This window comes from Herpailurus yagouaroundi, unplaced genomic scaffold, assembly GCF_014898765.1.
Source record: "Herpailurus yagouaroundi ecotype Mexico unplaced genomic scaffold, PumYag 141, whole genome shotgun sequence".
In the NCBI taxonomy this organism is placed as follows: domain Eukaryota; kingdom Metazoa; phylum Chordata; class Mammalia; order Carnivora; family Felidae; genus Herpailurus; species Herpailurus yagouaroundi.
In genome coordinates this window covers 3454816-3518664 of record NW_024412396.1, presented here as the reverse complement: position 1 = coordinate 3518664, position 63849 = coordinate 3454816, and the positions used below count along the sequence as shown (strand labels likewise).

Here is a 63849-nt window from a genome sequence, read left to right as displayed (position 1 = left end):
ATAAAGTTAATTTTTTTAAATAATGGCTACCTTCAACTGTTCTAAGGTCTACCCTGGAAAGGGAATGTTTGTCCACATTTGGACCCGAGTTTCACAGGCGACATTGACTGGCAGGGTCCAGCCATGGTGGTGGCTAATGGACCCATTCCTTCACTTATTAAACAAACATTTAATGATGTGTGTCAAGCAATTAACTAAGTGGTGGCGCACAGGACAACCCTAGTTCTTGCCCTGTGGAGCTTGCAGTCTGAGAAAGAAACAGATTAACTGAATAACTGCATGAGACAAAGTAAGTAGCTCTGAAGTTTATAGTAAAGGCATGTGACCTAGCCTGGTTGTGGTGGTTAGGAAAGCTTTCCCTAAATAGGTGACCCTGGACCATATTTAGGCAGAAAGGGAAGGGAGATCACTACAGACAAAAGGAATAGCCTCTGCAAAGATCCTGTGGTGGGAGGGAGTCTGGAAGAGTAAGCAAGACTCAAAGAAGGATAATGTGGCCAAGGCAGAGGAGCAAAGGGCAGAGTGGAGGAGGTGGAGTTGAGGAGTTGAGGGGCGCAGGGCCACACAAGGCGCCTCATAGGTCAGATTCAGGATCTTTGTCTTCCCTAGAGCAGTAAGAAACCTTTGAAAGCTTTAAGGAATTGGAGATGACATGGCCAGATTGTGTTTTGAACAGATTACTCTGCTTGTAGTGTCAAGAATAGATTGGAGCAGGGTTAGTGTGGAAGCAGAGACACAGACTGGAAGGCAACTCTGGTTGTTTATGCTAGAGATGGTAGTTTGGGCCAGCGTGGTGGTGCTGGAGACAGAGTGGAAAGCTTGCAGGAGTCCCTAGGAGAGCGAATTTACACGACTTGGGGAAGGATGGGATGTAGCTGCGTGGAGGGTGGAGAGGAGCAGTAATAAGAAAACCCCCGGGTTTCAGGTTTGTGGAAGAGGACCAACTGAGTGCCATCCACTGATACAGGGACAGGTGTCCCTCATCAGAGACAGGAAACTGCAGGGGAAGTTGAGGTTCGGAGATACAGAGTCAATACCCTTTGTATAGCTCTCTTCTACCTGGAAATTTTCCTTCAGGTGACTTGGAAGATTTGGTTTTGGTTTGAATGAAACTGTTCCCTTACCCCGGGGTTCTTTGAGCATAGTCTCTAGACCACTTATATTAGAATCAACTGAGACATTAATCAAGAATTCAGATTTCTGGGTGCCAGCATAAATTTTTTTTTCAACGTTTTTATTTATTTTTGGGACAGAGAGAGACAGAGCATGAACGGGGGAGGGGCAGAGAGAGAGGGAGACATAGAATCGGAAACAGGCTCCAGGCTCTGAGCCATCAGCCCAGAGCCCGACGCGGGGCTCGAACTCACGGACCGCGAGATCGTGACCTGGCTGAAGTCGGACGCTTAACCGACTGCGCCACCCAGGCGCCCCTCTGGGTGCCAGCATAAACCTCATGAACCCGAATTCCTGGAGCAGAGGCCAAGAAGTCTGTATTTTAACAAGATCACTAAGAGGTTGACTCCTAGGCACAGTAAGGACTGAGAACAATCACCTTCTCTTTTTCTTCTCTGCTGTACTGTTCTCCCTGCCCACACCCTTCTGGGGCCAGCAGTAGCCATGAGACTATGTGCCCAAAGTTCTCAGTTCTGACCACTTGTCTTCTTGAACCTTCGAATTTAAGAAGACTTGTAAGACAAGGGGTTTTCTAAGGCAGTAAAAGAGGCTAAAAAAGGAGCTGTTTGTATTAGCTGTAAACATATAAACAAGGTGCTGTATGTACAAGAAAGAAACAAGGTCTTCCCTCAAGAGGCTCCCACCCAGTGGGGGTGACGGACATGTAAACATTCAGAATACAATGCATATGTAGTACTTACTATGAGCCGGGCACTGTTTCTTTTCTTTTCTTTTCTTTTCTTTTCTTTTCTTTTCTTTTCTTTTCTTTTTTCTTTTCTTTTCTTGTCTTTTCTTTTCTTTTTTAATTGTTTTTTTGTTTAACGTTTATTTATTTTTGAGAGACAGAGAGAGACAGTGTGAGTGGGGGAAAGGCAGAGAGAGAGGGAAACACAGAACCCGAAGCAGGCTCCAGACTCCGAGTTGTCAGCACAGAGCCTGATGTGGGGCTCAAACCCACAGAGAGATCATGACCTGAGCTGAAGCCGGGCGCTCAACTGACTGATCCACCCAGGCGCCCCAAGGAACTGTTTCGAGTGCTTTATATTTACTAATTTATTTAATCCTTACAACAACCTTCCAAGATAGGTTCTGTGTGACAATGGTGGTAATAAAAAGATGTATTGAGGATCCCAAGAAGAGAACTATGATGGGCTTCATGGAGGTGGATGAACCACAAAAGATGAGAAAAAGTGAAGTCCAAGAGGCATGGAGGACAGAGGAATCATCCAGTATGCACCATGCACAGCAATGTAAGACAACACGGTATATTTGGAAAATGAAAACAATTTGATGAAGTCTGGCATATAGGTGCATAAGGGCAAAGTGGCAAGGAGTATGGATGAAGAGAAGTTTGGCCAGATCATTAAAAATCCTTTTGCCATATTTCAGAGCTTGGGCTTTCTTTTGAATGTAAGAGAGGGCTTTCAGTTAGGAATGATATGATCAGTTTTGCATTTCACAAGATTCATGATGAAAGCAACGTGGAAAAGAAATTAGAAAGGAGTTGGACTGAAGATGAGAGGTTGGTGAGAGAAAAACTTGAAATAGGAAAGAGGGAGTGAGAATGAAAATGGGGGTGGGTTGGAAGTTTCCATAGGAAGTAGAACTGATTAGACTTGATGATGGATTGGATGTGGAGAGGAGGGAGGAATGAGTTAAGGGCTATGGTCTGGGTTTCTAACCCACAGGTGAGGAGAGGTGCCCTGCACAGAAATATAAAGCCCAGGAGGAAGAGCAGAATTTAAAAGGGAAGATAATGTCCAGTGTTCTGTCCAGAAATCTCTGTGGATCACCTCAGCAGAATGACCTTGGGTGGCTCAAGGAGGGATCCTGCAGGTACTACCTCTAAGAGAGGAGATGGTCCAAGACAAGGGTAGTTCCACTAAATCCTTACAATGTAGTCAGGGAAGGTAATTCATTCAACCAACTTTTTTTTTTTTAAAGAAAAAATGTTAATGTTTATTTATTTTTGAGAGAAAGAGAGTGTGACGGGGAAGGGGCAGAGAGAGAGAGACAGATCCCAAGCAGGCTCCGTGCTGACAGCAGAGAGCCCAATATGGGGCTGGAACTCACAAACTGTGAGATTATGACCTGAGCAGAAGTCAGACGCTTAACGGAATGAGCCACCCAGGTGCATCTCATTCAACCAACATTTAAAGAATACAACCTGTGTGCCAGGTTCTGTACTTGGTGATGAAAATAAAGGAGAGGCACCAGGAAGAGTGACAAGGAGACAAGGAGACAAGTAAGTCGATCACATTGAGGGGCTGACTGGAGTAAGCCAACAACAGAAATCCGAAAAAGGAAAACTAATTTTTCATTTATTTTAAAATTACAGGGTAAAAAAAAAAAAAAAAAAAAAAAAAAAAGCACAGTCTGACCATCCAGAGAAAACCAAGTTAACAACCTGATGTATCTTTTCAAACTTTGTTCAGTACTTTATTTTTTAAAGACGGGCGCCCTCTCCTGTTTTGTGAAAGAAACAGTCGAATTTTTACTGGAGGTGGCTCGTCGCCGGGAAGGCTTTGCTGGCGCTGCTTTGAGGCCAGGATTTGAAGAATCGTATTTCAATGGAGAAGACGACGGGGAAGGGCAAGGCATGATCCTCTCTTTCCACACAACCAAGCCACGCCTTAGCGAAGGACGTGACTTTGTACGCTCCGCGAAGAAAGGCGGGGGTCCGGAGAGCCACGATCAGCTGTGGCACCGGACGGAGATAGCGGGGGCGGAAGAGACGCCCTATCTGTTGGGGCGTGGCCTTATGACGCGATGTCACGTCTCCCTGTCTGATGTCCTATTGGTTCTCCATTACCGCCCTTTTCCGGGGCCGATAGACTGGCCGCAGGGGCCGGAAGTGGGGTAGCCCTCGGCTGCAGGGGCGGCGGTGTGGAAAACAGCGAATCTGGTGCTATTGTAGCTGGCCAGCTTCTCCATTCAGGCTCCATCCCGAGTTGAAGACCTCCAGGATTCTGGTGACCTATGGAAGGGATCGGATCGTGAATTATCCGGCTCAGATCCAAATAGCCTAGCCGCTGAGAGGCACCCGAAGCTTCGCCTCTAGGAGGAGTGAAGAAGGCTCGCCTTGGAAGAAGGAACCCATAGGGACTGCCCCCGGGGCGGAGCCCGCCGACCATGGCCACGCCCCCGGGGGCCGGTCCCGCGGCTCTGCGCTTCGCAGCCGCGGCCACCTGGCAAGTGGTGCGGGGACGCCGCGTGGAGCATTTCCCCCGGGTATTAGAGTTTTTGCGATCACTGCGCGCTGCTGCCCCTGGCTTGGTTCGCTACCGCCACCATGAACGCCTGTGTATGGGCCTAAAGGCCAAGGTATTGGAGCCATTAGGAACTGGAAGACGGGAAAGGGGCGGGATGCGAGGGGACCAGACAGGGCCGACTGCTTGGCGTTGGGACTGGTTGGAAAAGGGCAGCTTGCCCTGAGATTCTGAGTTTAGTACCCTTCACAGGTAGTAGTGGAGCTGATCTTGCAGGGCCGGCCGTGGGCCCAAGTTCTGAATGCCCTACATCACCACTTCCCAGAGTCTGGACCTGTAGTGCGGGACCCGAAAGCTGTGAGTAATCCCTGGTACGAGCCCTTTCCCGTTAACACGGTGCCACAAAGTGGCTTCTCCCGGCCACTGGATCCTGGTGACCCTAAGTTTTCTGCTTTTCCTTATCCTCAACAGACAAAGCAGGATCTGAGGAAGATCTCAGAGGCACAGAAAACCTTTTGCCAACAGGTGAAGCAACTAGCAGAGACCCCAGTGGACTTGGCTTCCAAGCTGCAGGTGAGACTGGCTGGTTTGGAAGCTGTTATGTGGCTAATTTCCCTAGCCCTCTTCTGACTTGCTTCTCTCCTCACTGCAGGAACTTGAACAAGAGTATGGGGAACCCTTTTTGGCTGCCATGGAAAAGCTGTTTTTTGAATACCTGTGTCAGCTGGAAAAAGCACTGCCTGCATTGCAGGCACAGCAGGTTTTGTTGGGGCCAAATAAGGGCAGAGTGTGGGATGGTTGTATCAAGGACTGTGGTCTTCATGCCTCTCACCCTCTGCCCACAGCTTCAAGATGTGCTGAGCTGGATGCAGCCTGGAGTTTCTATCACTTCTTCTTTTGCCTTGAGCCAATATGGTGTGGACATGGGGTGGCCACTTCCAGGTACTAGGACCATCTGGGAGAACTAGGAACTTAGGGGTAGACTGTTTGGCCGGAGACCTTTTGAGATGGGCTATTTGAAGGGTTACATGGGCCTGAGGCATAAGAAACCAGATGGAGCTGTGTTAGTATCTCTTATTTATAAGGAGCTTCATTTTCTTTTTCAGAGCGCTTGGTTACTGATTCAGTGAGCGTGACAAAGCCCATGGAGCAGAGTCCTCCTCAGCAACCAAAGCTAGTACTTCATGATCCATCGCCAAAAGCCAGGCCTAGCTCATACCTTTCTCGGGGACTAGCCTCAAGGAAGAACCCAGAACCTTTGGCTGGCCACCACTTCAATCTGGCCCCTCTAGGCCGGCGAAGAATCCAGTCCCGATGGGCATCCACTAAGGGAGACCATAAGGAGCGCCCTACAGTCATGCTGTTCCCCTTTAGGAATCTGGGTTCACCAAGCCAGATCATATCTGAGCCTGAGAGCAGGGAAGAACGTGAAACACACACGGCAGATCTGGCAGGTGCTGCGGGCATGAGAGCAGTTTCCACTGGAAAGTCTAAGAGTCCATCCCAGACCCTTGGGGGAAGAGCTCTGAAGGAGAACCCAGTTGACTTGTTTGCTTCAGAGAAAGAAGAGTGAGTGGAACAGTTGCTTCTCCCTGCAAACAGCCCATTCTTTGCCTGTTTTCCCGTTACCTTATCTTCTTTGCTTGCTCCCACTTCAGGAATTGCTTGGTTTGCCCCATGGACCCCCTGAGACTGTCATTATCACCTCCTAAGGCTAGGAAGCCAGGTAAGTGTCTTGGGTCAGGAGCCAGCCTCCTCTCCTGGGGATTCTTCAGGGCCTGTTCACCTAGAAGGGTACTTTGACTCTGGTTTCCTTCTTGCAGTGTGTCCCCCATCTCTGTGCAGCTCTGTCATTACCATAGGGGACTTGGTTTTGGACTCTGATGAAGAAGAAAATGACCAGAGGGAAGGAAGGGTGAGTAGGAAGGAACAGAAAGCTGGGGAAGAGGATGAGCAGAACAAGACAGAAACCCCACATGCTCCAGAATATGGAGGGCTCAGGGAATAAGACGATGATAGGATCTCCCTGCTCCCTTCTCTGCAGGAGTCTCTGGAAAACTATCAGAAGACAAAGTTTGACACCTTGATCCCCACCTTCTATGAATACCTCCCTACTTCTGGCCCCAGTGCTGTGTCTGTCCCTTCCATGACCATGCAGACAGGTCTAGACACTTATGATAGGACTGGAATTCTCTCTGCACTCCACCTGTCTCCCTGAGCTCTACACAGTTTAGTGGAAATAAAGTGGAAGCCCAGGTTTGGGTTCCCTGACTGCCTTGCTAAAATTACTTTGTAATACTTGTTAATTAAGATTTGGATTTATTAAAATACTGTCTTGGTGTGAGAAAGGGGAATTAAGGCTTCTATAAAGTCAGTGTAGGTCATTCCTTAGAACTGGCTTCTCCAGGGCTGGAGGAATTCCTTTGCCTTTTTATTTCCGATGGAAAATGTTGTTCAGATGTGCCAAGAAGGGTTGATAGCCTGGAAGAGAAATTTCCCTTTGCTATTCTAAAAATATCTATGTGCCCTGATACCAGAATGTACTTTGTAAATTCTCATGCTGCCAGGTTACCTGGGGGTGGTGGCACTGAAATGGAGATACTTCATGGAAAAATACTGTCTTTGACTCTCCTGGGTCAGTGCCAACTCCACTTCCACTTGTCCCGGAGCAGCACCCAGATGCCAGCCTTGTGTAGAAAGATACAGAATCTCTTATAGTCATTGGGATCTCTTTATTGAGATACTTAAAATACATCAACATTTCTGAGCTTTTTAGGTGTTCAAAGATACTATTTAATGAAGTTCATTAACAAAACATGATATCAGGAGAGTAACTCGTCCAGACCAAGGCCATATTAAACACTTAGGCAGGAGTCATTATCTTTTCCTTTCCATAATCTTCCAGATGCTGCGTCCCCAGATTTGCATTTGATTACCTTACTTCATTTTCTCAGCCTGCTTTCCTTGCTTCCTCCCCAGTGAGTACCCTGGGCATTTTGTGCGTACAGAGTACAGATTTATTGCAGAAGCCCTCAGGAGTAAGGCAACAGGAAATAACCGAGTGATAAATAGCCATAGTAGCTGGCGTGTGTGAGGAGCCCATGGGGAGGCCCTGTGCTAGACTGCTAGTGCTTTGAGAGGGCACAGCTGCTCAGGTCTAGCTGTCATCACTGAAGATTGGATTCACCTGCTGGGTGACTCGGATAAAGGTGGTTCTCCGGCTCAACTCCTTCAGTTTAGCTGCTCCCACGTAGGTACATGTAGAACGGATGCCTCCAAGGATGTCTCGGATGGTATGGTCCACATCCCCTTTAAAGGGCACCTCCACTGTCTTTCCCTCTGAGGCCCTGAGAGGAGGAAAAACTTTCTAACCTTTTCTTTTTGGATTTCTTTAAAAAAAATTTTTTTTTTTTTAACGTTTATTTTTTTGGGACAGAGAGAGACAGAGCATGAACGGGGGAGGGGCAGAGAGAGAGGGAGACACAGAATCAGAAACAGGCTCCAGGCTCTGAGCCATCAGCCCAGAGCCCGACGCGGGGCTCGAACTCACGGACCGCGAGATCGTGACCTGGCTGAAGTCGGACGCCCAACCGACTGCGCCACCCAGGCGCCCCTCTTTTTGGATTTCTTAAGCCCGACAGCACCTCCCCAGTCTCTAGCATTGAGCCCCAGTTCACCACTTTTCCTCCAAGAATGTACCAAGCATTTCCCAGCAGCCAGAGTTCTGCCACCACCCTGCTTAGTCACAATTTCCAGGAACCCTCAGCTCCTGGACCTCTGCACATACCTGTATTCAGCCACGCCCCCAGCATACTTCTTCATGGCCATTTCAGAACTCATCCCATAGAAGAGCTTGTACTTCTTGCCATCCCTCTCGATGAGCTCACCACCTGACTCATTGTGCCCAGCCAGCATGCCACCCAGCATCACAAAGTCAGCTCCTGCCCCTGCCAGCATCAACAAGGGAAAAAGAGAATTGAATCTGGCCCACGCGCCCATATGCCCACCCCTGGAAGCAACTCATGCCAAATTCTCAGTCCTGACAATGATTCTAACATCTTCCTGGTTTTGTTTCCCTAGCTGACCCGCAACCCACACAGGCCTGCTCTGCTCTGGCCTCTACTCCTCAGTGAGCCTGATTTCCCCAAGAATTTAAAGCCTCTGGAGATTCCTTGCCTGGGTTTTGCTTTTTTTTTTTTTTTTTCTGCTTTTACCATCTGGTCATTTCTTTGTACTATGTGCAGCTAAACAAGAGACTCCAAGTGTCCTAGGGGCAAAGGTCTCTAACTTTAGTCCAACAGTCTGAGGGATGCTACAGATGGAGCTGGCATTCTGTACAGTCTGTATCAGTCTCAGGGTTTCCCCTGCTGGCTTGCCCCAGGTGACACCACGGGCTTCAGGGTCATTAGTTCATATTGTCAAAAAATCTGAACGGCTTTCTCAGCCTTTCCAAGCCTGATCCTTGGCCCTCAGAGGTGACTTATCCTCTTCTACAGGACCCTCCGTCCACACTCTCCCAGCACCCTTACCGAAAGCCTTGGCCACATCCCCTGGACAGCTGCAGCCTCCATCCTGCAAAGTGAAGAGCACTGTGAAGAGATAACGTGGATTTCCCAAGTACTAGGAGCGGTGTCCCCATGGCCCACCTCAAAGCTGATGGGAACCCGGGAGTTCTGATCCACCGCTACCACAGCCTCCACACCCAGAACACTCAGCTGTCTGGCAGCCTCATTCCCTCCCCTGCCCTTGGCCTTACTGAAATGATGTGGCCTTTGAGGCCATGAGCAGCATCTGCACACTCCATCACTGCACTGAGCTGTGGATACCCCACTCCAGTTTTCTTCCGAGTGGTGCACACGGAACCTGAGAAGAACATAATGAAAGAGTAGCGTGCTCCACAGGCGTTCGCCACTGGAGAGGTAGCCAGTGGCCCCCCGTAAACCAACTTACCTGGTCCTATTCCTACTTTGATGATGTCAGCCCCAGAGAGGATCAGCTCTTCCACCATCTCTCCTGTTACCACATTCCCTGCCTGAGACGGAGCAATCAAGACAGAGCACTCTTGGGGTTGGAAACGAGAGGAGGCTGCGCGCTTTCATATACGGTATGCCTGGACCATGACCTTCCAACAGTATTACAAAGAGGGTACCTAGGGTCCCTCTACTGGGAACGAACTCTGCTTCCCAAGCTGAGGTAAGGAGGTGAGTGGCCAGTGGCGCTGTTGCACTAGGGTGAAGTTGGGGTACAACTGGACCAAGGCCAAAGCTGATTTACAGTAGATTTATCTCCCCGTCCCTGCCAAGAGACCCAAACATATCCTGTCCTTCATCTGTTACATCATAAAATCTCTGGCTTCAGGCAAAGGGGAAAACGTGGTAATATAAGCTAAATACCCATTTGCACAGCTCTATTTATTTTTGGTGGACGGTACAGAGAGACCCCTTGATGCTGTGGAGAAAATAAGGCCTTATCACTCCCCAAAGCTTGTAAAAAAAAAATAAATAAAACTTATTTTCATGCGACTCCTTTAATACGATTCTACTACGTGTCCACTTCAGTGGACACCATAGGTGGGCACAAGGCATGTGAAAAGGGACAGAGATAACTGCACTAACCAATCTATACATTTTAAGTGTGGGACCATGGATGATCACCCAGAGCCATGATTAAGCGGTCTAGGAAAATCAAAATGCAACGGAGGAGAAATGATGCAACAAAATGGGAGTGTCAGGAAAGAGTGGGAGGAAGAGGAACATACCAACTACAGAGTAATAGAAACATACCATAATAGTGTGTTTGGGGAAGCGCTTCCGTACATCCTTTACAAACTCCACAAAGTGCTCAGAGTAGCCATTTGCCACGTCCAGGCATATATATTTCACTTGGGGAACAGCTTCCAGGATCTGTTCCAGTTGCTCAAAGTCAGAAGAGCCCATGCCTGAGCTGGCAGCCAAATGCTGTGAGAGAAACAGAGCCATTGGCATGGGAGGCATGAGACAGTCTGTGGCATGTCACAAAAGACCCAGTGAGGAGCCGGCAGGCTGGGAAGGTGAGGGTTAGTCCTCAGAAAGCCAAACAGAGATTCCTAGAAGGGCTCCTGGGTGGCTCAGTCGGTTAAATGTCCAACTCTTGATTTTGGCTCGGGTCATGATCTCACGGTTTGTGAGATCAAGCCCCACGTTGGGCCCTGCATTGACAGCGTGGAGCCTGCTTGGGATTCTCTCTCTCTCTCTGCCCCTCCCCGACTCATGCACACCCACGTGCTCTCTCAAACAAACAAACAAAGATTCCTGCAAAACTGGGATGAAGAAGGGACCAGGAAAAGACTAAGATTACCTGAAGACAGTCAGGATTCTGGCTAGCAAAGTCTTTCCACTGCTCGAGGCTGTAGTGTTTATGGACAGCTGTGAAGAGGGAGAACTGGGGAAAAGAAAGAGTCATCAAAAAGGAGAGAACTAGCAACTCTTTTTCTAGACATAGACCTTTATAGTAAGTATTCTTTCTGAGGAAGAAAATGAACTTTGGAAAGCAACTTGAAGAAGCCACTGGTTGAGCTGGGTTTAGTTCAGCCCTTATTCTCCCTATAAATAACCAGTAGGGCATTTTGTCATAAGCTAGTGCTTGTCTGACACCCTGACCCAAGTACTAAGTCATCTGGACTGGATTTCACCTGTCAGAAGATACAGGGGCTTCTGACTTAAAAGGTGACAGAGACGAGCTGTTGCTGCAGTGGAACAAGCAGCAGACAAGAACATAACCATGAAGAGGGTGGACGGAGCCAGTGTCTGCCTGCACAGACTCAGCCCCTCCTCCTATGGTAACCCAGTACTGAATTAACCTAGTTTTTGGTATCTTCTGGTCCAATAATTCAGTGAGTCTAAATGTTCACAAGAGGTCAGACCTTAATAGAGCCAGTAAAGTGCTACCCCATTCTTTCTCCATCTCCACTGGAGTAAAGGACAAATTTTCTGGAGACATGGACCAACCTAAAAAGTCTATTTCATTCCATCTATTTCGGTCAACCAAGTTTCAGGATACAATTAACTCCTCAGACTTGTATTCCCTAGGTCATCAAATTGCAAACAATATCCCAATGCTTTGAGAAAGGCATTCAAAGACAGCTGTGAATACTGGTACTTGTGCTTTAAAAGTCCAGACATGCAAATAGACAAGAGAGCAGCTGACAGAGACAACCCAAATCTTGCAACTGATAAGAAATCCAAGGAAGTCATGTATCAGCCAACAGTAAGGACATCTTATTGCTATACTTAACTCATCAACACTACCTCGCTAAAGCTGGTATTGAATTCTGCTTTCTCAGCAACACTCTGCTATCCACATGCTGATACATAAAGAAAAATCACCCTAGAAGGTCAGTAGACCTTGGAGATATACTGATATAGTGTGACATGATGAGCACATCCAATTATGTACCGAGCTAGAGATCTAGAAGAAAGACGCTTATATCCAGCTTTATGATTACTGTGAAACTTGGCTCTGTCGCTAAAACCTGATTTCTTTAGCACTCATCAGCAGTACTGAAAAGCCAGTCTCAACATAAAGCATTAAAACAGTCCCCACAAAGTCCATGTATTATAGCATGTCTGTTAATGCTGAAGTCAGAGTCACTATTCCTCAACTCTACTGGGCAGAGCAGGCGGACAATGGACAAGAAGATTCCTAAGCAGTTAGTGAATGACAACAGCAAAAAAGTACTAAAACTGTATAACTATCAACTTCAGAGAAGTGACAACACATTCCACAAAGACTTACAGCAATCAAAAATAGAGAAAGGGAGATGAAGTCCTTAAGGCTAACAGAGCCACAAGCAGCAGCAGAATCCATCAATCAGGGCTACATAGATTAACCAGAAGAATGCATATGTTCCTTGAGTGCCCAGAATAACTATCTACCTTTTCAGCTACAAGTATAGAGGCAGGTAATATTACTGATGGGAGCAGCATCTTCTATTTTCAAAGTGAACAATAACCTGTGTGTAAGAAAAACACATTAAAAAAAAAAAAAAAACACATTCCATTTTGAGCACAGGAATTCCCAGGAACCTAGGATTCAAAGAAGAGGAAGATTAAAAAATAAAAATTAAAAAAGGATAGCATATATAAAAGAAAGAAAATTAGTAAGCTGCTTCTCTAGGATCTTCTAGCTAGGAATTTTTGAATGCTCACACTAGCTAGGAATTTTGAATGACTTGGGGTGGGGGTGGGGATGCAGGTACCTCTGCAGTCAGCCCATATAACTGGACACCAGTGAGGAATCTGCATGAGGGAAGTCCTACCTTACAGAGAACCTTGGCCATCTCAAAGGTGCCCACAGTATCCATATTAGCAGCAATGATGGGGATCCCAGTATACATCTGCTTAGAGTTCCGAAATGAAAAGGATCTTGTGAGATCCACCTGCAGATATGAGCAGGAAACCGAGCATTTTATTCATCAGGTAAATGAGTACTGCAGGAGGACAAGAAGTAGGACTCTTTCTCAGTACTGGCCCATCAGGAGCTTGGGGTCAAGTGCAACTAGGAAAGCAGTCTCACCTCACTTCGAGACTTAAGGGTACTGCGTTTGGGCCTCAACAAGACATCCTTGAAGTCCAGTTTGACGTCGTTATCGATGTGAGGCATGGCAGGGACCTCGGGATAGCGACCAATCTGAGAGCTGGAAGGTAGGGAAAGTCAGGAGAGGGGAGCTGAACCAATTTCCCCATAGGCCTTAATGCCCTCTTAGAGCTAACTGCATAACTCATCTCTCTCCTTGCTTAAATTGTGGAAGGTCAGGGCACTGGCTGAAGCTCATTGACTGTCATCTCATCTGTCTCATGGTTACAATTACCCGGTATCTCCATCCCAGGTACCAGTTGTTGGGGAGAAGAATTGGGATGGAGTCTTGAGAGACCCTAAAAATGTGTATTCCTTCCCCCCACTACTCTTCCTTCTCCCACCCTTGCAAAGAGCAATTTGGGGTAAGAGGCTGATTTGGGGGTGAGAAGAAATAGGGGGTTCCCACAACTAGTTTCCGGAATAGGGGTACTCACTTCCTGTCGCCGTGGCACAGGTGGCAGTTGACCAAAGTCGCCCTTGCTTAGCAACTAGGCTCGTGAAGCCCCGCTGAGCCTTGTGGGCCACGCCAACAGGTTCCGCTAATTGCCGGCGAAAAGGATTAACTGAGGCATTCTATTTTCGGCGGTGGCCGTGCGAGGCCTTCTGGGTAACAGAGTTCACACACCGAGGTTGCCGTTGGACCCTAGGGGCGGGAGACTACGATTCGCAGGATGGGACGCACGGAGCTGTCCCCCGGCATGATGGGAGTAGTTCGTTACGCCCACGGCTTTCCAAGCCCTGGCTCGCTAGGGACTCTAAGTATCGCGGAGATATCATCTCTGCCGTAACGAAACCACCGCCTTCTTTTTATTTACGACACCACCAAAACGAAACGCAGGAGCATTCTTGAGCCTTTCGGCAACCCGATGAAAGGAAGGAGGCGGGGTGAGAGGGGTGGAGCCAGGCAGTGACCCGGAAGCAGAAGTGACTCCCAGAGGCGATTGCTGGGGAGCGGCAGCGGCGACCGCAGCGGTAGAAGCATCAAGTTATCTGTGTGCAGCTCCAAACTGGGAAGAAGATGCTAATTAAAGTGAAGGTGGGAGCACCTTCGGCCTTGCCAAGACGCTGTGGTACTGCGCTGGCGGTTGTGCCTTACGGGAGAAGCGGGGAAGGAAAACCACGCCTTTCCCTAGCCTGGAGGGTGCTGACAGCCTCAGGGCTCCGCGCGAGGGGTGATGGGAAGTGGGGGGCCCCAAGAAGGGTTTGAGAGCTGGGGACTGGCCCCGCCAGATCACCCCAGGGTCTCTGCTTGTCTTGGTTTCTCGGCCAGGACTGTGCCGTGACTCAGAAGGAAGCCGCCTTTGTCCGGGGTATCGCTGTATGCGAACCCCCGCGGTCATAGAGAAGGCCTAGCAGCAGCTTGGCTCCCCTTCTCGGATTCTTGGAATAAGCTGTGATCTCCATTTTGCACTGCCCAGCTTACCTGCTTCTCCAAGCACAGTACAAAAACGTTAGCTTGGGGAACCGAGGGCCTCCTAGGAGCTAGACTGTAAGCCTTTGCTGGTTGTCGCCAGTGTGACAGCCGGCCTTCAGGAACCAAAGCTGGGAGTGTGTTCAGTCAGCACCTGCCTTTCTGAGCCGGGCCTCCTGGACCAGCCTCACTTCTGTGACTGAGGCAGGTTAGTTATCATTGCCCTAGTTCTTGGTACTGGTGGTGTTTTCCTTCATCCCTGTCTCTCCCGTGGTTTTTATACCAATTGCCAACACTCATTAGTCCTATCTGCTATTGCTTCTTTCGTACCTTCAGACAGAGAGACAGAAACTAAAAACTGACGCAGTGCAACGTTAGTTTGGCCTTTTCCTGCTGAGTAAGTCTGTTCTTTCATCAGCTTTTTAGTGAATTTACCGTGTTTACCAGCCATTGTTAACCTCTTCATTCTTTCCAAACCACTTCTTGGCTGAGGATTGAGGCCAGCTTGTTGAAAATCTTTGTTTTTCAAACCTTTAGTAGTGGCTACAAGAGTCACTAACTATAAAATCCATTTAATGGGTCGCAAACAACGTTAACATAGAAATATCAGGGTATACTGCTGGATAAGAGTATTTCACGAATTTTGGTTTTCGTTTTATATGTATGTTAAACACATGTATGTATTACTAGTACATATGTATTATTGTGAGTCACTGTCAAAGTCTGAGACACACTAAAATGCTTTTTGGATACGAATTCTCACATCCTCTTAGTCAAAGAAGAGGTTACTTTGTACAATGTTTTGTAAACTTCTTAAAAAATCTCAACCTACTCTAAAAATGTTTACCTCACGTGCCTTACAAACACAAAAAACTTACCATGTGTGATATGCTTTGATATTTCCAGTTTTGTTCTGTGTTGATTTCGTAACCCACCAATGGGTTGAGACCTGCAGTTTAAGAAAATACTGTGTTCTGGTTGGGCTTCTCAATTTAAAAGTGCATGAGAATCACCTGGGGGTCTTGTTATGCGGATTCTAATTCAGTGGGTCTGGGATGAGACCTGAGATTCTGTATTTCCAGCATACTCCCGGGTGATGCTGATGCTGCTTGTCAGGGACTACCCGGAGTAGCAGGGTTCTAGATTTTCTCTTTGAATCCATTTTTGTTTAGTGTTTCTCTAACATTGTTAGTCTCCTTTCCTGAAATGCTTTTCTTTGTGCCTCCACTAACAGGTTCCTATGCCTTTCATCTTTCTCTTTCTTTTTTGTTAGCTGCATTTTTTAATATATTAAGTATATACAAAAGCAATTAGCTCTTAGTATACAAATGGTAGGTTTTATTTAGCAGGGTTCCTTTGCGAAGTCAACTGTCTTCTCCCCGTAGCTGACTTTTTCCATATCTCTTTTTGCAGTCCTTTACAGTGAATGCCTCCTGATTTAAATCTTGTCTTGATGCCTCGTCTCTGTCTTTCTAAAATTAAATACATCATTTTCTGCTTTAGGTCATCTTCCCAGTACTCATCTCATGTATCAATCCCATCAATCTAGCAGGTATCTGGAATGTAATTCTTTAGAATCATTGTTTGCTTATAGAACCAAATGTTTCCTTTGATAACCTCTTTTTTGCCTGATTTTCTTTCCATTCCCATTATCCTTATCCTGGTCTGAGGTCTCATTAATTTATGTCTTTATTTCTCTGTAATACTTCTAACCAGATTTTCCTACCACATACCCCCTCTAAAGTTTAGAGTCTAAGCCATGACATGGCGTACAAAAAAAATCATAGTGTACAGGTTTTCTTTATAGTTCTTTCTCATTATAGTACTCCCTAACCCTAGATTCTGCATTAGTGTCTTCTTTACTATCTAAGCCCCAGTTTTCTCATTCATGGTTGGTTTGTTTTTTTAAACACATTTGTATTTTTAACTTGAAACCAACAGAGTTCTTAAGGGTTCAGTTGAACGAGTTTTTAACAACAGTTATACATCCATGTAACAAGATCTAGAACATTTTCACCCCTTCCCTATGAAATTTCCATACATTAGTTTTGCTTGTTTTAGAATTTCATATAGAGGGAGTTAAAGAATATATAATTTTGTGTCTGGCTTCTTTCACTTAGCATTGTGTCTGTTATATCTGTGTAGTTCCTTCTTATTACTGTGTAATATTTAATTGAATGACTATATCAGTTTGTTTATCCATTCTCCTGTTGATGGACTTTTGGATTGTTTCAATTTCTGGCTATTATAAATAAGGCTTCCATGAACATTGTTATACAAGTCTTTTTGTAGACCTATGTTTTCATTTCCTTTGGTTATAAATCTAGCAACAAAATTACTGGGATCATGTAGTAAATGTATGCAAGTTTAAAAGAAGCTGCCAGTTTTCCAAGGGGTTGTACCATTTTACATTCCCAGTTGCAGTGAATAAGCAGTCCAGCTGTTCTGTACCCTAGCTAACTTTTAGTCCTATCAGTCATTTTTATTTTAGCTATTATAATGGGTGTGAAATGTTAATTTCATTCAGGTTTAAATTGATGTTGATTTTCACCCACCATAGCACTTTGTCGTCATACCTTGTGTTTGGATAGTAATATTCAATATGACATTTCCTTTTATATTAGTTCTATTAATTATATGTCTCGTCGTTTCTTGGTAGTAAATCTTGACTTGAAAAACATTGTTGGCAAAGGCTGGATCCCTTAATTTCTTTTTATATCCCCTCAAGTGCCTAAAGCAAGCAGTATGTTGAGTTTAGGTTCATCATTGACTTGTCAAACATCATTGAATGTATTCCCAGGTGACAATGACCAGATTTGGAGGAAGAAACACAATATGAAATATCAAGAATATCTTTTAAAATTGTTCAGTTACTCTGATTTTTTTTAAACCCAAACATATTTTTTATTTGAATAGCATTTCAGTGTTTACAAGCACTTTTCTCCATTTCAAGCCACTTCATTCATGACAACCAATAAAGAATAAAACAATGGGGTCCAGGGGCGCCTGGGTGGCGCAGTCGGTTAAGCCTCCGACTTCAGCCAGGTCACGATCTTGCGGTCCGTGAGTTCGAGCCCCGCGTCAGGCTCTGGGCTGATGGCTCAGAGCCTGGAGCCTGCTTCCGATTCTGTGTCTCCCTCTCTCTCTGCCCCTCCCCCGTTCATGCTCTGTCTCTCTCTGTCCCCAAAATAAATAAACGTTGAAAAAAAAATTTAAAAAAAAAAAAATAAAAAAAAACATAAAAAAAAACAATGGGGTCCATCACCTACACTGCCAATTGATACATTGTGTTATAAGAATGAAAAAATGGGATTGATATTTCCAGTTTGAAAGGTTGACGCTTATTTTACAGGACTTTGAATTTTAATTATGAACTGTTTCAAACATACACAACAGGAGAGAGAAGGATATAATGCACCCCATATCCAGCTTCAAGTGCTGTCACCTCATGGCCAATCTTACTTATATTCACCAACTCTCGTTACCTTATGTTTTAAGAAGCAAATCCCAGATAGCATATGTTATTTGTATGTGTTTCAGTATATATCTGTAAAAAACGATTCTTTTTTTCCTAATGGAACTAATTATCACATCTAAAAAATTAACAGTGATTTATCACTGTCATCAAATTTTTCCCATTCTCTCTTTTGTTTTACACAGTTTGAATGTGAGTCCAACTAAGAGCCATACATTGCAGTTGGTTGATACGGATTTTAAGCCTCTTTAAAAAACCTGTAATTCCCCCTTTTTCCCCTTTTTCATGTTGAATAAACTAGGTGGTTTTTCCAGTGGAGTCTCCCACAGTTTGGATTTTGCTGATTATATTCCCATGTTTCCCCGTATTTCATGTTGATTGGTATATAAGATCTAGAGGCTTGATTAGTCTTTTGTATGTGTACTTGTGAGAATAAGTCATAGATGGTGTATGGTATGTAATTCTGTCACCTTTTTTGCTTTCTATGATGTTATAGACCTATTATTGCCTGGATCTATTATTTCATTGGAGGTTACAAAATCGGTATATCTAATTTTATTTTTGCTTGATATATTAGCTGGAACGCTCCAACAGTAGCTATTAGCCACGTGAGCTATTGAACACTTGACATGTGACTAATAAGACTGAGGAATTAAGTTTATGAATTATCTATTTGTGTTTAATTTTACTTAATTTAAATATAAAGCCTGAGACTTTATTCAGTTATCGGGAAAACTTTTAAGTCTGCTTAACTTAAACTTACATACAGTTTAGGTATGTAAGTCTACTTTTTCAACTGTAAGTTATGAAATTTAAACACAGTATAAATACAGTACTTCAGATGGAAATCTACCATCTGAATTGAGATGTGCTATAAGTATGAAATGCACACAAGATTTTGAACATTTGGTTAGAACAAAGGAATGTAAAATACTAATTTTTATATTGATTATACATTAAAGTAACAATATTTTGAATATATTGGGTTTAAGAGTGTTAAAATTAATTTCACTTTTAAAATATGTGGCTGCTAGTATATTTTAAATTGTATATGTGGTTTGCATTACATTTATATCTTTTGGACAGTGCTGCTTTACAGAATCATTTCCTTATACTCCCGTCAAGAACATTATTTTAAAAATAATGTTTTTCTCATTACAGTGTATTCATGGTATAAAAAATGGAAAATACAGAAAGCATAAATAATGTAATTAAAAGCATCCGTAATGTCATAACTCAAAAACATTCACGTATATACCCTTCTACACTTGTTTGAAAGCGTATAAATACACGTATGTGTTTTGTGGTGGTTTTTTTTTTTTTTTTAACAAAACTGGAATCCACAGATTATTTGAGGGCTACGTAATTTTTCTTCTATGTTTGTGTCATAATTTATTTAACCCACTATTTAATACTTAGATTGCTTGTAATTTTTGAGTGTCAAAAGACTGTAATGACCATTATCATAGGTATATTTTTTAGCGTAGTCATGATTATCTTCCCAGAAGTGATGCTGCTGGGACACCGCTTTACCAGATTGTTCTCTGGATACATTCATGGGCTTCTACAGTCAGAAACAAAGGGCCAGTCTTAGAGTTTTAAATTTTACAAGCCAGTAATTTTTTTTTTTTTACTGTCATTAGATCCAAGCACCTTACCCTTGGGGGAGCAGTTCTAGGCCTTCTCTAAGGGTCTTTTTTACTCTTTAAAATTTTTTATTAAATCAGAATGAATATTTGTTTTATTATTATTCATGTGATGAAGGGGTATATTTTTATTAGAAACTTTAATAGTGCAGATAAAGGGAGAGTTACCCTTGATAAACCCTTCCCTTAGTCCTGTTCTCCTTCTCAAAGATAATCACTACTATAGGAGATATGTATGCTTTTAATCATTTTTTCTATACATATACATTCGTGTATTGCTATATATGGAAAATGATATATAATTATACATTCTTTAGATCTTTCCACATTAGTGTATAAATTGTTGCATGGTAAGGGTATCAGTCTATGGATATACCATAGTTTTAATAGTTTTCTTATTAACAGGCATTAAGCTTTTCCTAGTGTTTTACAGTAAACCTGTTCTGTTGAGTAAACACATGTTTCTCTTTGAATACATCACTCAGGTTTCAAGTTTTTCCTCCAAGTTAGTTAACCTAGAAATAGATTATCTGCTTGAAGAATCTTTGCATTTAAAGTATTAAGATCAGTAAAGTGAAATAATTTATGGATGACACAGAATTGCTAACTTTTCATTTTGTCAGGAAAGGGCTTTAAAAAGGCACCATATATTGTTTTTGTCATTTCATAAAAGGACATTTTAAAAAAATTTCTTGGGACGCCTGGGTGGCTCAGTCGGTTGAGCGTCCGACTTTGGCTCAGATCATGATCTCATGGTTTGTGAGTTCGAGCCCCGCGTCGGGCTCTATGCTGACAGCCTGGAGCCTGCTTCGGATTCTGTGTCTCCCTCTCTCTCTGCTCCTCCCCCACTCATTCTCTGTCTCTCTCCTTCAAAAATAAATAAAAACAATTTTTTTTTATTTAAAAAAAAAAATTTTTTTTTCAACGTTTATTTATTTTTTGGGACAGAGAGAGACCGAGCATGAATGGGGGAGGGGCAGAGAGAGAGGGAGACACAGAATCGGAAACAGGCTCCAGGCTCTGAGCCATCAGCCCAGAGCCTGACGTGGGGCTCGAACTCACGGAGCGCGAGATCGTGACCTGGCTGAAGTCGGACGCTTAACCGACTGCGCCACCCAGGCGCCCCAAAAACAATTTTTAAAAAATTAAAAAAATTTCTTAAGTAGCCTCTACACTCAACATGGGGCTCAAACTCAAAATTCCGAGATTAAGAGTCACATGCTCCACCAGCTAAGCCAGCCAGGCACCCCTTCATGAAAGGATATTTTAACAGCTGAATATATTTAGTTTTATGAAAATCTCACTCTTGTCATTATTTTTTCCATTTTACCATAAATTTTCACAGGCCAGCTTGGATTGGGGTAGAAACTTGGGAATCACTGTTGTGATTTATTCTTTTGCACCCAAAGAGGTAACTCTAAAAGAATTACTCAAATTTTTTTAAATATTCTTAGTACTGAACTGATTCTCATAGTTGAGAAATTAGGTCCTAAGTACTGTCATCATTCTGGTCTATGTGAATACCATAAGTAGAGACCATTTGTTGTTTTGTGAACCTATTACTATCCTATACATTGGGTTTTAATATCAGACCAGAGACACTTAGGCGGTACTGAGTACAGAGCTGGAAAAGAAACAAACAAAACCTCAGGCTCTGGGGCCAGAGAGTCTGTGTTTGGGTCCACGCTCTCCTTTTGACTTCATGGATATGCTTTTTAACCTATCCAAACCCCATTTTCCTCATCTATAAAATGGTGATAGCAATAGTACATATATCTCCTAACTTAGTTGCAATGATTAAATGTGTTGGTGCACTCAGTGTAGTTTCTGACTGTTGGAAAGTGTTAAACGTTGGCTATGATTGGGTCGCCTGGGTGGCTCAGTCAGTTGAGCGACCGACTTCGGCTCAGGTCATGATCTTGCAGTCTGTGAGTTCGAGCCCCATGTCAGGCTCTGTGCTGATGGCTCAGAGCCTGGAGCCTACCTCTGATTCTGTGTCTCCCTCTCTCTGCCCCTTCCCCGCTTATGCTGTATGTCTCTCTGTCTCTCAAAAATGAATAAACGTTAAAAAAAAATTTTTTTTTTTTAACGTTGGCTATGACAGGGCACCTGGGTGGCTCAGTTGGTTAAGGATTTGACTTCGGCTCTATGATCTCACAGTTCATGAGTTTGAGTCCCCCTTCGGGTGAGCTCCACTTCTCTCTCTCTCTCATTCTCATTCTCGATGGGATGAAGCACATTTGTAAGTGTATGATCAGTGTAATTATTATGTGTATTATCAGCAGCCCTTAGCCTGTGGAAGAGGTCAAGAAGCTACAGCTGAAATTTAGTATTTAGGTAGAAGTGTGGAGAAGTTACAGAATAGAATGTTGAATTTTAGTGTTAATTGAAAAAACTGGTCATAAGTGGTCTCTGGGGTCCTTGAGAATTCTTTGAATTATCTGAATGTTAATTTCTAACTTTGATACAGGGAACAAAGGCATGCTTTCCTTAGGACATCTCTTATTGCTATCTCATCCAAGGGAATGCCAGTATTCTCATGGATTCTAATGGGGTGGGCGTGAGAAGATGGGTAAAATGACGTGTGGGATTAAGAGGGTCAAATGGTCAAATGCCCTCTCAAAGCTGTCTACTGCCTAAAAGTGTTTGATAAATACGGATATGGTCAAAGCCTTCTGATTCTTCGAAGCAGCTTTGCTGACAATGTGCTTCTTTCAGAAGATGTAGATTCCCCAGAGATTAAGACCGGGTGTTTTACCTAGAAAACCAGTTGTATATTAGGCTGTAGGACTCATGAAACCCTTGCCTGTTGCAGACGCTGACTGGAAAGGAGATTGAGATTGACATTGAACCCACAGACAAGGTAATGTATGGCCAATACTTTTTCATGTCTGTCTCCCTGCATGCACATTTGTTTGGATGTGCTGATGAACTTAGTCCTTTCACTCTCATGCTATCTGCATAGCTCTTGTTCTTTCCACTTCCATGGTTCTACCCCTTAGCAGCCCCTGACTACTTGTACCCCTAAAGGTGGAGCGAATCAAGGAGCGTGTGGAGGAGAAAGAGGGAATTCCCCCACAGCAGCAGCGGCTCATCTACAGTGGAAAACAGATGTAAGTTGGACATAGTTGTGAGGTTGAGGGAGCAAATACTGGAGGAGGAGCCTGAGATCCTTTGGTGATTTGGTGAATCCTTTGAACTCCTTCTCGGATAAGATTTTTGCACACATAAAATAAAATAGATTTACAAAGGAAACTAATGATAATGAGATACAGTTCTCAAGACACTAAAAACAAATTTGTGAAAAAATAATATATGTGGTTTATTAATACATTAAGATCTAATGGTAGGAATAATTACCATAATTTTGATATATTTTCAAAATACTTGCAAACAGTTATGTTATGAAATTTCTGTCCACAGGTCACCCATGTTGCTAATACCACTGTGGGTTTTTTGTCTGTGTTCAAAATTAAAAGAAATATAGGGGTGCCGGAGTGGCTCAGTCAGTTAAGCTTCCAACTTCAGCTCAGGTCATGATCTCACGGTTTGTGAGTCGAGCCCTGCATCAGGCTCTGTGCTGACAGCTCAGATTCTGTGTCTCCCTCTGTCTGCCCCTCCGCCGCTTGCACTCTATTTCCCACATTGTCTCAAAAATAAATAAACATTTAAAAAAAATTTATCAGGGGCGCCTGGGTGGCGCAGTCGGTTAAGCGTCCGACTTCAGCCAGGTCACGATCTCGCGGTCCGTGAGTTCGAGCCCCGCGTCAGGCTCTGGGCTGATGGCTCAGAGCCTGGAGCCTGTTTCCCATTCTGTGTCTCCCTCTCTCTCTGCCCCTCCCCCGTTCATGCTCTGTCTCTCTCTGTCCCAAAAATAAATAAACGTTGAAAAAAAAAATTAAAAAAAAAATTTATCAAATTTCATTTAAGGGGTTAGTAAAAATAAAGATGTAAATTCTTTCTGCATTCATAGACCCCCCCAGAAAGACTCAAAAAACTAGGCATAAGAATGGTGGTGTAGGGGGGGTGTGTAATCCCCCCCCCCTTTTTTTTTGCCGCCTTTTCCTGCAGGAATGATGAGAAGACAGCAGCTGATTACAAGATCCTAGGTGGTTCAGTCCTCCACCTGGTGTTGGCTCTGAGAGGAGGAGGTGGCCTTAGGCAGTGATGGACCCTCCCTCCATTTTACCTCCTTACCCTGTCGCTCCTAATGAGGCATCATATGTCCTCTCACTCTGTGGGACACCAGAGCCACTGCCCCCTCTCCTGGATGCCCAGTCTTGTTTGGCAGAAGACCGTGAGGACCCCAGGATGCGGTGTTCCTGACCCAAAGGGCCCTTGGTGACCATTGGGTTTTAGTTTGCAGTCCTGTGTGCTTCCCTCTCTTATGGCTATGTCCCTAGTTGCCAATAAAATATTTCCTGACCTCCTGGAATCTTTCTTGTATTGCACAAAAGTGCACATCACAGTATATACTCTTTTACATTTCTGAAGGACGACGGAAGGGAATGTGCCCTTAGGGGGATTATCAGACTGTAGGAAAGTCAGCTCTAAGTGGTGTGGAGCCAGTTCTTATCAGCTCAGGAGATCTAATTATTGTCATCTCTTCCCAACCCCATAATTGGTTTCGTGCTTGTAGCTTGAAATTGGCCATGATAGGAATATTTACAGAAGCCAAACAATACAAATCAGCCCCTCCCCCCAAACTGGTTGTTACACATTTACCAGTGTACTACTGATGTAGGTAGTAGAAACCAGGAGAGTGAATTCTCTCCCGTTGTACCCCTACTGGCCATTTGGGCCCGATTCAAGAAGCCTCAAGGGCTTCACAGACACTACGATGTTTATGGCTGGAATGCGGGGGAGGGCTCTGAGTTCTGGAGAGAGGCGGATTCGGAGAAAGGTTGAGTGAAGAGTGAGTGACAAAGCTACGGATAACTTAGGTCTCAGCTGGGAAGATAAAATGAGAGAGGTGTCGGATGAAAGGGCTCCCTTCCCTGGCGTCTCTAGCCGATTCCCGCCACGCTGGTTGGAGAAGAAAGGGAAGAAGGTGTCTCGGAGAGATGGACCACTGCGGTGGCGTGGGCACTTAGCTACAGTCCTTCCCCCGGTCCGCCGTCAGGAGGCGCTCTTGCGCGGCCTCCAGACCCACGGCCGCAGCTCCGCACGGCGACGCTCTAGTCGCTGTTTCTCTAAGGCAGGAGGAGCGGTTTGCAGCCGCAAGGCCTCGCCTCGCATCGCGCAGCCTGCCAGCGTCGGTCATGACGCGGCTCCCAAAGCTGGTGGTTTTCGATCTGGGTGAGGAACCGGCCCGGGGAGATTTGCGGCGTGCTCTCCTTTCCCAAAGCCCCGCTGCAGTTCTCGGGGCCCTGCGCGCTCCGAGCCTGAGCCCTTCCTCCGTCCTCCCGCAGATTACACGCTCTGGCCGTTCTGGGTGGATACGCACGTAGACCCCCCGTTCCACAAGGGCAGGTGAGGCGGCGCCGGGGAGGCCGGGTCCGGGCGGGGCCGGCCTCCGCTGAGCGCGCTCTCGCCCTCCAGCGACGGGGCCGTCCGGGATAGGCGGGGCCAGACAGTCCGACTGTATCCAGAGGTGCGTGACGTCCTGGAAAGGCTGCAGGGCCTTGAGGTACCCGTCGCGGCCGCTTCACGGTAAGGAGAGCGACTGAAAAAAAGCTGTCGGTCTCATGCTGAGAGACGCATGCATGAGGAGGCGTCTCGTGTAACCCCTTGGCTACAAAAACTTTGACGGTGCAGATTCGCACGTATTTGCATATTTTTCTAATTGTACCCTTTCCTGTGCCTTTTATTTATTAAACCTTGACTGGCTTAGCGCCGCCTGTGTCACACGGGAAGCCTGGGGAATCGAATAAGGACCGAGGGTGCCTACTTATCCTGGAAAGACAGCAAGTTGATTTCCCCTTGGTTAAACATAACTTGGCTTGCAGCCCCTGGCCCTGCTGATCCCATCTATTATTACATCTTTTTGCAGAACAGGGGAGATTGAAGGGGCCAACCAGCTACTGGAGCTCTTTGACCTTGACAGATACTTTGTTCATCGGGAAATCTACCCAGGCAGCAAGGTCACCCACTTTGAGAGGTATGCAGAGATAAGGTAGAAGCTGGGAGGCCAGAGAGGCTGCAGGAGCTAAGAAGCCAGTGTGGTCACCCCCTGCCCCGCCTTGCACAGGTTGCAGCAGAAGACAGGAGTTGTCTTCTCCCAGATGATCTTCTTTGATGACGAGAAGCGGAATATCCTAGACGTCAGCAAACTGGGTACAGAGTGGTGAGATTAGCCTTTTGGGGAATGAGGAGAAAGTTCCTAGGAGCGGTTAGATAGATAGGTCCAGGATGGGTAGCTTGCATGCAGTTTTTGGGTGCACCCAAAAAAGGTGAGAGTAACAACAGGCCTGATGAAATGTGGCTTCTTTTCTTTCTAGGAGTTACCTGCATTCATGTCCAGAATGGAATGAATCTTCAAACCCTAAGTCAGGGACTGGAGACGTTTGCAAAGGCCCAAGCTGGGCCCTGAGGTCCAGTCCTGTGGATGAGCCTCATTTGAAGCATAAAACTGAAAGGAAATCATGAAGGCATTTTCAGGTGTATTTGTAAATTATTAAAGTATGTTTGTGTGTGACAGAAATCTTCTGGCTGGTTTTTGTTTTTCTAGCTTTGTAGCTGGCATTGGCTTTTCGGAGGTGCCAAGACCAGAGCGAGTGGAATTAGACTTCATCCGGCTCTGCCAAAGAAACTTGTGGCACACCCGACTGTGGCCCCCTTGTGCTCATACCATCCGCGCCCCAATTCCTGAACTCTGTCAAGGGCCGGGAGAACTCTTCCACTGGCCCCAAGAAGTGGGATGTAAGACCCTGCACATTCCCTTTCAGGAAAACAAATACTGTGCTTTTTGGGGGAGTGGGGGTGGGGCGGCCTTTTTAAAGAAATAAAAACGGAGCGGCCGCTTTAAGAGGAGCGAATGGGTTGGGGGCTGGTGGCTCGGGTCACGTGGCAGAAGTGGCCTCGTTGGCTCATGTTGATGATGTCGCCGCGGTGCCCCATGGAGGGATTGGCCCAGGCCGGTCTCTGAGCGATGAGACCGCACCCTCCCGGGAGCCAGGCGGAAGTTGCAAGAAGCCGCGGAGAGGAGGCAGGAGAGGCAAGGGTGGTGGAGATGAGTGGTCTCGGCAGACTCTTCGGGAGGGGTGAGCCCGGGTGAGCCCGGTGGGCTGGTGGTGCTGGCCAAGGGGGTGTGGGGAAGGCCATGGCCCCCGGCTGTCGCGAAGACCCCGTCCAGGGCCCAGGCCTCCTCACGTGCCAGGAGGCCCCGCCTTGTCGGGCTGTCTGGCTCTGGCTGTCTTCCTTCCCCCGCCCCAGGGAGAAGAGCTCGGGGTCGGGCCAGAACGTGAATGGAGGGTCCCCACTGTTTAGGCTGGGGAGTTGAGTTTCCGACTGTCATCATCTAGTCCTTTCCAAAACACTGGTGCTTCCTCTATGCTGGCCAAGGGGGGAATCCGAGGTGATGAAAAAAGACTGTCTACTTAAAATTCCCATCTGGTGGGGGGAGACCATCAAAAACTGGTAATAGTGTAGTGTGGGAACTCCATGATGGAGATGTTCCTAAAAACTAGGGGGAGCACAGAAGAGGCGTGAGGGGTTGTGATCCAGAGGGCTAAGGTATGCCAGGTGGCGAATTGAGGTACTCCAGGGGGAAGGTAACTGTGTGCAAAACAGGCAGGAACGAGTATGGTAGTAATACTTAGGGGAAAGAGGGGTTCTGGCTGGTGGGTGTGTGTGTGCGCGTGGGCGTGGGCGTGCGCGCGCGCGCACATGCCCACGCCAGCTGAAGAAGAGGAAAGTAGAAGTGTGGATGGACAGGTGAACAAGGGCCAGGTCAAGAAGGGCCTTGTATGTCTCATTAAAGTTTTAGATTTTATCTTGCAGGCAATGGAGAGTGTGAAAGGATTTTAAGCAGGCAAGGGCCTGCCTTATTAATTTTAATTACTGTCAGAAGTGCAGAAGATGAAGGGGAAAATGGAGATCAGATTTTTTTTTTTTTTTCTCTACCCCCTGTACTTCATTCAGTTTGAGGGTGTGGAGTTAGGACCTTGGGCATCTCCTAGGACAGCAAGTGGAACAGCGATTATAAAAAGTGACCAAACGGGGCGCCTGGGTGGTGTAGTCGGTTAAGTGTCCGACTTCAACCAGGTCACGATCTCACGGTCCGTGAGTTCGAGCCCCGCGTCGGGCTCTGGGCTGATGGCTCAGAGCCTGGAGCCTGTTTCCGATTCTGTGTCTCCCTCTCTCTCTGCCCCTCGCCCGTTTATGCTCTGTCTCTCTCTGTCCCAAAAATAAATAAACGTTGAAAAAAAAATTTTTTTTTTTTAAATAAAAATTAAAAAAAAAAAAAAAAAAGTGACCAAACTCCAGTGGGGATGTGCTCATAGGAGGGCCATGCATATGTGGCAGCAGGGGGTATATGGGAACTTTGTATCTTCCACTCAGATTTGCTGTGAACCTAAAACTTCTCCGGGGCGGGGGTTGGGGGGGAAGCCTGGGAATGACTTGAAAGGCAATTTGTTTTTTGTTTTGTTTTTTGTTTTTTTAATTTTTTTTTTAACGTTTATTTATTTTTGAGACAGAGAGAGACAGAGCATGAATGGGGGAGGGTCAGAGAGAGGGAGACACAGAATCTGAAACAGGCTCCAGGCTCTGAGCTGTCAGCACAGAGCCTGACGTGGGACTTGAACTCACAGACCGCGAGATCATGACCTGAGCTGAAGTCGGCCTCTTAACCGACTGAGCCACCCAGGCGCCCCGAAAGGCAATTTGAAATAGCAAAGAATACTGGATTTGGAAGTCATACTGCCACATTTCAATTCCTGCTCAATTCTATCTAGCTGTGATTTTAAACAAATGATTATTTAACACATATATGCCTGTTTTTCACATTTGTAAAGTGAAGATAGTATATTCATTATAGAGAGTCATTTTGGGATTAAGAGTAAGACAGGTGCCTAGCACACACTCTGCGCTCAGTGATTGGTGGCTAATATATTTCCTCCACACAATATGGGCCTGCTTGATTGCACTCCAGGGAAGAAGGAGAAGGGGCCAACCCCTGAAGAGGCAATACAGAAACTGAAGGAGACAGAGAAGATATTGATCAAGAAACAAGAGTTTCTGGAGCAGAAGATTCAACAGGAGCTACAAATGGCCAAGAAGCATGGGACCAAGAATAAGAGAGGTAATGGGGGAGAGGTGCCAACTGGGCGGGCCCAGGTGGGAAGCATAAGGGCTCCTGGCTCTGATGCTCAGGGTGTGGGCTGGGTCAGCTGCCCTACAGGCTTTGCGGAGGAAGAAAAGATTCGAACAGCAGCTGGCACAAACCGATGGGACATTATCTACCCTGGAGTTTCAGCGTGAGGCCATTGAGAATGCCACCACCAATGCAGAAGTGCTTCGGACCATGGAGCTTGCTGCCCAAGGCATGAAGAAGGCCTACCAGGACATGTGGGTACGGGGGGAGGGAAGCAGGGGGCCCAGGCACTGGGGAAAGTAGCTTGGTATGTTCTCTTGAATCTTAAAACCTCTTAGAATGTAAATTTATAGATGTCTGTGACAGCTAGACCTCTGTCAGTCTCCTTGCTTCTTGGAAGATCTCTTTGCTGGCTGAAGCATTCTAGGGAGGAAAGAGGATTTTCCTAATTAAAAACATATTTTTTTAATGTTTATTTATTTTTGAGAGAAAGAAACAGTGTGAGTGGGAGAGGGGCAGAGAGAGAAGGAGACACAGAATCGGAAGCAGGCTCCAGGCTCTGAGCTGTCAGCACAGAGCCCGACGCAGGGCTCAAACTCAAAAGCAGTAAGATCATGACCTGAGCTGAAGTCAGACACTCAACTGACTGAGCCATCCAGGTGCTCCTTTTTTTTTTTTTTTTTTTTTTAATTTTTTTTTTAATGTTTATTTATTTTTGAGAGAAAGTAAGAGTGTGAGTTGGAGAAGGGCAGACAGAGAAGGAGGGATTTTCCTAATTTTTAAAGATCCTTCAGGAAGAGGAGTACAGCCTATTCTCCCCAAAGTGGCTTCTTGCCAATTCTCAGCCCAGACTTGATTCCACATAATTTCCCAGGGATCACTTCTGATAGCCATGGATTTATCAGTCTGAGGCCACAGACAGGAGGGTTTTCATCCATGCAAGATGGGAAAGTCAGGAGCGTTGTTGCCTGGTTTCATAGCTATATATCTTGTTCTCAGGGACATTGACAAGGTGGATGAACTGATGGCCGACATTACAGAACAACAGGAGGTGGCCCAGCAGATCTCAGATGCCATTTCTCGGCCTGTGGGCTTTGATGTGGATGAGGTGATTGGAGCAAGGGGTCAGGGAATATTGGAGAAAGCATGAGACTAGCCGGAAGTAATGCCCAAGAGAATCGTGGGGCAAATTTGGGAGGGGGGATTCAAAAATGGTATGTTTTTGGAAGTAGACATTTCCTTTCTTCATTTTTAACAGTCTTCTTGTCCCATGTCCAGGATGAACTGTTGGAGGAGCTAGAGAAGCTGGAGCAGGAGGAATTGGCCCGGGAGTTGTTACATGTAGGCGACAAGGAGGAAGAACCCCCCATCAAACTGCCCGGTGTACCTTCCACACATCTACCTGAAGAGCCAGGTACTCAGGGTTATTCTCTTGTCTCAAGGACTTGAGAGGGTGGGATAGATATGGGGAAAGATTATATTCTTCTTACATCCTGCCTCAAAGGAGCCAGGCAGAGAGGGCTGCTGCTACAGTTGCACAGGTTGTTGACCGCATAAGGGTACCTGGCTGAGGGGGAATGAAGACTAAGTCCAGCCTCTGCCTCACTCAGCAAGCTGTGTACCCTGGTGTGGGGCTGCAAGTGCTGGGAGAAAGCAGCACATCTTCCCAATTTGTACAGAGCTGCTCTGGGAATTTGCAGCAGCCCAGCAAGCAGAAGGACCACACCTTTACGTTCTTTGCTGAGGGAGAGATGTTTCAGCAGACTCTCAGTGTCACAGCAGGGGATTATTGACGTTGCCAAAGCCCTAATACTTCTTTCTTTCTCCGGGTATCCTTGTCCCCCCAAGCTCCCAAAGCGGATGAAGATGAAGAAACACTAAAGCAGTTGGCTGAGTGGGTGTCCTGATGTGTCTGGGCTTGTTTTCCTGGCGCTGACTTCATTGGTCTCTTTTCCTTAAGTGCCAAGTGCTAAGCAAAGGAACGTAGCCTTTTGGGGGGGTCCTGCTGAGGGTGATAGTGACCCTGCCTGAAAAAGGGTTGTTGCCCTCCCCTCCCTGGCTCAACTCTGAAAGAGAATGTTGGTGCAAGAGGAGCCCCTTGGCTTCCTTCTCTTTGATAACAGTTACAGTGCCCTTGTTCCCAATAAAATCAGGCAGATGGAACCCTAGTGTTTATACTGCCTCATCTACACCTGAAACTCTTCCCTGGTCTTTGGAGCTTTGTTTCAAGCGATGAATCAGTGGGAGTAAGAAGGGGCATTGGAACATAGAGAAAGTGGGCACTGACAATATCTTGACCTACTATGTTCCAGGCATGTACTGTTTCATCTTTCACATTGGTTTGTCCTAGAGTTGCCTGGTGCTGAGGTTAAGGTTAAACTGCCACCTATTATTTATCTTGGGACCATGTGGAGCTGTCTCTGAGTCTTCTCTCATTGCTTTCCCCCAGTCAGGCCTCTGCCAAGACAGCCCCATGACTTACTACTCATTTTCCCTTTGCAAAGCCCATTTTCAAGGGCAGGGAGGGAGAATACAGGGATAAAGGAGCAAGGAGCTTTCCATTATTCAGAACCCATAGCTAACAGGCTTGGTTTGAACTGTCATTTCTGTTTCTAAGAGCAATAGTGTGCATGATTCACTCGGATCGTTTCAGTCGTGGTTAAGGTGGCATTTGAAGGAAGGAGAAGAAACCAAGGCATTTCACACATCCTGATACCCATTTCTAAGAGCAAATAATGCCATCCCTTTGGTTATAAACAGGGAGAGCCATGGCCAAACAGCAACCAGGGCCTCTGCCCCACTGCTTGAACATTTAGAATGCACAGAGATGTGTAATAATATTTACTTAGAATAATGAAACTTCCCGAAAGGGATGTTCATCTGAGCACCCTCTCCCCCTGAGCCACATGTGAGCTATATACTGAATTACAGTGTTGACTTTAATAGGTGTCAAGATGACCAGTTACAGACTGGTTAGAAATCCACCTCTTGGACTCAGTAGTGTTCCCTGCTAGTTCCCTTGAGGAAAGAGTGTCTTTGACTCCAGCTGATGAAACTAAATCAGGTATAGATTTATTTTTGGTAGAAAAGATCGTTAGCCCCAGACCCTCCTGCTTTGCTCCTCTCTCAACTCCCTCCCTTAACCACTTTTAGGTATTGATTTCCAAGGACTGGTGCCGATTAGTGGTGCTGGGGGGTTGGCACATGGCCTCAAGCAGCCTGATCTCATGGGTGGGTTGCTCAGGCTGGAACTTGAGCACCCAAGGATCCTTGATGATGTCCAGGATGGTGGCACGCTTGGTGGCTTGGCATAGCGTCTGGAAGACCAGGTTCTAGGGCAGGGGAGAGAGAGGTCTTGGCTGAGCTTGCCTCCCATTGTGCCACACAGGCAATGAGCAGTTGGACCTGAGAGAGAAGCAGGATAGCCCATCACACCACTCTGGTAAAAGGGGGTGTGGCCCTCATTTTATCCTGATGAGCCTGGCATGTAACTCCCTGGAGCAGAAGGGAAGGAAGGGTTCCTTGGGGGGAAATCCTTGCCTCATCCTGCTGAAACCAGCTCATCACTCACATCTAAGGTGTGGAGCCCAGGAATGGCCCTTTAAGCTCCCTCCCCACCAACTACTCTGGGGCAGGGGCTACAGTGTGAGACAGTGACGGTGGGGAAGAGCCTCCCCCAGGGTGGGGAGGCCTACATTAGGTATTCCCTCCCTGTAGGTCATCCCTGAGGCCTCAGCCCTCCTGGGGGAGCCAGCACCTTGCACTCCTGGGAGATGGAGTAGTTAGGTGGAAAAGTGACCTCCTTTTGAGTCTCTTTCAGCAGCTTTAAGAGATTGGTGTCATCAAAGGGCAGCCGGGCCACCACTAGAGTGTAGAGGATGACGCCCATGCTCCAGGTGTCAGACAGGAAAGGGTTGTAGGGCAAGCCCAGCAAGATCTCCGGGCAGGCATAAGCAAAGCTGCCACAGTAGGTCCGGCTGAGGTGGGTAAAGCAGTTCATATGGCGGTAAGAAGAGCTACCACGCACAGTCTGGTTAGAAGGCACCATCTTGGCGAAGCCAAAGTCCGATATCTTCACGTTCTCCCACTTGTCCAGCAACAGGTTCTCCAACTTTAAGTCCCTACCAGCAGCAGAAAGGCTGGGGGTCAGGCTGGGGAGAGGGCTTAGTATTAGACCAGGAGCTGAAGGGCCAGGGGTCAGAGGCTAGAGATGGAAAAGGCAAAGTGGGAGACAGGTGCTGTTATGAGGACACAAGGTTGACAGGACGGAACCATGGAGTTAATGAGCAGAGCCCAAAGGTGAGAGAGGATGGTACCTGGGGACCAGCGAGGGCTCATCATTGTAGTTCACAGGGTGCTGTGTTCACGGTGGGTACTACATAAATGTTCTTGACCAGACAATTAAAATAGAGGGGATGGATGGGCCTAGATAACTGAGGAAGGCCAAGGGAGGGAAAAAGAGGGCAGAAAATGGAAAATATGCATAAAACCCCCTTGAGAGCCCAAAGGCCTCAGCCTGGGTGGCAGCGCCCTCACCGGTGCACGATGCCCTTGCTGTGCAGGTAGGCGATGCCCAGGGTCATCTGGGAGAACCACTTGCCAGCATGGGGCTCAGAGCAAGCCCCATAGTGCTGGATCCATTCAAGGACGTCACCCTGAGCCAGCTCCAGAATGATGTATACTCGGGATGTGGTTTCGATGGCCTGATAGAAGCTGATGAGGTACTTGTGCCGCAGGACCTTCATTACCTGGCCCCGGAAGAGGGACCCATCAAACCTGGGAAGGGAGAACCCTGGCTGTGCTCCCAGCCCTCCTACTGTCCTGCTGCTAGTGTACTTAGAACTTTGCAGCAGGATTAAACCCCAGAGGGCTGGTGGTTTGTGGGCAGACCCTATGCTTTGTACTTTTACTTTGTGAGGCGCTGGAGGTGAGTGGGTGGGTGGAAAGAGGTTGAATTTGTATCAAGTCATCTTCCTGCTGCATAGTAAGACATTCACCAATTTGGGGTTGGGGGTGGGGTTCTGGCTCTATCCCCTCCAGACCATGCCCAGAAGTCTTAATGAGCTTGGTACCAGTTCCCTCTTCTAGCCCCCTTTCCAACCTGTATCTCACGGGGCAGGAACTTGTTAAGGTAGTCCTCAGAGGCCTTCTTCTTTGAGATGATCTTGACAGCCACCATGATCTTCTGCTTTGTGTAGTAAGCCTCATAAACCGTCCCATAGGAGCCATTGCCAATGACCTTGCCCACCTCGTAACCATACTCCTCCATGACAGAGCGGTAGGCTGAGGTGGGTGGTGCTACCTCCAGGGTGTCTCCCTTCCGCATGGTGTTGGGCTTTCTGAGAGCAGGGAGCTTTGCTACTTAAAAGCCTATTATCTGCTCAGAAAGCCATGAGGGCTAGGGTACCAAAGTAAAGTTAGTCTTTGAAAGCTTGCCTATATAGTCACACAAGTCTGTGATGCTGGGCTCAACTCTCACTAGAAACGTGGAGGGGGAAGAAGGGAGAAGCAGTTCTTTTTGTCTCCACTAGCTGTTGTTACTTCTTTCTCCTCCTGGTTACGGAACTCCTCAAGGTCCCATGTTCCACATACATCACAATTCACCTTCTTTCCACCACTGGCCATAAGACTTGAGAATGAAGTGCACTTTGGAACATATTCCTAGAGGCAACTTCTGCAATTTGGTGAGACTCCCCGCACCCTGCCTGCCTCCGCCATAGATCTAATCCCTTCAACCATTCATGTTTATTGAGCACCCACTATGTACCAGGCTGAGTACTGGGATAAAATAATAAGACCAATAGAGACCCTATGCTCCTAGAGTTTTATTATCCAGCATGAGAAACCCACGTGTGAGAATATTACAGAGCATTATAAGGTGTTGTAGAAACATACTCTAAGGAATCTTAACCTTAAAATGTTTTTCTGGCTTAAAACAACCACCTTTTTTTTTTTTTTTTTGCAAGTTGAGCTGGGCTCAGTTGGGTGGTTCTTCCAGCGGTCTCATCTTTGCTGGGATCGTTTGTTTCTGCTGCATATGGTCTCACTATCCAGCAGACTAGCCAGAGTTCCTTCACACAGTAGCACTGAATTTCAAGAGAAAAAAAAAAAAATCAGAAATTGTATGATCAATTGAAACCTAGGCTCCAAAACCACAAAGCATCACTTCCATAGCTTTACACCAGTAAAGGCAGTTACAAGATTACAAGGATCACTCGGATTGAAAGGGTGGAATAGATTCCACCTGATTCCACCTCTGAACCTTGAAATGCATTCTTATCTTGCTTTCCATGACCTTAAATTCTGTAAGATTCCTCCTATCCCTCTGGCCACTCCTCACACTTCACTGGAGCCTTATCTTCTCTGTCTGTCCCTTAATCATACCGCAAAGTTTCTACCATAGGTCTTATGTCCTCATCCTTTAGGATCTCCCCCATTCCCAACACCTTATTTATTACATCCATTCTGACTGCTCCTAATCTTGTCTATCTCAGATGTCTCTGGAGTTCCAGATCCAGCATCCAACTGCTTGCTGGATTCACATGGACATGTTTGTATCTTCAACGTGCCATGTCCAAAACTGAAGTCTGTATGTTCTTGCCCTAGGTTTCCTCTTTCTGTAAGTTCTATACTAGTTGTTTTCAGTTCACACACCCAAATGTCACCTGGACCCTTCCCTCTACCTCGGCCCCTACATGCAATCTGTCACCAAATTCTGTCTCTTCTACCTCCTAAGTATTTTTAACAGTATGTTTCAGGCTCCGGGAGCAGCTGTCACTGCCTTAGCTGAAGCCTCTTTCAGTTCTCAACTGATCGCTCTCGCAAGCTTTCTGCTCCCCTCCAGTCTTCACCCTCAACTCCAAGGTGTAAATCTGATTTTATGCCCACTTAAAACAATTCAGTGTCTCCCCATTCTCCTCAGGATCAAGTCCAAATTTATATACATACATACATACATATATATATATATATATATATATATTTACATATTTATATATCTGACCCTGCTTACTTCTCCAATTTTATCTTTTAACCTACATGCAATGCTACAGTCAAACAGAATTACTTTTCCTTCATTGCTTTCTCTGTCTGGCAAACCCCTACTCTCCCTTCAGGACTTAGCTCATATGCTGTTTTAAGGACACTTTTACCAACTGCTCAAGAGCAAATTGGATGTTCCTCCCTCCTGGGTGCTCCCAGAGCCCCAATACTTTCTCTGTCACAGTGCCTGTGTTTTTTTTCTGCTTGCATCTCCCACTAGGCTGTCAGGGAGGTCAACTGGCAAGAAGAGGGAGATGAAGTCAGAGGTTTGAGAAGAATGGGTTGTGCAGAATAAGAGAGCTGATCTGGAAAATGAACAGGATCACTGAGCAGCACTGGGGGTCCAACTGAGGTTAAAAACACAATTTATAGACACACGATTTTAACACAATGTTAAGATTCATCTTGGGTATAGGTGCTTGAATACTGACAGTTCTTGAATATGAACCCAAGATTAAGGTTTCACTTGGCAGCTGGAATGAAACAATAATGGAAGAGAGGCATCAAGAACACAGTCAAGAATGTGGCTGAAATGATGGAATGCCAAATCTAAGCTGCATGGGTAAGGAAGACAAGCTAGAAAAATGCAGGTTGCAGGGAATGACAGCGATTGTGGTCATTGAAGGGTTAACCTGGATTTAAGACTGGGGGGGGGGATGAGGGGGTGGGGTGGGGGTGGGGAGTGGCACTCAGGAAAGAACAAGGGAAGAATCACATTTCTATCTTCCAAAGCAAAACAACTCCCAACAAAAGATTATGCCATAGACTACTGGTAAATTCCTATTTACTGATAGCCTGCTGATCCTGCTGGCAGGATGGTTCCAAAGTTTGTTGGAAGCCTAATCTACATCCTCGATCTACCAAGATGAGTTGTCCAGGGCACACCATGGTAAGGAGAGCCACACAGCCCCACCCTCTGGATAGTTGGCTGGCCCTTGGATGGGCAGCCTGGTGGCAGCTGTGTTATCATTGTGCAGGGGGTAAACCAGTTCATTTGAAAAACATGTATTAAGCTGCCGACTTTATACAAAAGCACTGCTAAGGATATCAAGATGTATAACTTAGTCTTCCTGTGAGTAGTTAGCAATTAACAAGGAAGACAGACACATAAGTAAAATAACAGTCCAGTGAGGTAAAGTGCTATAATCAAAGACTGGAAGATGTAAAAGCAGGCTTTATAGGGGAAGCATTTGCACTGTTAGAAGTCTCCAGGCAGGTAAGTAGGGAATGGTAGACTGGGCAGTCTAGGCAAAAGGAGCTACATAAGCTTGTAGACTTGAGAGAACACGACATTCAAGATTCCAGTTTGAACACAGGACAGGGTTCCAAAAGGGTAATGTACCTGGAGAAGTAAAGATCCAGGTCTGACAGGTCTCATATGCCAAGCTTTTAAGAATTTATCCTATGTACTCATGGTCAAATTTTAGTCAAAATCAAAGCCTGTTAAAAAATAATGACCAGTCACCCCCTCCTCTAAGATCCTGATTTGGTGGGACCCAGGTCTCTATGTTTTAAATAAGCTTTTGGTTCAATCTGATGAGCACCAAGATTTCAGAACCACTGTTGCTGGAAATAGGACACACATTTTTAAAAAAATCTTTATAGCAGCAGTATGGAAAATGGATCCAAGTTGGGAGGTGACCAGGACACTAGCAAGGTGGCTATCATGGTAATTTAGGTGAGAGAGGGTGGGACCTGAACCAAGGCAGCTGCAACGAGGGCAAGTATTGGAAAATATTCAGGAAATAAGTAGGGGGGGGCTTGGTGGCACTGATCTGAAGAGGATGTCCCCTGGGGACAGGGGAGTGAGAGAGTCCCAGGTTTCTGGCTTCTCTAAATTACTTTTCTAATTACAAAATCCACTGATTATCTAAAAAACTCAATCCCCTACTTCCTGGAACCTCACCTCCTCCTACAGGGAGGTGAGGCACTATTTCTTTACCCAGGGAAAGAGAACCTTAAATCTGCATCCTTACATGTTGCCCCCAAGTGGCCAAACGGAAGTCACTGCCCCTGGGTCTAAGCTTCAAAACTCTCCCAATGGCAGATACCCTTAAGATAGCCAAGACAGGCAAGGGTAAACTTTTCCAGAGTAATCTGCAATATAAAATTGAGAAGCCCAAACGCATGCGCGCGCGCGTGTACACACACACACACACACACACACACACACACACACACGTAAATAACAAGAACACCGAAAGAGTCGAACGTATGCCAAGATTCTTTGCCTGCAGCTTAACAATAACCCTGCCAGGCTGCCCAACTCACCCGATAAAAGGGCTGACACCCTGTCTCTTTGCGTGTCTCCGCACCAGACCTGCCTCAGGCTTGCCTGTCTTTGAACATGGGACTGTCATTATTTGGCCGGGGAAGCCTCCAGCACAGCCTCGGGAAGACATTTTTACTTCTGTATTTATTTTTTGGCGAGAGGCCACTCGTGACGGGTTGGAAGAGGAGCAGTGAGATGAGATGCAGATTCCAGGACACTTGCACGTACTGTGCCCTCGATGTCCCAGCACAGCGACGCCCAAAGTCTCACCTCCGCCCGGGTTGGGGGCCATCAACCGCCTCTCTGAGCTCGCCCCCTGCATTCGGTGGCGAGACCCACCGGTTCAGCCGGCAAATGCTCCTGGGCGTCCACTAGGTGTAGGCCCAGCCACCAACCGGGCTCCGTTTCCTGGACAGTTACTGGGCGCGTGCGGCGGGCACGGTCTCCGGCCTCTGCCGGCAGGTGCCCCCAAGTCTTCCCTGGGACGGGCGAGCGGCCCGGCAGCGACTCTTACCCCAAAGTGGCGTCCGCGTCCCCGCAGCCAGGCCTCAGCCTCAGTCCCTGCCCGAAAGACCGTCGGCGGAGCAGCGCACCGGCCGCAGCATCGGGGGCGTGGTCCCCACTAGGCTCCAGAAAAGAAGCTTTCCGCCCGGCTGAGGTCCCCGCGGGTGAGGCGGAAGTGGTAAGACTGACGTGTCCCGGGCTGCTCTCCAGATCGCCGGGAGGGCCCACCGCCGGGGGACGGGCTAGCCGGGCCTTGCGGGCTCTCCAGAGCTGGGCCGGGCTCCCGACTGGAGAAAGCTAGTCGGCGAACACTTAACTGAACTCAGTGCGGTCTACCGTATGGTGTGGCAACAGCCGCTGCGATCAGGCACCGCGGCGGCCAACCCCGTGGAGGTCGGTCGTCAGGTCCTTCCCGGGCCGCCGCTAGCGCGCCGCTCAGGGGGGAGACCCCGGCAGGAACCCAAGGGCAGCTACGGGGCCGCAGAGGCCGCGGGCGCCGCCTCGGCCAGCCCTTCCCGTGCGGTGAGGACCCCGCGGGGGCCGCGGGAAGGTGCCCGAGGTGCGAGGCCGCGTGGCGTTGCCATGGAAACGGGCTGGAGCGCGGGGAGGTCCCGGGCAGGCGGGCTGCGGGAGGGGGGCCCCAGACTGAGAGAACAGGAGAGCAAAGGAGGACAGTGTGACAGTGTTGTCTGGGGGTCGGGAGGCGGCCTCCCGAAGGAGGGTTGGAGAACCCAAGGGGAGGAATTGGAGCGGTTCGAACGACTTGACCTGGGGCATCAGGAGTTGGTTTCCATAACTGCAGGACTCCCCCAAACAGGTTCTGCTGCCTTAAGGATGACAGTCCTAGGGCACCCGCGGAGTTGGAGCTACCAGTGGTTGTCACTTCTGATGCTGCTGCTGGGCACAGGCCATGAGCCTGGGGTGGAAGGTGTGACACACTACAAGGCCGGTGACCCCGTCATTCTATATGTCAACAAAGTGGGACCCTACCACAACCCTCAGGAGACTTACCACTACTATCAGCTTCCGGTCTGCTGCCCTGAGAAGATACGACACAAAAGCCTTAGCCTGGGTGAAGTGTTGGATGGGGACCGAATGGCTGAGTCTTTGTACGAGATACGTTTTCGGGAGAATGTGGAGAAGAGAATCCTGTGCCACATGCAGCTCAGTTCTGCACAGGTCAGCCTCTCCACATTGGCTAGAAGTCAGCCCTCCCTCCCAGGGACTAAACAGTGTCTTACAATTTATGGTCTTATAGCACCTTTATGGAAATGATCTGACTTAACTCTAACTACAATCCCACCAGGTAGTCAGGACAGGTGGTATTATTTGCATTCAGTTGAGAAAGAAACATATTTGCTCAAAAGTGACTTTCCAAGACCACATGGATACTGAATTGCAGAGGTGATATTAGAGCCCAGGGCTCCGGACTCCAGGCTGCTCTGTTGGTAATAAGGTCCCAACTATCACTTCTATATAGTTGTTTCCTTCCATACTTACCTCTTGGCTTTCTTAACTGGCTCCTTTACACTCTAATCTTTCCCGTGATGCTTTTTTTTTCTTTAGCAAATCCTATCTTAGGGCACTTTTCTTTAGTCTACTCCAGACCTTCTGACACCTTGCCTTTCTCCTTTTTCTACACCTTAACCCTGTCAAGTCACATTGCTTGTTTTGGAGAATCCCAGCATACTAGGTTCTAACCTAGTGGTTCTCAGCAGGGGGCAATTTTGTCTCCCAAGGGATATTTGGCAATGTCTGGAGATAATTTTGGTTGTCACTGCCGGGAGGGGGTTGGGGGGGGGGTGCTACTGACACCTAGTGGGAAGAAGCCAGGGATGGTACATATTACAGTGCACAGGACAGCTCCCCACAATAAAAATTATCCAGCCCAGAATGTCAGAAGTGTCCAGGCTGTGGAACCTTGCTCTAACACTATGCCTGGGGAGGCCATATCTGACTCCTGACTTGCTCTTTGTAGGTGGAGCAACTGCGCCAGGCCATTGAGGAACTGTATTACTTTGAATTTGTAGTGGATGATTTGCCAATCCGTGGCTTTGTGGGCTACATGGAGGAGAGTGGCTTCCTGCCTCACAGCCACAAGATAGGGCTTTGGACCCATCTGGACTTCCACCTAGAATTCCACGGAGACCGAATTATATTTGCCAACGTCTCTGTGCGGGACGTCAAGCCCCACAGCTTAGATGGGTTACGACCTGATGAGTTCTTAGGCCTCACCCACACCTACAGCGTGCGCTGGTCTGAGACTTCAGTGGAACGTCGGAGTGACAGGCGCCGTGGCGATGACAATGGTTTCTTTCCCCGAACACTGGAAATCCATTGGTTGTCCATCATCAATTCCATGGTGCTTGTGTTTTTACTGGTGGGTTTTGTGGCTGTCATTCTCATGCGTGTGCTTCGAAACGACCTGGCTCGATACAACTTGGATGAGGAGACTACCTCTGCAGGTTCTGGTGATGACTTTGATCAAGGTGACAATGGCTGGAAAATTATCCATACAGATGTCTTCCGCTTCCCTCCATACCGTGGTCTGCTCTGTGCTGTGCTTGGTGTGGGTGCCCAGTTCCTGGCCCTTGGCACTGGTGAGGTGATAAAAATTAATCAGGGATTTCTCTCAAGGGGTAGAACTAAGTTGGTGGTTTGTTCTGGAAAGATCTGCAGATCTTCTCTTCTTTCCAAGGTGAGAGGCAAACCTAAGGGGTGGGTGGCTTTAACAAGCATGTGTATATTCAGTTGTGGGTTTGCTGAACAACAGAATTAGGGGATATTGTTTTCCTTGGGTCTGGGAGAAAGGGGGATGATTCCTCTGAAGTTGTCAGAAAAGGGACAGGGGAGACCTAACACAGGCTTTCCACTACTACCCTACAGGCATTATTGTCATGGCGCTGCTGGGCATGTTCAATGTGCACCGTCATGGGGCCATTAACTCGGCAGCCATCTTGTTGTATGCCCTGACCTGCTGCATCTCTGGCTACGTGTCCAGCCACTTCTACCGGCAGATTGGAGGCGAGCGTTGGGTGTGGAACATCATTCTCACCACCAGCCTCTTCTCTGGTGAGGATTGCCCTTTCCCTGGTGGGCTGGCCTGGCGACTGAGGGTTTAGGAACTTACAACACATCATGGAACCTGGGATAGAATTAGAGTAAGGCCTTAAGGGAATGAAAATGGGCAAAAGAAACAAGAAAACCATTCAAAAGACAAGACTGCATTTCTTTTGCATAGTTTAAAAATTAAGTCCTTAAAATATTCTAGGCAGCATGGTAAGCACTCTGCATGCCTTCATCGCATTTAATCTCCACAATAGCCCTATGCGGGAGTTAATATTGTCCCCATTTTTACAGATGAGGAAATTGAAGGCTGGTTAAGCAATTTGCCTGAAATTACACTCCTAAGAGGAAGCAAACCAGGTTTCAGATGCAGGCAGTCTGACTCTAGAGCCTGTATTCTTAACCATTATGTTAAGAGTGAAATAACACTCTTGGGGGCACCTGGATGGCTCAGTCGGTTAGGTGGCCCCCTCTTGATCTTGGTTCAAGTCATGATCTCAGGGTTGTGAGTTCAAGCCCCACATTGGGCTCTGCGCTGGGCTTAGAGCCTACTTAAAAAAAAAATTTTTTTTTTAACGTTTATTTTTGAGAGAGAACATGTGCACGCATCAGTGGGGGAGGGGTAGAGAGAGGAGGACAGAGGATCTGAAGTGGGCTTTGCACTGAGTAGAGAGCCTGATATGGGGCTTGAACCCACAAAGCATGAGATCACGACCTGAGCCAAAGTCGGACGCTTAACTGACTGAGTCACCCAGGTGTCCCCGCCAAAATAAGTTTGTTTTTTTTTATTTGCAGGCGGCTACCCCACTCTAGCCTTACAAGCCAGCTTGTCCTTTCAAAGGCAGCAGTAGTAGTATGCATTTTGAACCTTTCGTGTTCCCAATCTTGAGTGTCTGATTTATACTCCCGTCACATTTATGTTTGAAGAGGATTTTCTGAAAATAGGGCCTTAAGCCAAAGGAATGGGTCATGCTAGGAATCACCAATGCTACAGCAGAACAAGCCCTGGGAGGCAGGGGGATTGTGTTTCTCTTTGATCATTATGTAACAGCTGCCTTGACCCTTAATGATAATGGATGGGGGAAGGGATGTTGGTAAGATAAGGAACTGAGAACTATGGGATGTGAAAAGGGGAGGTCAGCCTGGGAGCAGGATGCTTCATCTCTCTCCCTGTTAGGTCTAGTCAGAGTGGGTGGCCCCAGGGATGTTCCTATAGCTGACCCTCCTTCTGGGGGCCCATCCCTGCAGTGCCTTTCTTCCTGACATGGAGTGTGGTGAACTCAGTGCACTGGGCTAATGGTTCGACACAGGCTCTGCCAGCCACCACCATCCTGCTGCTTCTGACGGTTTGGCTGCTGGTGGGCTTCCCCCTTACTGTCATTGGAGGCATCTTTGGGAAGAACAACGCTAGCTCCTTTGATGCACCTTGTCGCACCAAGAACATCGCCCGGGAAATCCCGCCCCAGCCCTGGTACAAGTCTACGCTCATCCACATGACGGTTGGAGGCTTCCTGCCTTTCAGGTATCCTCCCTTTATGCTCTGGCCATCACTCTCAGGTTCCCGACTTTAACTGCCCTTCTCAGTACCCTGACCCAACAAGAGTGATGATCCCTGGTTCAGGTGCACAATTAAGAGATCATTAAATAGTTCCTCCTGTATCCAAGCAGGACTCAGCTTAAATCAACTCAAAGATGAGGGTGGCTCACTTATAAAGCTCTCCAAAGACATTGCTCCGTTCACTGCCTTCCTGGTTTCTGACTTTAGTGTCCACAGGCACCAGCTGGGGCTTAAAGCCCATGTGATTGCCTGTCCAATTTTTTGAGTACCTCTAGTGCCAGGCAGATAATATAGAGCAGAAAATAAAACAGACAGGATCCTTGCTCTCAACCTATCAGGGAAGCTGTTCTTCAAATGAGCACAGCTAGTCATGGGTAAAAGAGTCCCCACGGAGCCAGGAACTGTAGGGCAGGGAGTGGAGTGGACCCACTTTCCACAGTGACCCGGTAACATGGAGGGGGTGGCTGGATTTTGACCTGGCCACTGTGCTGGCAGTGCACAGCCCTTTAATGCTGTGTATCCTCTCTTCTCTTCACAGTGCCATCTCTGTGGAGCTGTACTACATCTTTGCCACAGTATGGGGTCGGGAACAGTACACTTTGTATGGCATCCTCTTCTTTGTCTTCGCCATCCTGCTGAGTGTGGGGGCTTGCATCTCCATTGCGCTCACCTACTTCCAGTTGTCTGGGGAGGATTACCGCTGGTGGTGGCGATCTGTGCTGAGTGTTGGCTCCACTGGGCTCTTCATCTTCCTCTACTCGGTTTTCTACTATGCTCGGCGCTCCAACATGTCAGGGGCAGTACAGACAGTAGAATTTTTTGGCTACTCCTTACTCACTGGTTATGTCTTCTTCCTCATGCTAGGCACCATCTCCTTTTTTTCTTCCCTAAAGTTCATCCGTTATATCTATGTTAACCTCAAGATGGACTAAGTTTTGGGTGGCAAAACTATTGATCTTTTCTCCCATTCTTCACGTCCAGAGGCCCACTGATCTCTTACCAACGTCTCTTCTGATTGACTGAATTGTGTGATGGCATTATCTACTTCCCCTTTGCCCTTTGGGCCCCTCTTCCCCCCGGAGGGCCTGGAAATTACAAATCTCTATTATATAAGGAGTATATATTTGAACTTTTTATGTTGCCTTTAGTTTTGGTCCTGATTTTTCTTTTTACAATTATCAAAATAAAATTTATTAAGAAAAAGGATCCTGTAGTTGGAGGGTTTGGTCTGGATATAGGAACTCGAGCCCTGCGGTTAAGGGTAGTGTCCCTTTAGAAAACCGGGTCGGCCCGGCACGCACGGAACTCGAGTTTTACGCGGAGCTTGGGAACTCTCGACTGGGGGAACCTTCACTGCCAGGGCATGTTTCCGCGGCTCAGCCGGCGCTGAGGCCAACGGAAGTGGCAAAGCCGGAGCTCCGGGTGGGAAGCTAGTTGAATCACCCTGGTGACGGGAGGGGCTCGGAGCAACGCCCTTTCCGCCGGAAATGGGTTTCGGGGCCTCCACGTGCTGTCCCTCCCCCCCTCCCGACCCAGTAGCGGCTCCTCGGCTGCTGCCATGGAGCCCGCCGGCCTGGAGCAGATCCTGCGGGAGCTGCTGCTGCCGGACACCGAGCGTATCCGCCGGGTACGGACAGGGTAGACCCGGCCGGGGCGAGCGGGAGGTTGCGGGAAAAGCCCTACTCTGACCCCCAAACTATCCGCCAGGCCACTGAGCAGCTCCAGACCGTTCTTCGGGACCCGGCCGCCCTGCCCGCGCTCTGCGACCTGCTGGCCTCCGCGGCCGATCCTCAGGTGAGGCTCCTGCCCCTTCCCGCTGAGCGTCTCATAGTACGCCACTGGTCACGCCCCCAGCTTGCCCCTGCGGCCCGTTCAGCACCTTCCTGCCCAAACCCTCACGTACGTGCTTCCTCGTCCCAGATCCGCCAGTTCGCGGCAGTGCTGACCCGCAGACGACTGAGCACCCACTGGCGACGGCTGACAGCTGAGCATCGGGAGAGGTGGGCAGGGCCAGGGGCGGGGCGGGGCCAGGCGGAGGCGGCTCCTGGGCCGGCCAAGTGCCAACACCTGCCACCTGTGTTTCAGCCTCAAGTCCCTGATCCTGTCGGCCTTCCAGAGAGAGACCCAGTAAGTGCCTACCTGCCTCCTCTTGGGATCCTGACTGACCCCCTACTGAGACCCTCTTTGGGTTTCTGCCTTGTCTTTCAGCTCCAGGCAGGGCCTGGGGCAGGGAGAAGGGAAGATTTCAGTTCTAGATCAAGGGTGGAGCAAGGGTTCTAAGGCCGTGTTGAAGACTAAACTTCATAAGAATGGGCTGTGATGGTCTGCCAGATCCTATTCAGAAGAACAGAACTGAAATTCAGTCTGCATGAAACCAGGCTCACCAGATCACATACCCACCATGCTGCTGGTCTCCCTGTTAGCCACTAGTGGTGTTATGTTTCCCAACTTGGCAAACACTCTGCCCACACTTGAAGGTTTCTTTCCTGGCCAGCCCATTGAGGCAGGCCCAGCGTGTGCTGGGGAGGGTACTGGAGGATGATTGGGGGTGGCGGGGGAATCTTTCCTGTTTGCAGGCACTCTGTGAGCCTTAGCCTGGCCCAGCTCTCAGCCACCATTTTTCGAAAGGAAGGTCTGGAGGCCTGGCCTCAGCTCATGCAACTTCTTCAGCACAGTACCCACAGCCCTCACATACCAGAGAGAGAGGTATTAGCACATTGTCGGTGGGAGGGAGGGATGGAGGGACCGAGAAGCTGGATAGACCATGTAAGCTTTCCTCTCGTCCCCTACTCCTGAACAGATGGGGCTTTTGCTGCTAAGTGTGGTGGTGACCTCCCGGCCTGAGGCCTTCCAGCCCCACCACCGGGAGCTTCTTCGGCTTCTGAATGAGACCCTCGGTGAGGTGGGCTCTCCTGGGCTCCTCTTTTACTCCCTGCGCACGCTGACCACCATGGCCCCTTACCTGGGCACCGATGACGTGGTAAGATGTGGGTCCTCACCTTTCTTGGTTCCCTATTCTTGGGTCTTCATATTCTCATTCTTGCAGGATGCAGAACTACTTCAGATTCTCTGCCATTTGTGCTTCCTAACACTTGAGAGGGGATACTGTGGGTGGCTGTACCTGGGCTCATCTTGTGCCCAGGCTTTGAGGAAGCTGCCAGCTTCTGGGGCCTGAGATGAGCCCGTATTATGCTTTCTGTCCTCTAGCCTCTTGCGCGGATGTTGGTGCCCAAGCTCATTGTGGCCATGCAGACTCTGATCCCTGTAGATGAGGTGAGGACATGTGGGCAAGAGGTCTATTGGAAGGAGAGTGTAGGAGCACCCAGCCTGGTCCACTGAAGAAGAGCATGGTAACCCTATGTCTTGTTTGTCTGGCAGGCAAAGGCCTGTGAGGCTGTGGAGGCCCTAGATGAATTGCTAGAGTCAGAGGTGCCCATCATCACCTCCCACCTCTCTGAGGTCCTCACATTTTGCCTGGAGGTGAGCTGGGGACAGGCACAGCCTCTGCTGCTTATATTGCTGGGAGTTTCTTTGCCTGTCTCTGATTCAAGTTAGTCTCTGGGCAGGTGGCTAAAAACGTGGCTCTGGGTGATGCAATACGTGTTCGTATTCTCTGCTGCCTCACTTTCTTGGTTAAAGTCAAGAGCAAGGTGAGTACTCTGTGACGCACATTAGTGCACCCCCATTTCCATCCCTTACCTCACTGCTGGGGCTTTCTGTCTATCTCCGGGTATCTTTAGATATTTAAAATTGATCTGGCCTCACCCCAGCTCCTAGCTGGGAGTTTGGGAATCTTCTGTTAGACCCTTTATGGCCTAGAAGGCTAGAATTTTTAATGTGAGTCCATCTTGAGAGCAGATTCTCAGGGACACCATTCCACCTTCCTTTCAAGGCTTTGTTGAAGAATCGTCTTCTGCCACCCTTACTACACACCCTTTTCCCCATTATGGCTGCCGAGCCCCCACTGGGCCAGCTGGATCCTGAAGACCAGGATTCAGAAGAGGAAGAGGTGGAGATTGGGCTGGTGGGGGAGACTCCCAAGCACTTTGCTGTACAGGTGAGATATGCTACAGGGGTAGTAACAGGGTGTTAGGTAGCTGTGGGGCAGAGATGGAGTCCAGCAAAGTCTTCCTGTCCATTTTCAGGTCGTGGACATGCTGGCATTACATTTGCCCCCTGAGAAGCTCTGTCCCTTGCTGGTAAGTGTGGCTCTGCCCTTCTGGCGCCCCTACCCCCAGGTGTGCCTAGTCTCCCATTGCTGAAGATGTTTGGGTCCTAGTAGGTGTGGAGGGCCAGTTGCCGGAGGAATGGCAGGCTTATGCCAGGGTTTCTGGAGAGTACCATCTGCTCCCTTAGATGCCCATGCTGGAAGAGGCCTTGCGGAGTGAGAGACCGTACCAGCGCAAGGCTGGGCTCCTGGTGCTGGCCGTACTGTCCGATGGAGCTGGTGACCACATCAGACAGCGGTAGGTGTCTATTCGTTTTTCCTAGAGGGAGGCTGGGCAGTGGAGAGAACCACCACACAGCGCATGGCAGTCCTGGTCTGTGCTCATTGTTGGAGCTTAATTATCAGTAGTGCTTTCTGCCACTCTAAAAGGCGTCCTGATTTGGAAAATAATTTAAATGGCTTCCCCAGCTATAGGGACCAGGGGTGGCGCCTACTGTCTGGTGACAGAGAAAGCCTTTTTCCCAGGGGAAATGAGAATGGCCCAGCCTAGGGCTTTCTGGTGTTGACCCTCAGACTACATTCTCTTGTTCTGCCCCACCCAGACTGCTGTCCCCACTGCTGCAGATCGTGTGCAAGGGCCTGGAGGACCCATCACAAGTTGTGCGCAATGCTGCATTGTTTGCCCTGGGCCAGTTCTCAGAGAACCTACAGGTCAGCAAGGCTGAATGGGCAGTCAGCGTTTCAGAGTCCCCACCCCTCCCAGGGGCCAGCTTCCCCTCCTCAGGCATCCCTGCTGCCATTGGCACTTAGGTGCGTGCTTTGAGGGCATACCCGCGGTTGAGCTGACTCGGGGTCTCCTTTCCCCTTCTTTCAGCCCCATATCAGCAGCTATTCAGGGGAAGTGATGCCACTGCTCCTCGCCTACCTGAAATCGGTGCCTTCTGGGCACACCAACCACCTAGCCAAGGCCTGTTATGCCCTGGAGAATTTCGTGGAGAACCTGGGTAGGTGATGACAATCGGGTATGTGAGGGAGGGGACGGAGCTGTAGCTTTGGATGAAGGCAATGGGATGTGCAACTCCCTGAACCACTGTCTGGGGCAGAGAAAGGGGTGTGGCAGGCACCCAAAGAGGTCTGGGCTAGATGTTAGAGGTCAGCCTGGAGGGAAGTGGGCCCCCAGAATGTAGGAGACCTGGCCTGGGTGTTAGAGGAATGCTTTTTCCTACAGGGCCTAAAGTGCAGCCCTACCTTCCGGAGCTGATGGAATGTATGCTGCAGCCTCTGAGGAATCCCAGCAGCTCCCGGGCCAAGGAGCTGGCTGTGAGCGCCCTGGGGGCCATTGGTGAGGACAAGGAGGCAGGAGGCAGGGCACAGGGTTTCCCTAGGGTGTCCGTGACAGATGGACCGGTAGTCCTCACTCCAGCTCTGATACTGGCCTTCCATTCCCCAGCCACAGCTGCCCAGGCCTCCCTGCTGCCCTACTTCCCCACCATTATGGAGCACCTGCGGGAATTCCTGTTAACTGGCCATGAGGACCTTCAGCCTGTGCAGATCCAGAGCCTGGGTGAGTAAGGGGCTCTCAGGCAAGGTTCCCAGTGCAGGGGAAGGGCCAAGGTGTTCACAGAGATCTCCCCCCGGCAACACAGGTTTTTTTCCTTTTCATCGAAGGAAGCACCCTTCCCACTGTGCCTAGAAACACAAGTGGGATTCCTGAATCACCCCCCAGCTGCCATCTTTGGTCCCCCAGGTCTTGGCCTCGCACACCTCCGACCCATCTTCACATCCTAGTGTTAACCAAGTCCTTGTCCCCACAGAGACACTGGGGGTGCTGGCTCGAGCAGTGGGGGAGCCCATGAGGCCCCTGGCTGAGGAATGCTGCCAGCTAGGGCTGGGCCTGTGTGACCAGGTAGACGACCCTGACTTGCGGCGCTGCACGTGAGTGAGCCCTCACCCCACCCCTGTCCCATGTCTCCTGCCCACCCACTGGATCCACAGCCCTGACCTGAGAACCCTGTCCTCTCTGTTTCTGGATCAGGGGTTTTCCTGGGCTTCCCCATTCTGCCTGTACAGCTTCTGCCTGCCTCCCCCAGGTACAGCCTGTTTGCAGCCTTATCAGGGCTCATGGGTGAGGGCCTGGCGCCACACCTGCCACAAATCACCACACTTATGCTGTTGTCACTGCGTTCCACTGAAGGCATTGTGGTGAGCAGAGAACGGGTGGGCTGGGCCAGTTGGGGAAGGGCAGCCCAGGACTGGCATTTGTCTCCCAGGCTCAGCTAAGCTCGAGTCCCTGCTGTGCCTCCTCTGTCCAGCCTCAGTACGATGGAAGCGCCTCCTTCCTTTTGTTTGACGAGAGCGATGGGGAGGAAGAGGAGGAGCTCATGGACAAGGATGAGGAAGAGGAGGAGGACTCAGAGATCTCAGGGTGCGGAGGGCTGCCATTCTGGTCAGAGGAATCCTGGCTTTGCAAGGGCCCAGTGCCAGATCTGCCCCTCCTGGTGCCTGATGGCTGCTGCCTCCCCACCTGACCCTAGGTACAGCGTGGAAAATGCCTTTTTCGATGAGAAGGAAGACACCTGTGCTGCTCTGGGGGAGATCTCCGTGAACACCAGGTGAGCCTCGGCCTTCCCCAGCACTGGGAACCCTGCCTGGGAGTTCCTTCCCCAGTGGCCATATGTTTGTCTGTCCACAGTGTGGCCTTCCTTCCCTACATGGAGACTGTCTTTGAAGAAGTATTCAAGCTGCTAGAGGTGAGAGGGCTGGTAGAGTGGGTGGGATCCAAGGGCTCAGGGCCCAGCGTTGGCCATGAACACAGCAGGCACATCCTGCCCCTCCTCACCCTGCAGTGCCCTCACCTGAACGTGCGGAAGGCAGCCCACGAGGCCCTGGGTCAGTTCTGCTGCGCACTGCACAAGGCCTGTCAGAGCTGCCCCTCAGAACCCAACACTGCAGGTGAGCAGGGGAGGCTAGGGCCCCTGGAAGCAGGGGGCGATTGGAGGGAGGGACAGGGTCTGATCGGGGCTTCAGCTAATAATGTCCCCAGCTCTGCAGACTGCCCTCGCCCGGGTGGTGCCGTCCTACATGCAGGCAGTGAATGTGGAGCGGGAGCGCCAGGTGGTGATGGCCGTGTTGGAGGCGCTGACGGGGGTGCTGCGCGGCTGCGGGCCCCTCGCGTTGCAGCCCCCTGGGCGTCTTGCTGAGCTCTGCAACATGCTCAAGGCGGTGCTGCAAAGGAAGGTGAGCAGGATGGGTGGACTGTGGGCTGAGGAGATGGCTCAGCCCTAAGTGGGGATAGTCTGAGGGTACTACAGGTCCAGGTTTCCCTATCTCCCCTCCATGGAAAGGGGAAGGGGCAGGAGATCCAGGCTGAGCTGAACTCTCTTCCTGCAGATAGCTTGTCAGGACACCGACGAGGAGGAAGAAGAGGAGGACCAGGTAAGGGCCATGGATGCAAACTGTGGGACCAGACTGTCCGGGTAGTCTGCACAGGGCAGAGATGGACAGTGCACCTGGGCTTGGCCTAGGGAGGCCAGGGGCACTAAAAGGCTGGTAATGGCTCCAAATGATGCAGCCCTGCTCCCACTAAGGCATTGGAGGTTCAGGAAAGGCTGCTGGCAGGTGGGGATTGGGGTGGGCTTGGATCGATAGCTAAGAGTAGGTGTACCAGGAGAAAAAGCTGTGTTTCAAACATGGCCAGCTTGGAAGGGGCATTGTGGGAGGCACCCACGGCTACAGAACTAGCTCTGGTGCTCTAGCCCCTGACCTGGTTCCGCAGGCTGAGTATGATGCCATGTTGCTGGAGCACGCGGGAGAGGCCATCCCAGCCCTGGCAGCTGCAGCCGGGGGAGATGCCTTCGCCCCCTTCTTTGCTGGCTTCTTGCCACTGCTGCTGTGCAAGACGGTGAGTGATCTGTGCTCTGGCTTCGAACCCCGTTCTATCCGTGCACCCTGTGTCCAGCCCCTCACTCTGTCCCTGCTGACTTCACTCCTCCCCCCACCAGAAGCAAGGCTGCACAGTGGCAGAGAAGTCTTTTGCAGTGGGGACCCTGGCGGAGTCTATTCAGGGCCTGGGTGGCACCTCAGCCCAGTTTGTGTCTCGGCTGCTCCCTGTGCTGTTGAGCACCGCCCGGGAGGCAGACCCTGAGGTGCGGAGCAATGCCATCTTTGGGCTGGGGGTGCTGGCAGAACATGGGGGCCGCCCCGCTCAGGAGTATCCTTAGTTTGCAGAAAGGGCCTGGGTGGGGTTGGGAGCATCCCTGGAACTCGAGGACAGGAGAGGTCTGCCCGCGTGCCTGTTCCTTGACTGTGGAACCAGACACTTCCCCAAGCTGCTGGGGCTTCTGTTGCCCCTCCTGGCACGGGAGCGCCATGATCGCGTCCGTGACAACATCTGTGGGGCACTTGCCCGCCTGCTGATGGCCAGTCCCACAAGGAAACCGGAGCCCCAGGTGAGACCCAGGGGCATCAGGCACAGCCAGGAAGGTGAGGAGGGTGCGAGGGTGCGGAACAAGGGGCCTGAGGCATCTCTGTGTCCAGGTGCTGGCTGCCCTGCTGCATGCCCTGCCACTGAAGGAGGACTTGGAGGAATGGGTCACCATAGGGCACCTCTTCAGCTTCCTGTACCAGAGCAGCCCTGACCAGGTAATGCTGATGCTGGCGGCCCTCAGGGGAGCTTGCTGCTCGTCACAGGCAGAATTGGCCTCGCTTGTAGCTGACGCAGAGTAACAGTTTAAACTGTCCTGTGACGCTCCTTAGTGCTTTTTCCTAGGGAGGCTCCATCGTGCCTGGCCATTTGCACACTCTGGGGGGAGCTAGAAATCACAGCTTCCCTAGGCTAACTTCCTATACCAGGGCTCCTTTAGGATGCTCATGGGGCGTGGGTATCCCTGGGCTGCCCCACCATCCCTTCCAATTAGAGCAGCCCTGCTTCCTGAATTCATCTGAACTGACCAGCTAGGTTTGGACTCCTGTTCCAGTGCTGCTGTAGAGACTGTTCTGTTGGTGGGGCTCCCAAGTGTCTGGGATTCTTTTGGTCTTTCTTTAAAATAAAAGGTGAAAGACTTAATAGATCTGAAGAGCAACCAGGGGATTCTTGTGTTCTTAACTTCATTCCTCTTTGGTCACAATCCTGTCTCCTTCAAAAACAATTACTACTACCATGTTTCTTGGGTCCTTCTCATGTTTCACAGTTTTCTTGGATGTGAATTGGTATCACACTCAAAGTATCCCTGGTGGGAGATTCTCCCTCTCTTTGGTCTCTACCACTGCCCCCCTGGACCCGGGCTCAAGGGTGCTGCCACCCCTAAGTCAGCCTTTCTTTTCTCACAGGTTGTAGATGTGGCTCCTGAGCTCCTGCGCATCTGCAGCCTCATTCTGGCCGACAATAAGATCCCACCAGGTGAGGGTGGCAGTAGTGGGCAGGGCCAGGGGTCACAGGGCCTGGGGCAGCTGGGGGGGGGGGGGGGCCAGTCCGTGCGGGATCTCTCCCTCTGCACTTTCCACCCAGATACCAAGGCCGCATTGCTGCTGCTCCTGACATTCTTGGCCAGACAGCACACCGACAGCTTCCACTCAGCACTGGGCTTGTTGCCTGGTGACAAAGCTCAGGAGCTCCAGGCCGTCCTGGGCCTCACCTAGACTGAGCTGCAGCCGGGCCAGAGAGAACAGAGCCTGCCCAGACCCGGAGAGCACCTCTCAGCCCAGTGCAGCTCATGCCTTACCAAAGATTCTGGGCCTCGTGGCCATTTGGAATCTCAGCCCTGCCCGCTGCCCTGCAGAGGCGTCTCTGGATGTGTTCTGCTGTGGAACAACACGAATGGAGCCTTGACATCCTACGCTAAATAAAGGCAGTTCAATTTCTGCTTGAAAAACAGTAGCTCTGACAGCAGAAAGCACGGAGATGTTCAGAAATGAGGCAGGCAAGACATATTTAATGTAACCAGTATCCTGGCAGCTTGTGAATTAGTTCTAACCGCAGTGGAATCGGGGCCCCGGCTGCATCAGGAGGCGCCCGTATGGCTTCTCTTGTTCCAAGCGAAGGATCTGTTGTGCTGCAAGCACTGCTCAAGGGGAGAAGACAGGGCCAGTCAGGGGGAGTCCGCGTAGGGCCTCTGTGTCCTCGTCCCCCACATTGCACCTCGTGCCCACACTCACCTAGCAGCAGATAGAAGGCCCGGGCAGCCACCCTGCGAGGGCTGAGAGGGGACACCAGGCTGCTGAAATCGGGCTCCCTGTTGGCTTGCAGCTCCTGTGCCACTGCCCTGTAGGGATCAAGGACTGTCAGCTGAAGTCTCAGCCTGGGCCCGCCCCACCGAGACACCGTCTGTCTCCCTGATACCTATACACAGCCTCCAGCGACAGCAGCTCGGGCTCCAGGGGCAGCTCCAAAGGCAACTCCATAGGCACTTCAGGGAGTTCGGGTACCACAGGCAGTGCAGGGGCCTCTGGCTGCTCTGCCTCGGCCCAGGCCCTGGGAGAACATGGGAGTCAGGTGGAACAGGGAAGGTGGCAGCTGTGACAGCAACAAGGGGAATATTTGAGTTCGCCGGGGCTGGTGGCTTACCACCGTTCTTCTGAAGGGATGAGGCTGATGCGGGTCTTCTCCTCCTCGGCCGCTTCTAGAGAGAGTTCTGTTGGGGGAGGGAGAGGTCGAGAGTGGATCTGCTTAGATCTGAGCAGGCAGGACCTTGAGGCCAGCTGGTTGACCCAGAAGCCGTGGCTGTGCAGTGACTTATTAAAAGTGCCCAGTGGGAGAGCTGAAGAGATCTATGCTCCCTCATGTTAATCACTCCCTTCTAATAAGAGCATCGGGGTACCAGTTCTCCGGGACCGGGGCTGGGGTGGTGGTCCTCTCCCTTCTCCAGGTACCTACCTGAAGACAGCATGAGGGGCCCGCTGGGCTCCTGGGCCTCTCTCAGGACCTGGGGGTGGGAGAGCGAGAACTAAGACCCCGAGTGTCAGAAACATCTGGGGTAGGGTGAAGCAGTCCCAGCCCTGAACTGGCCTGCACTAGGGGATGGACCCAGCACCAATGGCTCCCATGGGGGGGGTGGGGGGGGAAGAAGGCAGCCTCTTGACGAAGGAGGAAGGGTGCAGTTACCTCAATATCGCTCAGAGCTTCAGTCCTCCTCCTCTCCTCCTCAGCCTCCTCTTCAGGCTCCAGGGGTGGCCTTCGCCTGAGTGCTTCTGGGGGTGGCTGGGCACAGCGGGTCCAGAAAGACAGCAGTTCTGGGGGTAACCAGCCAGCTGGGGAGGGGGTGGGCAGTGGGGATGGGGTCTGAGGTGTGAGGAACACCAAGTGAGGAATGTGGGTTCAGAAGATCCCACATGCCAACTCCCACCGCTCCTTACAGTGAGTTGGGGTTTGGAATAGCTCCGTGGGGCTTCTGATGGTCCTCTCAGGAGGCTGCACCTTTGGCTGCATGGCAGGGAGGGCCAGAAGCCCAGTTAGGAGAGAGCCACTCTCCCCGCCCCTCCTCCACTTCTTTGCAATACTTTGTTCCAAGGCCTCTGACCTTCCAACTCTCAGGTTCATGCCCCTGCTTGCCCCACTCACTACTAACTGGGGCCTGTGGATATGCTAAGTGGGGTCACTCAAGGAACACAGAGCTGTGTACATTCAAAGCCCCGGAACACGTGCACTTTGGGGATTGTTCCCTATGTAACCCCCCCCCCATCCCCCCAGAGTTTAGAAGGCCCAGCATGCATTGCCCCAGGCCCGCCCTGCCTCCCTCCATCCCCAGCAGAGCCTAGGCTGCACTCACACACTCCCAGCAGTGGGCTCTGGTTTGCAGTTGTTCCCGGAATTTCTCCCGGGAAATCTGAGTCTCCTTGTCCCAGAACAGTAACTGGCGGCGGCGACGGCGACGAGCAGGTGGGCTCACAGGATATGGGGCAACTGGGGGCCTCCTCTGCTGAGTTGGAGGGGAAGTGGGGGCAAGGCTGCCCATGATTCCCTTTCCCACCACCTTAGTGGTACAAGCCCCATATCCCCACCCCAGAGGTGCCCCGAGAAAGAGCTGGACACGGCCTCTGAGTACCTGCAGTTCCAACCTCATGTGAGGGGCCCAGCTGAGAAGGGCAGTCTAGATAAATGAAGTGTGAGCAGGGGTACCTTTTACCCATTTGCCCAAAGGCCCAGGCAGGCTAGCAGTGGCCCAGGGCTTGGGGAAGCCGAATACAGATGAGCAGCTCTGGGAGGGGAAGAGACTTGGAAGGGGCACTACTCACCTCTGGGCTGGGAGGGGCTGGCAGACGCAGCTCTGGTGGAGGGGTCACCTCTGCAAAAACACTCTAGGTCCTGGCTCTGCCACACAGCCTTTGCCCTTACAGTCACCCAGCCACCAGCAAGAAGGCCTCCCTTCAGCAAGTTGGAATCCAGGGCCCTTGTGTGCAGTAGCTGTACAGGCACGATGGGCACTCACCAGTAAGTAGGGCCTCAGGCTCCCAGCCTGCTGGCTTCGGTTCCTCGGGGACTGGGACCGGAAGTGGCTCTGCTGCCCCTTCCACCCTGAGGGAAAATGGGTGAGAAATGAAGACACCCCTCCCAGCACTGACCCCCTACCTGGCCCAGAGGGTCCTGCCCTTACTGTGCAAGAGCTGGAGGTGAAAGCGAGGGTAATATGTCTCCCTCCAGGACCCGGGGCTCCTCCTTGTACTCTGCAGAGAGAAGATCAGGTCTCAGAGCACAGAAGAGAGGAGATGGGAGCACTGCCCAGGCCCAGACTGCCCATGTCAGGGCTCTGACCATCCAGTGCCGCACGGGCCATAGGCAGCCAGATAGGCCTACCTTCACGTTCCTCTAATAAGATAGCTTCTTCTTCCTCGGCAATCAGCAGCTCCAAGTCTCGCCGGCTGACCTCCGGAAGGTCCCGTTCACCCTGTCCAAAGAGGGAGAGTAAGGAGAGGGGAAAGAGGACACAGTTCCATTTCTGAAAAAGGCAAGTGGATCTAGGAGACTGGGTCTGAAAGACAGGCAGCAGGAGGCCCACTGGGCGCTCAAGGAACAGGGGCAGGGAGTGGTGAAATGGAAACAAGAAGGCAGGACTCGGGGCAGACAGGAGTGGATAAATGCAAGGTGGGCTGGGCCGCCAGAGGCAGGCCTCAGGCCCCACTGTAGGGGTACAACTCACCTCAATCTGCAGCATGCGTATGGGCTCTGCCTCTTGGAGGGTGATGGCCTCTGGGGACAGCACAGTGACCGGGATCCTGTCTGGAGGGGCAGGAAAGTCACCCCAGCCCCTCTACTTCTTTCCAGGTTCCCACCCCATGTGGTGAGGCAAAAACATGGACTCTACAATCAAGTCAACCTGGGTTCTGGTCAGGCCCAGGCCAGTCACTGCCAATCTGAACCTGACTATGCTGCTTAACCACTAGGGGCCTCACTTTCCTCCTCTGTAAAAAGGGGTAAGATTCTGATCTCATAGGACTCCTGTGAGGCAGAGATGAGGTTACACAAAGGGCAGGGCCCTTAAGAGAAGCTCAATGATGGTCATTTCTTCAGTTTTGGGGCCTTCCTATGCCTCTCCCCGGAAAGAACCCTCTCTGCTCACCTGGCTTCGTTGGCTCCATAGGGACTTCAGGAGGGATCTCCTCAAGAAGTCTCTCTGGGGTTGCAGCCTCAAGAAGGTGTCGAATCTTTGGGGAGGATTGGGGACAAAAGGAAGGGTTCATCTTTAGCTGCTGTTTTCTCACTTCCACAGCCTTATTCAGACAATGGACGAAAATATTCCTTCATGCCTAAGCCCTGTGGCACTGACAGTTGTATGCGGTGAACTCACCATATGCACGCCTTTCCTCCCATTCCTGCCATTATCTACTCTTTGTCCATCTGTCTGTACACGAAGCACTGTACCCTTATGTCAAGTGTTGTTGGGGACAGAGGAACAGAAAAGGTTCCTGGTCTTAAGGAGCTTATGGTCCAACATGATGACAGGTTTGTATAGGACCTGGGCAAGAGTCAACACAAAGGGTGAAACAAGCCCCTTAGCGATGAGTTCCAAAACATTTGGTTCTGGCCAGTGATAAAGTCTCATAGAAAAGGATAGTATTTGAGCCAGGTCTGTTAAGGATGTGTAAGACTTAACTAGTAGAAAATGAGGATGACCCTTATGGACTAGGGAAACAGCACAAGCAAAGAAGTGAACATGGCATCTTTGGGACATGGGGGCCAGACCAGTGTCTGGGAGCCAAAGATGCTTAAGGGATATGCTAAGAGACGGTAGCTAGTTCTAGACCTGGGCATGGAGAGCTCTAATGCTAGTACTCTATCTGCAGTGGGGAGCCACAGAAGGTGTCTGAAGGAAGGAAGTAGCATTGTATTAAGCTGTAGAGGTGTTAGAATGTGGATAGAGGAGGACATAGATAGGGAAACCCAGGGCTGAGAAACAATGAGGGCCTGGATTAAACCCTTGGCAGTGGGAACTGGGTGGAAATAAGTTCGGATAAGAGCTGCTTCTAAGTTGGCCTTGAATAGACAAGTGGAATGGGTTTTGTCTGGGTGGGTCCACCACGACAGTCCCCCTGAGCTGTCTCTGGGGAGCCCTACCTGAGGGATACTGAAGGGGCTGGGAAGTGTGGGATCCACAGACATCATTCCAAAAAAGGGGTCTGGAGCATCTTCCAGGGTCTCCATCATGGCCAGGCGGTTAGGAAGCAGCAGGCTGGGTCTGAGAGAGAGTGTGGGCTGTCAGGTACTGAGGCAGAGGGCTAAGGTTGCCCTCTAAAGGCTGAAGGGCAGGGGTGGGGGGTGTCGGGTGGCTCAGTCAGTTAAGCCTCTGACTTCGGCTCAGGTCATGATCTCACAGCTGGTGAGTTTGAACCCCGTGTTGGCCTCTGTGCTGACAGCTCAGAGCCTGGAGCCTGCTTCAGATTCTGTGTGTGTGTCTCTCTCTGCCTGTCCCCTGCTCACATGCTCTCTCTCTCAAAAAATATTTTAAAAATTTAAGGAAAAAAAAAAAAGCTTAACGGGCTGGTCCCAGGGGGGCACTCACAGGTCAGTCTCTACCATATCAATGCGGATCTGCAGCTGGGCACGGTGCAGGCGCTCCAGAATGTGCTGGATGTCCTCTGTGGGCAGGGAGGGCAAGGTAGAGAGCCGGCCTCGCCGAGGGCCACTCAGCTCTGCCCCATCTCCGAGCCTTCCCGGACTTACCTACGAGGTATTGGCATTGCTGGGAGTAGACCCGGATCACGCCAATCTGCAGCTGGGCTGAGAGATACAAGGAGAAGCGGGGCCGCGGTAGACCGGGCAGCGGGGGCTGCACTCGTACCAGCACGTAATCGAGGATTTCCTCGCTGGGGGTAAAAACGCCCTACTCACCCCTGTGCCAAGGACCAACCCCATAGCCTGGCCAACCGGATCCATCCAGTTGCCCTGCCACCCTGCCCGCACAGGCCCGGCCGCTCCTCCCCTTCCTGGGCCTTACCAGGTCTTCACCACGTTCACCTTCAAGTACTCACGCTTCACCAGCCGGCTGCCACGCGTCGCTGCCAGCCTGGAGGGGTCGGGGGTGTGAATGGACGGTGGGGAGGGGGTGTCAGGCTGGGATCCCTGGGTGCCCCTCCCGGCGCGCAGGGCCCTGCCCTTACCAGATGGTGGCGAAGCAGCCGGTGTGGCGCTGAAGCACGTTGGGATAGTAGAACATTGTCCCACAGGGGTTTCACCCCCGTCTCCGCCACTCCTCCGTTCGGATCTCAATCGGAATTCTTTGCGGCGAGGGACTTCCCAACACCGTTGGAACGAAGGGTTTGGAGAGGTGGCACCGAGGTGGACCCCGAATGCCAAATAAAAGGAGCCAATAATCGGTGGATAAAGGATTAAGGCGAGAAGCAAATGGAGGCACTGACTGCACACACAACAGTTGGGATTCCCCTCTCCGTCTGCCCTGAGCGGGTTCACACGCCGCGTGGGTGCTTCGAACTTACTGGGGCCTTTCGGGTTGGGTTCCAGGTTGGAGGTGCAGAGCTCCCCGAGGGCAGGTCCGGGCTGGGCTCCAGATCAGGTCCCGAGGGAGAACAGGGGGTCCTCCGCAGGAGTGCCGGGCGCCTGAGTCTTGCACTCAGCTTCGGTACCTGTAGTCCCGGCAGGGTCGCCCTCCCGCGGGACTAGATCCTGCCGCAGGGAGCGCGCCCACGGGTGCTTTGCGCCTCCGTCATTAGATGGCGGCAGCCCCCACGACAGCCAATGGGGAACGGGGGTGGGCTTGGGAAGCGCTCTTTCCAGGGCGCCAAGGAGCCTGCTGGGCGTCGAGGCAACAGGGGTCTCCCGAGGCAGACAGCGAACCAATCGGAAGAATCCTGTGCGCTGCTGGGGCCATTGTGAGGTGTCCTGACCAATGGGCTCTCGTTCTTGCCTCTGGCAACAAGGGTTCCTCGGTGGCACTTCTCTGCTGACCAATGAGAGTGGAGCAAGTCCCAGTCTCGCCCCCCCTCAGCAAGCTTGGTAACAAGGGAACTTAAACTACTAGACTAGGTCGGGTCATGCCGGGGGCAACTGCCCTACCCCACTCTGGGCGCCCGATCAGTTAGAACTTGCCCTTTCCCCCAAATCCAACCAGGTACCAACAAAATACCAAAAATTGGTCTGCCTTTTGTGCCCAGACTTGGGCCTGTCGTGAGCTGGGGAGGTGGAAACGGTGTGGGTGGCCTTGGAGGCGCCACAGACCAGTGAGGAAAAAGTCAGATCTCACAGGAAGCCCTGAGAGAACTTGCTGGGTCCTTCCTAAATTTGAACAGTTTAGGCTCTGGGCCTGCCCCATCTGGCTATTTTCCAGTTGTGAATGTTCCCCTGGCTGGAATAGATTTCAGCTTTGTGGGATGCAGGGCATACCTCTCTGCATACAAAAGCCATTTGGCTCCAACAATTCTTTGTCTCCGTGCCTCCTGCCTTTGTACAGCCATTTCTTTGGCTTAGAATGCCCTTCCCCAGGGCATGCTTCTTTGCCTCTTTAACACTCAATTGTTGTGGCTGAGCTGACCCTATTTTGCTTTGTTCCTTCAGTCTGGGAGCTCTTGAGATTGAGACTTTTTTTTTTTTTTACCCCCAACTAGTTCCTGGAACCCAGCTCAGTAAACATTTGTCAAGTGGTTGGGGCGCCTGGGTGACTCAGTTGGTTAAACATTTGACTTCAGCTCAGGTCCTGATCTTGTGGTTCATGAGTTCGAGCCCTGAGTCAGGCTCTGTGCTGACTGTTCAGAGCCTTGAGCCTGCTTTGCATTCTGTGTCTCCCTCTCTCTCTGCCCCTCCCCTGCCTGCATTCTGTCTGTCTCTCTCTCAAAAATAAATATTGAAAAAAACCAAAAACATTTGTCAAGTGAATATGCAATTACCCTAAATTTACAACCACAAAAATTCAAGGCTGACTGGGATTTCAAAATCTAGTCTAAGACTTGCCTTTCAGATGAGAAACAGAGGCCCATATAAGACAGGTTTTCTCAGACCACACAGCTCTTTAATGACAGCCTGGCTGGGAACTCTGCTCTCTCGAATTCCAGCATTTCCAGTACCTAGTCAACTTGTGCTTGTTTAAGATGGTTTCTGCATAATACAAATTGTTTCAGTCACTGTACATATGTTGTCAGTGTTTATAAGTTCACATTAGAGCACAGAGATGATAAGGTGGGGGCATCTACCCTTAAGGTACTTAGAACCTAGTTTAGGAAATAAGCAATAGACTGAGTAATTTGTTCATCCATCCCTCCATTCAACAAGCATTTATGAGATGCCTACTACATGCCACACACTCCTCTATAGAGACACTGGAGATAGAGCAGTGAACAAAACAAGTCCCTGTTCTAACGCATTAGGGAAAGAGAGATGATAAGCAAGGAGACAAACAGAAATACGTGAAATTGGGATCAGTGCTATGAGAATGAGGCTGCATAGGAGAATAGAGAGTAGTGAGGGCTGCTATTTAGGTAGAGTGCTTAGGGAAGCCCCCTCTGAAGAGAGGAGACAACATGCACCTACCTAAAGGAAGAATATTTTAGACAAAAGAACCAGCAAGTGCAAAGGTCCTGAGGCAGAAATGTGGTGGGTTCAAGAAGCCTGGAACAAGAATGGCAAGCGGTGAGGTTAGAGAGGAGGATAGGGGCCACAGCACAAGGACCTTGGAGGCCACTTTAAGGATCTGGGCTTTAACTCTGAATGAGTTAAGAGCCAATGGAGGGTTTTGACTGACATGATGAGATTTATGTGTTAAGGGGATCTCTATTGTGTTGGAAATAGGCTGAAGGTGGACAAGAGTGGAGGAAGAAAAGAAGATGTGGAAGGAAGCAGAAAGAGGTGTGAGAGATGATAGTAGCTTGTTCCAAAGTGTTAGTGGTAGGGGCATCTGGGTGGCTCAGTAGGTTAAGCATCTGACTCTTTTTAAAAAAATTTTTTTACATGTTTATTTTTGAGAGAGAGAGACAGAGCATGGGTAGGGGAGGGGCAGAAAGGGAGAAGCAGGCTCCAGGCTCTGAGCTGTCAGCACAGAACCCGATGTGGGGCTCGAACTCATGAACTGTGAAATCATGACCTGAGCCGAAGTCAGATGTTTAACCAACTGAGCCACTCTAGCACCCCATCATCTGACTCTTGATTTCGGCTCAGGTCATGATCTCACAGTTTGTGAGTTCAAGCCCTAATTTTGGCTCTGTGCTGATAGCACAGAGCCTACTTGGGATTCTCTCTCCCTCTCTGTCCCTCCCCTGCACTCTCACTATCTCAAAAATAAATAAGAAAACATTAAAAAAAAAAAAGTGTTAGTGGTAGAAACAGAGAAAACTGGTCAGATTCTGGATAGATTCTAAAGGAATAATGACAGGATTTGCTGATGGCCTGGATGTGGATTATGACAGAAAATGTAAGAGGACATGATATAATCATAAATGGGATAATCCAACCAGAAAATGTAACAATTATAAATATTGATGCACCTGGCATGCGAGGACCCAAGTACATAAAGCAGTTAATAACAAACATAAATGAAGTGATCAATAGTAATACAATAATAGTAGGGGACTTTAACCCTCACACCAATGGACAGATCATCTAAACAAAAAATCAATACGAAAACAGTGGCTTTGAATGACACATTGGACCAGATGGATTTACCAGGTATAGTCAGAACATTCCGTCCTAAAACAGCAGAATACATTCTTTTCAAGTGCACATGGAACATTCTCCAGAACAGATCACATATTAGGCCACAAAACAAGTCTCAACAAATTCGAAAACATCAAAGTCTTTTTAGTATCTTTCCTAACAACAACACTATGAAACTAGAAACCAACCACAAGAAAAAATCTGGAAAGACCACAAATACATGGAGGTTAAATAACATGCTATTAAACAATGAATGGGTCAACCAAGAAATCAAAGAGGAAATTAAAAAAATACATGGAGACAATGAAAATGAAATATAAAGAACTGATACAACACCAAAAAAATAATCTAGTTAAAAAAATAGAAGACATGAGCAGACATTTCTCCAAAGACATCCAGATGGTCAACAAATACATAAAAAGATGCTCAGCATCACTCATCATCAGGAAAATGCATATCAAAACCACAATGAGATCTCACCTCACACCTGTCAGTATTGCTAAAGTCAAAAACACAAGAAACAAGGAAAGGACGTAGAGGAAAAGGAACCCACCGTCCCTGTTGGTGAGAATGCAAACTCATGCAGCCACTGTGGAAAGCAGTATGGAAGTTCCTTAAAAAATTAAAAATAGAACTACTATATAATCCAGTAATTCCACTACTACAAAGAATACGAAAGCACTAATTCAAAAGGATGTGTGCACCCCTATGTTTATTGTAGCATTATTTACAATAGCCAAGATACGGAGCAGACTAGGTGTCCATCGATAGATGAATGGATAAAGAAGTGGTATACCTATACATTAGTATATTATTCATCCAGAAAAAACAATGAAATCTTGCCATTTCCAACAACACACATGGATCTAGAATATATGCTAAATGAAATAAGTGAGTCAGAGAAAGACAAATATCATTTGATTTCACTCATATGTGCAATTTTGAGAAACAAATGAACAAAGGGGGAAAAAAAGACAAACCAAAAAACAGACTCTTAACTATAGAGAACATATGGTTCCCAGAGGGGAGGTGGGTGGGGGGATGGGTGAACTAGGTGGAGATTAAGAGTACACTTATCACAGGGTGGGTGCCTGGGTGGCTCAGTCGGTTAAGCATCCGACTTCGGCTCAGGTCATGATCTCATAGTTTGTGGGTTCGAGCCCCATGTCGGGCTCTGTGTTGACAGCTCAGAGCCTGCAGCCTGCTTTGGATTCTGTGTCTCCCTCTCTCTCTGCACTTCCCCCACTCATGCTCTGCCTCTCTCTCCTTCAAAAATAAACATCAAATAAAAAATTAAAAAAAAAAAAGTACACTTATCACAATGAGCACTGAGCAATGTATAGCACTGTTGAATCACTATATTGTA

At 49.2% G+C, this 63849-nt stretch overlaps 9 protein-coding genes and 1 long non-coding RNA gene across 28 annotated transcripts; 6 read left to right on the top strand and 4 right to left on the bottom strand.

Moving 5' to 3' along the window:
- The first annotated feature begins 3948 nt into the window (after nucleotides 1–3948).
- TINF2 (TERF1 interacting nuclear factor 2) lies at nucleotides 3949–9904 on the top strand. Of its 3 annotated transcripts, none has more exons than XM_040476755.1 (9): nucleotides 3949–4497; nucleotides 4635–4739; nucleotides 4854–4955; nucleotides 5035–5142; nucleotides 5228–5324; nucleotides 5489–5951; nucleotides 6041–6108; nucleotides 6206–6297; nucleotides 6427–6667. In XM_040476755.1, the coding sequence occupies exons 1-9, from the start codon at nucleotides 4306–4308 to the stop codon at nucleotides 6598–6600; spliced, it is 1401 nt and encodes a 466-aa protein (XP_040332689.1). In that variant the 5' UTR covers nucleotides 3949–4305; the 3' UTR covers nucleotides 6601–6667. The 3 variants fall into 3 exon arrangements, with proteins under 3 accessions (XP_040332689.1, XP_040332692.1, XP_040332690.1); XM_040476756.1 differs by lacking the exon at nucleotides 6427–6667 and adding an exon at nucleotides 8879–9904 and having other exon boundaries at nucleotides 3952–4497; XM_040476758.1 differs by lacking the exons at nucleotides 6206–6297; nucleotides 6427–6667 and adding an exon at nucleotides 8879–9904 and having other exon boundaries at nucleotides 3951–4497.
- On the bottom strand, nucleotides 7095–13662 carry GMPR2 (guanosine monophosphate reductase 2). Of its 5 annotated transcripts, XM_040476760.1 has the most exons (10): nucleotides 13433–13662; nucleotides 12936–13056; nucleotides 12679–12798; nucleotides 10719–10802; nucleotides 10166–10339; nucleotides 9333–9414; nucleotides 9139–9245; nucleotides 8912–8954; nucleotides 8170–8329; nucleotides 7095–7729 (listed from the first exon to the last, which is right to left on the bottom strand). In XM_040476760.1, exons 2-10 carry the CDS (start codon nucleotides 13020–13022, stop codon nucleotides 7540–7542), a joined length of 1047 nt encoding a protein of 348 aa, XP_040332694.1. In that variant the 5' UTR covers nucleotides 13023–13056; nucleotides 13433–13662; the 3' UTR covers nucleotides 7095–7539. The 5 variants fall into 5 exon arrangements, with proteins under 5 accessions (XP_040332694.1, XP_040332693.1, XP_040332697.1 ...); XM_040476759.1 differs by having other exon boundaries at nucleotides 9139–9414; XM_040476763.1 differs by lacking the exons at nucleotides 12936–13056; nucleotides 13433–13662 and adding an exon at nucleotides 12296–12372 and having other exon boundaries at nucleotides 12679–12795.
- A 258-nt stretch (nucleotides 13663–13920) lies between these two features.
- On the top strand, nucleotides 13921–23959 carry NEDD8 (NEDD8 ubiquitin like modifier). Its single transcript, XM_040476776.1, has 4 exons — nucleotides 13921–14034; nucleotides 22346–22393; nucleotides 22561–22643; nucleotides 23602–23959. The coding sequence occupies exons 1-4, from the start codon at nucleotides 14017–14019 to the stop codon at nucleotides 23696–23698; spliced, it is 246 nt and encodes an 81-aa protein (XP_040332710.1). The 5' UTR covers nucleotides 13921–14016; the 3' UTR covers nucleotides 23699–23959.
- A 132-nt stretch (nucleotides 23960–24091) lies between these two features.
- MDP1 (magnesium dependent phosphatase 1) lies at nucleotides 24092–26169 on the top strand. Of its 2 annotated transcripts, none has more exons than XM_040476774.1 (6): nucleotides 24092–24828; nucleotides 24942–25002; nucleotides 25072–25182; nucleotides 25523–25630; nucleotides 25721–25816; nucleotides 25971–26169. In XM_040476774.1, exons 1-6 carry the CDS (start codon nucleotides 24792–24794, stop codon nucleotides 26116–26118), a joined length of 561 nt encoding a protein of 186 aa, XP_040332708.1. In that variant the 5' UTR covers nucleotides 24092–24791; the 3' UTR covers nucleotides 26119–26169. The 2 variants fall into 2 exon arrangements, with proteins under 2 accessions (XP_040332708.1, XP_040332709.1); XM_040476775.1 differs by having other exon boundaries at nucleotides 24662–24828; nucleotides 25721–25806.
- On the top strand, nucleotides 26121–30984 carry CHMP4A (charged multivesicular body protein 4A). Of its 6 annotated transcripts, none has more exons than XM_040476769.1 (7): nucleotides 26275–26391; nucleotides 26594–26732; nucleotides 28625–28774; nucleotides 28863–29040; nucleotides 29786–29894; nucleotides 30065–30200; nucleotides 30635–30984. In XM_040476769.1, exons 2-7 carry the CDS (start codon nucleotides 26621–26623, stop codon nucleotides 30691–30693), a joined length of 744 nt encoding a protein of 247 aa, XP_040332703.1. In that variant the 5' UTR covers nucleotides 26275–26391; nucleotides 26594–26620; the 3' UTR covers nucleotides 30694–30984. The 6 variants fall into 6 exon arrangements, with proteins under 6 accessions (XP_040332702.1, XP_040332703.1, XP_040332707.1 ...); XM_040476773.1 differs by lacking the exon at nucleotides 26594–26732 and adding an exon at nucleotides 26959–27046 and having other exon boundaries at nucleotides 26293–26391; XM_040476772.1 differs by lacking the exon at nucleotides 26275–26391 and adding an exon at nucleotides 26959–27046 and having other exon boundaries at nucleotides 26616–26732.
- Nucleotides 30985–31836: 852 nt separating this feature from the next.
- Nucleotides 31837–34127, bottom strand: TSSK4 (testis specific serine kinase 4). 3 transcript variants are annotated; one of them, XM_040476764.1, is made up of 4 exons: nucleotides 33888–34127; nucleotides 33323–33534; nucleotides 32544–32937; nucleotides 31837–32118 (listed from the first exon to the last, which is right to left on the bottom strand). In XM_040476764.1, exons 1-4 carry the CDS (start codon nucleotides 34110–34112, stop codon nucleotides 31936–31938), a joined length of 1014 nt encoding a protein of 337 aa, XP_040332698.1. In that variant the 5' UTR covers nucleotides 34113–34127; the 3' UTR covers nucleotides 31837–31935. The 3 variants fall into 3 exon arrangements, with proteins under 3 accessions (XP_040332698.1, XP_040332699.1, XP_040332700.1); XM_040476765.1 differs by having other exon boundaries at nucleotides 32544–32907; XM_040476766.1 differs by having other exon boundaries at nucleotides 32544–32907; nucleotides 33323–33562; nucleotides 33888–33997.
- A 466-nt stretch (nucleotides 34128–34593) lies between these two features.
- On the bottom strand, nucleotides 34594–38749 carry LOC121031568 (uncharacterized). Its single transcript, XR_005790781.1, has 2 exons — nucleotides 38099–38749; nucleotides 34594–34872 (listed from the first exon to the last, which is right to left on the bottom strand). It is a non-coding gene; the product is annotated as an uncharacterized LOC121031568 (long non-coding RNA).
- Nucleotides 38750–38861: 112 nt separating this feature from the next.
- TM9SF1 (transmembrane 9 superfamily member 1) lies at nucleotides 38862–44433 on the top strand. Of its 3 annotated transcripts, none has more exons than XM_040476751.1 (6): nucleotides 38862–38996; nucleotides 39421–39782; nucleotides 40582–41203; nucleotides 41490–41675; nucleotides 42918–43191; nucleotides 43766–44433. In XM_040476751.1, exons 2-6 carry the CDS (start codon nucleotides 39438–39440, stop codon nucleotides 44157–44159), a joined length of 1821 nt encoding a protein of 606 aa, XP_040332685.1. In that variant the 5' UTR covers nucleotides 38862–38996; nucleotides 39421–39437; the 3' UTR covers nucleotides 44160–44433. The 3 variants fall into 3 exon arrangements, with proteins under 3 accessions (XP_040332685.1, XP_040332684.1, XP_040332683.1); XM_040476750.1 differs by lacking the exon at nucleotides 38862–38996 and adding an exon at nucleotides 39011–39125; XM_040476749.1 differs by lacking the exon at nucleotides 38862–38996 and adding an exon at nucleotides 39019–39162.
- On the top strand, nucleotides 44249–53267 carry IPO4 (importin 4). Its single transcript, XM_040476748.1, has 30 exons — nucleotides 44249–44854; nucleotides 44935–45021; nucleotides 45148–45227; nucleotides 45313–45354; nucleotides 45804–45933; nucleotides 46028–46207; nucleotides 46435–46500; nucleotides 46606–46707; nucleotides 46794–46877; nucleotides 47120–47284; nucleotides 47373–47426; nucleotides 47584–47693; nucleotides 47998–48106; nucleotides 48270–48399; nucleotides 48624–48737; nucleotides 48846–48959; nucleotides 49210–49330; nucleotides 49486–49597; nucleotides 49708–49820; nucleotides 49930–50007; nucleotides 50088–50145; nucleotides 50242–50347; nucleotides 50439–50632; nucleotides 50786–50830; nucleotides 51171–51296; nucleotides 51397–51605; nucleotides 51711–51843; nucleotides 51932–52036; nucleotides 52724–52793; nucleotides 52902–53267. Exons 1-30 carry the CDS (start codon nucleotides 44786–44788, stop codon nucleotides 53030–53032), a joined length of 3237 nt encoding a protein of 1078 aa, XP_040332682.1. The 5' UTR covers nucleotides 44249–44785; the 3' UTR covers nucleotides 53033–53267.
- A 38-nt stretch (nucleotides 53268–53305) lies between these two features.
- Nucleotides 53306–60515, bottom strand: REC8 (REC8 meiotic recombination protein). Of its 3 annotated transcripts, none has more exons than XM_040476752.1 (19): nucleotides 58985–60515; nucleotides 58822–58890; nucleotides 58548–58690; nucleotides 58387–58462; nucleotides 57942–58062; nucleotides 56947–57031; nucleotides 56527–56606; nucleotides 56184–56274; nucleotides 55984–56053; nucleotides 55819–55904; nucleotides 55625–55674; nucleotides 55159–55308; nucleotides 54746–54812; nucleotides 54495–54640; nucleotides 54267–54315; nucleotides 53958–54024; nucleotides 53733–53864; nucleotides 53549–53655; nucleotides 53306–53454 (listed from the first exon to the last, which is right to left on the bottom strand). In XM_040476752.1, exons 1-19 carry the CDS (start codon nucleotides 59038–59040, stop codon nucleotides 53363–53365), a joined length of 1737 nt encoding a protein of 578 aa, XP_040332686.1. In that variant the 5' UTR covers nucleotides 59041–60515; the 3' UTR covers nucleotides 53306–53362. The 3 variants fall into 3 exon arrangements, with proteins under 3 accessions (XP_040332686.1, XP_040332687.1, XP_040332688.1); XM_040476753.1 differs by having other exon boundaries at nucleotides 55159–55305; XM_040476754.1 differs by lacking the exon at nucleotides 58387–58462 and having other exon boundaries at nucleotides 58548–58890; nucleotides 58985–59039.
- Between the last annotated feature and the right edge of the window lie 3334 nt (nucleotides 60516–63849).

Bases quoted from the DNA above. Each gene is read 5' to 3' on its own strand.
- TINF2 (XM_040476755.1), top strand. From the start codon at position 4,306: ATGGCCACGCCCCCGGGGGCCGGTCCCGCGGCTCTGCGCTTCGCAGCC. The intron at 6,109-6,205 runs GTAAGTGTCTTG...TCCTTCTTGCAG, and splicing joins TCCTAAGGCTAGGAAGCCAG to TGTGTCCCCCATCTCTGTGC. The intron at 6,298-6,426 runs GTGAGTAGGAAG...CCTTCTCTGCAG, and splicing joins ATGACCAGAGGGAAGGAAGG to GAGTCTCTGGAAAACTATCA.
- NEDD8 (XM_040476776.1), top strand. The intron at 22,394-22,560 runs GTAATGTATGGC...GTACCCCTAAAG, and splicing joins ACATTGAACCCACAGACAAG to GTGGAGCGAATCAAGGAGCG. The intron at 22,644-23,601 runs GTAAGTTGGACA...CTTTTCCTGCAG, and splicing joins ATCTACAGTGGAAAACAGAT to GAATGATGAGAAGACAGCAG.
- IPO4 (XM_040476748.1), top strand. From the start codon at position 44,786: ATGGAGCCCGCCGGCCTGGAGCAGATCCTGCGGGAGCTGCTGCTGCCG. The intron at 45,228-45,312 runs GTGGGCAGGGCC...CCTGTGTTTCAG, and splicing joins ACAGCTGAGCATCGGGAGAG to CCTCAAGTCCCTGATCCTGT. The intron at 52,037-52,723 runs GTAATGCTGATG...CTTTTCTCACAG, and splicing joins ACCAGAGCAGCCCTGACCAG to GTTGTAGATGTGGCTCCTGA.
- CHMP4A (XM_040476768.1), top strand. From the start codon at position 26,154: ATGTTTGTGTGTGACAGAAATCTTCTGGCTGGTTTTTGTTTTTCTAGC. The intron at 26,392-28,624 runs GTAAGACCCTGC...ATTGCACTCCAG, and splicing joins CTGGCCCCAAGAAGTGGGAT to GGAAGAAGGAGAAGGGGCCA. The intron at 29,895-30,064 runs GTGATTGGAGCA...TCCCATGTCCAG, and splicing joins TGGGCTTTGATGTGGATGAG to GATGAACTGTTGGAGGAGCT.
- GMPR2 (XM_040476759.1), bottom strand. From the start codon at position 13,022: ATGCCTCACATCGATAACGACGTCAAACTGGACTTCAAGGATGTCTTG. The intron at 10,340-10,718 runs GTAATCTTAGTC...TTTCTCTCACAG, and splicing joins AGAATCCTGACTGTCTTCAG to CATTTGGCTGCCAGCTCAGG. The intron at 8,955-9,138 runs GTAAGGCCAAGG...TTCACTTTGCAG, and splicing joins TCAAAGGCCACATCATTTCA to GATGGAGGCTGCAGCTGTCC.
- TM9SF1 (XM_040476751.1), top strand. From the start codon at position 39,438: ATGACAGTCCTAGGGCACCCGCGGAGTTGGAGCTACCAGTGGTTGTCA. The intron at 41,676-42,917 runs GTGAGGATTGCC...CCATCCCTGCAG, and splicing joins CACCACCAGCCTCTTCTCTG to TGCCTTTCTTCCTGACATGG. The intron at 43,192-43,765 runs GTATCCTCCCTT...TTCTCTTCACAG, and splicing joins GGAGGCTTCCTGCCTTTCAG to TGCCATCTCTGTGGAGCTGT.
- REC8 (XM_040476752.1), bottom strand. From the start codon at position 59,040: ATGTTCTACTATCCCAACGTGCTTCAGCGCCACACCGGCTGCTTCGCC. The intron at 58,691-58,821 runs GTAAGGCCCAGG...TTTTACCCCCAG, and splicing joins GTGAACGTGGTGAAGACCTG to CGAGGAAATCCTCGATTACG. The intron at 55,905-55,983 runs GTAAGGGCAGGA...ATTTTCCCTCAG, and splicing joins TCACCTCCAGCTCTTGCACA to GGTGGAAGGGGCAGCAGAGC.
- TSSK4 (XM_040476764.1), bottom strand. From the start codon at position 34,112: ATGCGGAAGGGAGACACCCTGGAGGTAGCACCACCCACCTCAGCCTAC. The intron at 33,535-33,887 runs GTTGGAAAGGGG...TTCCGGGGCCAG, and splicing joins TCCTGCCCCGTGAGATACAG to GTAATGAAGGTCCTGCGGCA. The intron at 32,119-32,543 runs GTGCTGGCTCCC...CCCCTGCCCTAG, and splicing joins CCATCTCCCAGGAGTGCAAG to AACCTGGTCTTCCAGACGCT.
- MDP1 (XM_040476774.1), top strand. From the start codon at position 24,792: ATGACGCGGCTCCCAAAGCTGGTGGTTTTCGATCTGG. The intron at 25,183-25,522 runs GTAAGGAGAGCG...ATCTTTTTGCAG, and splicing joins CCCGTCGCGGCCGCTTCACG to AACAGGGGAGATTGAAGGGG. The intron at 25,817-25,970 runs GTGAGATTAGCC...TTTTCTTTCTAG, and splicing joins AGCAAACTGGGTACAGAGTG to GAGTTACCTGCATTCATGTC.